Below are 72,089 nucleotides of genomic sequence, written 5' to 3'. Positions count from 1 at the left end.
GGGGCAACAAAAGAAAAGAGGTACAGCTAAGGGAAAGGACCTGACAGAGGGCTTCTCTCTCTTTGGTTTGAGACATCGGCTTGGTGGCAGGACTTCACGTGGGCGGTTAGGAAGGCTAGGATTTCCATTGTATAAGGAATCTGTCCTCAATTTTTCTCTCTCTTTACTATCTTATATCTTTTAATAAACCTTTAAAGGCCTAAACTCTTGGTGAATTTATCAGTGATTTTAGCCAGTTTCCCCCAAAATTGGGGGAACAGATCAGAACCCACACTTAGATTTTTAAGCCACACTCTAGGGGAGGCCCCTAGAGACTGGAGGAGATCAATACTGAGCCCAGCTATGAATGACTTCAGGAGTCCTATGGACATCCTACCCCTTCCAGGGGTATGAATTAGTAGTGATGGTGGCATACACAGCCCCAGGGGAATCCTGTGGGCTGTGAATTCTGCATGTTCTCCCTTTCTTCAACTGAATTTTTGAATGTTTTGACCCTTGTACCAGAATGAGTTGCAGTTCTGTGTGGTTCAAGAGGTACTCATTTGTGGATTCCATGGACTTGGAAGGTCACAGTAAGCTACCTGTGTTTTCTGTGTTATTTATAATACACCAACTGCCTCTGAGATATACTTGCAAGGTCAGAGTTGGATGGCCCTTCACATTCCTCCAGGAGCCTAGGAAAGCCTTCGGAGCTAAAAGCAGAGAATATTCCCTTGAGCTAAAAGCAGAAGAATATCCCCCAAAGGCCCCCTGAGCTTTTTGTCCTCACAGAAAAGAGGATAACAAAAGGAAAGAACCATTGCCACTTTTTACTCTGCCTAAGCACCTGAAACTGTTCCCAACCTTTGATCTTCCTTAAAGGATCATAGGATTTAGAGCAGGAAAGACTTTGGAAATCATTCAATTCAGCAGTCCTTAAGTCTTCATTTGTGTCACAGGCCCCTTGGATAGTGCTGTGCAACCTTTGGACCTTTTCTTAGAAAAAGGTTTTTAAATGCATAAGATACATAGGATTGCAAAGGAAACCGAGGGTCAGTGAAAATAAAAATGTAATTTTCCCCCTCAAGTTCACAGACCCCCTTCCCCTTCCTGCAATTTATCAAGGGGTCTGTGGACCCAAGGCTAAATATCTTTGATGTAATACAACTCTCCTCATTTAGAGGTGTGGAAATTAAGGTTCAGTAGAGTTTAATTTACTTGTCCAACTCACACAAATAATAAAGAGTGGAGGTAGAATAGATTGATCAGATTCTCTGATGCCAGATCCAGTGGTTTTGCCATTCTACTGTACCAGAGCTGCCCTTGAATGTCTTTTCTAGATAAAGACTTGGATTCAGAACCTTCTCATCTTGCCACGAAGGGAGAAAGAGAAAGAGAAAGTGGGAGAGGAAATTGGGTCCCATGGGGTCTCTAAATCCCTGCAAGACTCAGGCCTGACTTTGTTTTGATTTTCCTGAGCTTTTTAGTCAATTATTTCAATATATGTTTTCTATTATGTTGCTTTGGGTGCCTTGTAATTTGGTGACCATATTAAATTGCAAGGGATGCTATCATAAATTCAGAACTGAGATGTTCATTTACCAGCCTTTAAAATAGAGAATAAATGTTTGGAATTTCTGTGCCTTGGGGAATGAAATATCTTTTGAGTATGTTAGCACTTAAATTCTTTCTTTCCTTGTGATATGAGGTTGGGACATGTGAGGAAATGGGGAATGGTCTCTCAATAAGAATATAATAGTCACCATTCAAATTACACTTCTCCGGATCTGTTTTAGGACAAAGGTCTCAGATCCCCTCCTCCCCCTCCAGCAAACAAAATCACTTAGTTCTAGGAGCCCTGAGCTGGTCTCAATTAGGTCTGATCCTGAGCTATGTCCCGATAAGGGAGATTGAAGAATTATCCTTGTATTACCTCCCCCATTGGCTAAAAAACCAAAGAACAATTATGGAAATTAGGGTTGGGAATACTGCATTCCGGTTAGCTAGTTAGGGACTAGGGGATAAAACGGGGCCTTCAAGCCTCCATTCTTTGCATCTACCAGCTGCACACTGGGTTGCCCATTCTCGCAAGAATGACAAGAAAGGCTCATTAGCCTTTGACACATCACCACCAAAGAGTTCCAGAGAATTATTGAGCAGGAGTTGTTTTCCTCACAGGACATATCAAGGAATTTGTGACTATTAAAGTTTAAACTGACCTAATAGCTAAAGGATGAGCACACCTTGAGAAGTAAGAGAGATAAGCCCATTAGGCGTGGCTACTGCCTGACTGGCACCGAGGGACAGAGATAACTCCAGAAGTTAGGACCACCAACTCCCTCAAACTTTCCCCCACACTCAAAGGGCACTTTCCATTGACAGGTGGTGATCACCGCATCTACCATCTATAAAAGCTTTTTGCCTTTCTCCTGTTTGAGGAGATAGGTATCTCAGAGAATCATGTCTCTGAACCATCTCCCCTTGAGAGAGGTCTTTGACTTCTGTCGGTTGTTTTCTCTAGCTTCCAAATAAAAGATCATTTTATTCTTGTGTGCAAGAAGGTATAGTTCTTTAAAGAGGAATACTTAAGGACCCCCACCATCACCAATTTTCCCCTGGACACTTGCCTCACGCCATCAAGGAAGCTTTTATTCACGTGTGTGGGGACAAGGAAAAGTTCACTTGCACATTTACCCCTTTTGAGGTGGGTTTTATTTGGGATTTTTCACACCATTCTGGGAGAATTCCATCAAAATGTCCCCAACTGACATTCAAAAGGCACTGAAAGAGCATCTCCAACCAATCACATTGTTAAATGCCAGTAGCCTGACTCTCTAACAAATTATTTTGAGATATTCCAAAACATTTTTTTTAAAGGCCTCCATATGTAGTCCCTGGAAAAGGACAAACATCTAAATTAAACCAAGGCTGAGGATGAGGGCTGGCCCTAGGCAAAACTGTGAATTAGACAAAGTTTATTTGTGTGTGTATGGGGTGGGGGGAGAATCCAGTCCTCCCCCCTGGCTTCTTGCTCTCTTCCTTTCCTGATGCCAGTCCTCCAGCTCTCCTTCAGGTGTCTGGTGCCCTACTGCTCTATTCTCCATTTCGTCTCTATTAAAACTGCTCTAAATAAAGGAGCTGACATCAGTAATTTACATCTTACTGTGCATTTCAGTCAGTATGCTACCTCCCCCAGAAACATTAGCATTTCCAATCCTCATGCTCAACCAGCAGTGAAAGGCTTTGTCCCCCTTAAAGGAACTTCAGACATTATCAAGTGAGTGGGTGGTTTGTCTGTGGCATTTTGGGGGGGTGTATGGTGGGGAGAGTTGTCCATTTGTCCCAAGAGTAAGGCCAGGTAGGTACAGTCTTCTTACTTAGCCAGAAGATCAAATTAGAAATCTCAAAGAAAAGACATTTGAACATATGGAATTTACTCACCTAGCTCACCCTCCTGAAGATTTTTTTTTTTAATTCAAGTCAACAAGTATTTATTAAACACCTACCTACAATGTGCCCAGAACCTCACTCTGAGGCAGGGAACAAATGAGACTGTTCCCATTAGTGTGCACTTACAGGTTTTATAGGACAAAGAAATCTGCTACTTCCTACGCCTTAAAGACGACATGGCTGCAGAGACTCAGCAGATGACAACTTTGGGGGAGGCCTTCTTTACTCAAAGACTATTCAACCCCATTATTTGCTTTCTGCAATATAAGACCAATTAAGAAGGAAGAAAAGGCAGCTCTTTAGGAAACAGAGCTATTTGGGCCTTTAGATCACAATTGTAAATTCAGTAAATTGGTCTTCTGTTTGATCTTTTCCAAGTGAGGTTTAGGTTGGGGATTGAAAAAAACAACTGCACCTGTAATTGATTTATATTCATGAATGATTGTGGCTTAGGAAGGCAAAATCGAATAATTTGTTGGATGAGAAATAAAGGAGGCCTTATTGATGAAATTTACAAAAGATCTTTAAAAAGTTGTTGGGGGGTAGGGAAGCCCAACAATGAAATGCATCTTATATGTCTTGCCTTGAGTATGGCATTAAATTGATACTTACAAATAGTACCCTTTAGAAATGCAGGCCATTATAATAAAACCTATGCAGAGTTTGACTTTTAAACATAAAGATAGACATGTTATCACTTATATTATACTAACATCAGATAAGACCATTAGTTAATTTAGAGCACATGCTTAAGCTAACTGAAATACATGTGGTAAAAAATGATTTGTGGTAAAGATATATATCAGAAGTTTTAGCTGAATCATTTGAGAGATTGTGAATGCTACTGAAGCGGCTTTTGAAGGACCTCCCTTTTGGGGAGAAGACTGCGATGAACTTCTGGGACGCCAGTTTAAGAGTGAGGGAGGAATGGAAGTTCGATCTCTCTGGCTTTTAAACTTAGCCATGGCAGCACACGCGGGTGAGAGGAAACACGTGGTTGGTGTTCGGCTTTGGGTGTGCTGGTTCTTGGCCTGGCGGGCAGTTTGGGATTCGGTGAGTTTTATAAAGGAAAATAGACTAAGCTTAGATCTAAGATTATTCATTTGTATTTCTACTTTCCTATTTCCCTAACTGGTATCACCTTTTGTTGTCTGATTAATTCCCAAGCAATAAAAACGAATCCCTCACAGATTAAAGCTCAGAGGCTTCTTTTTCTTAGTGGTCTGGGATATATATGTGTGTGTGTGTGTGTGTGCATGTACATGTGTGTGCATGTACATGTGTGTATGTATATGCCTATATACATATGTGTATATGTATATATGTGCATATATGTGTGTATGTATATATGTGTATATATACATATATACACACATATATATATATGGGAAAAGTTAAAAGGGGGAGTTTAATGCTCATATATCCAATTTTGAATCCCACAGTTGATTTTTTCTTTTCTTTCTTTTTTTTTTTTTTGCTGGGCAATGAGGGTTAAGTGACTTGCCCAGGGTCACACAGCTAGTAAGTGTCAAGTGTCTGAGGCTGGATTTGAACTCAGGTAGTCCTGAATCCAGGGCTGGTGTTTTATCCACTGCACCACCTAGCTGCCCCTTGAGTTTTTCTTAAAGTAGGAATTTCTATTAAGTTCCTACTATGTGCCAGGTTCAGAGCCAAGTGCTGAGATTGCAGAGAAAGGCAAAACCACAAAAAATAGTCCCTGTCCTCAATATCCTAATAGGGGAGAAACCATAAAAATTACTGAATACATACTGAATAGAAGAAACTTAACCTTAGAGGGGACTGAAGACTGATGGTAAAAATAATTTTAAGTGGAATTTAGAAAAGGGGATTTATAGAATAGGGGGACTTTAGAAAAAAAAATCTTACTGAAGTACAAAGATATTTAAAATCAATTCAAAAGAAAGACCATTAGGATTGTTGTTGTTTGTCCTTCATTTTCAAAGAGGACCAGTGATATCATCACCTTGTGACGTCTCGACTTGCAAGGGAATTGGATTAAGTGAGGCAGAGCTGCACAAGATCATCAGTCTCCTCTCTCCTCCAGAGTCATTGGAGTCCAGTGGTAAGACAAGAGTCAAGATAACTGGTGATGCCCCAGGATGCAGTGGGTGACCTTGGCATTTTTAAATTAAGGTCTTTCCCAGGTCTCTTTTTTCTGAGGCAATACCTAAGTACTAGGAAGAATTGAGATAAAAGATCGCCTCATGGGGGCAGCTAGGTGGCGCAGTGGATAGAGCACCAGCCCTGGAGTCAGGAGTACCTGGGTTCAAATCCAGCCTCAGACATTTAACACTTACTAGCTGTGTGACCCTGGGCAAGTCACTTAACCCCCAATTGCCTCACTAAAAAAACCAAAAAACAAATAAAAGATGGCCTCATTTACCTTCACAAAAGTATCATTCTGGGAGGGGAAGACCCTCAGGGTTCCTGGCCAGAACAGAAAAAATTGCTATTTACACTTATTCAAAGCCATCAAAACCCAAACACCAGAGGCTTGCTTGGGCTGGGGCCTATTATTGGTCATTCAATGAAAGCCAGAGTGATTAGGGTTTAAAGGCAGTCAAGTGAATTTTAATGGACTTTTTTAAAGCTGTTTTTTTTTTTTCTGGAGCTATATTTCAAGAAATCATAAATGAAAACTGCACAGGAAAAAGAATAAAATATGTCATTTTATTGAAAACAGATAGATAAAAAATTTAAAAAATCTAATTCCCAGACTTCAAGATATCTTACAAAATACAAGCAACCAAAAATTATATTCCTTGGCATACAGCACCCATATGTGAGGGTCTCAAGCCCCAAGTGGGGAGAGGGACCATATGTGGCATGGGAAAAAGAAGGAAGAGGAGGAGGAGGAGGGAGAAGGAAAAGAAGAACTAGTAACATTTGTCAACTCAAACTGGCAGGTTAGATGCCCAGAGAGCAGCTACTACCACTCATAGATTGTTGTTTGTCCTTCATTCTTTTTTTTTTTTTTTTTTGTCCTTCATTCTTGAAGAGGACCAATGACATCATGAGGGTGGTGTCTTGATTTGTGAAAGAATTGAATTTTGGTAGGATAAAGAGCTAGTGTAAAAAATGTGTCAGTCTGTAATGTGATCTTAATAATGCACAGAAGCTGGTGATGAACATTTTTGACCATTTGCTTCCATAAGGTACAAGCTGCAAGAGTCACATCATAATTTTCATTACAATAAAAAAGTATTTATTAAGTACTGTGCACCAAGCATTGTGGTAAGTACAAGAAATATAAAAAAATAAACTCAAAAACCAAAACAAAACCCAAACAACTTATATTTGACTCTGGAGAAAAGAGTCACTGGAGTTTATTGAGTAGAAGGGGTAAAATGGTGAAACTTTTGTGCTTTTGGAAAATTCCTGTTGCTACTGTATGGAGGATGTGTTGTGGGATGAGGGACCCCAATCCTTAAAGAATCTTTGAACTTTCCCAGGGAAGAGATAGCTCTGTCTCCCACCTCAGGAATGGGTGTTGCTGAGGAAGACCTTGGTATGCTGATAAGCAATACCAAGGTCTGCAAGGTGATATGCAGGATATAGATGGATGCTTCATATCCAGGGTATCCATTGATACCCTGTTATTCAAAGATCCCCTCCCAGTTATCTCACCCTTCCCAGTTTTTGCATTTCCTCTTGCACTGTAATTTCCTCCCCTTTGTTCTGTAAACATACAAAAGACCAATTTTCCCTCACTCCAGTAGGACAGCTTTCCATAGTGATCTATCTTCTGGCCATATATTCCTCTCTCCTAATAAATCTCTTTTTATTTTACAAGATTCAAGATAAGCAGCTAGGTGGAACAGTGGATAGAGCACCGGCCCTGGATTCAGGAGGATGTGAGTTCAAATCCGGCCTCAGACACTTAACACTTCTTTTTTTTTAAATGAGGCAATTGGGGTTAAGTGACTTGCCCAGGGTCACACAGCTAGTAAGTGTTAAGTGTCTGAGACCTGATTTGAACTCAGGTACTCCTGACTCCAGGGCCGGAGCTTTATCCACTGCGCCACCTAGCTGCCCCAGACACTTAACACTTACTAGCTGTGCGACCATGGGCAAGTCACTTAACTCCAATTGCCCCGCAAAAAACAAAAGCAAAAACAAAAAGATAAGCCTCCAATTCTTTAGGTGAGCTACCCTGTCCCCATCCCCCCATCCCCACTCCAGGTTGAAAGTCCCCTCTACAGATGGACTGGAGTGAAGAGAGATTTGAGTGAGAAAACCATTTCAATAGTATAGGCAACAGGTGAGGAGGGACTAAACTAACATGGTGGCTATGTACATGGAAGGAAGGGGACATATTTGAAAGATGTAATGACAACATCTGGCTAGCCACTAAACATGTGAAGAGACCAAGAGAGTGTAAGGGCCTAAAATTCTAGCTGTGATATCTAAAATCTAATGAGTGGTCACCTTAAATTAGAAGCTTTAGCAAGAGTTTAGCCTTTTAAGTATTTATTAAAGCGCATTAGAAGTTAGTGAAGAGAGAGAGAGAGAGAGATTGAGATTGAGAGAAAGATTCCTTATAGCATGGGAAATCCTAGTTTAGATCTATTTGGTATAGCCAGAGAGAAAAAAATCCTTCCTTTCTTAGCAGCCCATGTGAAGTCCCCCACCAGGCCAAAGTCTGGAAATGAAAGGACCTCGATCCTAAGCGGCTTCTCCCAGAAGCCTCCCGTGAAACAGGAAACAGGGCCTTCTACACACACAGCTCCAAGCTAATTGGCTGGTAACACTGATTGACAGGACCCACAGGCAGCAGACATCACTTCTGGACCCCAAAGTCACATAGTTTCTTTTCAGGCCAGAGCTTACAATGTCCTTCCCAGCAGGGGGTGTCATTCCAATTCTCACAAGAGGAATTAAGGATGATACAGAGGTCAAATATCTGTGTGATTAGAAGGATGGTGATGACCTAATAGTAATCAGTTCTGTTTTAGATATGTGGAATTTGGGATGCACATGTGATATTCAGTTTGAAATGTGTAACAGGCAATCTGTGATGCAGGATTGGAAGTCAAAAGAGTTGAGGGCTGGATAAATACATCTGGGAGTCACCTGCATAGATAACAGGACCCATGGGAGCCAATGAGAGTATGCGAATTGTATAGAGAAAGGCCTAGGAAACAGCCTTGTGGAACATCCATTTATATGGATTTCTATCATGATGAAGGCACTGACATTGTCTCTATACTGAATTTCTGGTATCTCCAAGAAGGAGAAATGAGATAATAAAGAATGTGAAGAAATTAATCCAATTTAATAATTATTATATTTATTTTATAGAAGTTAGTATTGATCAACATTAACACATACAAAATATACAGGTTCTCTTTACTTAAAATGGGGCTTGAGAAAATTATGAATATCAGTTTTCACCAATGTTGCTCAAAGTATTTTGTTCAAAGAAGAACCAGGGCTCAGTACTCCTTTTCCTTATTTTTCCCCATAATTAACTCCCATAAACTGTTGCATAATGGTAGCCACTGTATAACGAATGGTCTCAGCAAGAGGTAGAAAGAGAAATTCCATTTAAAATAACAGTTAGCCTGTAGAAAATATAAAGTACTTGGGAGTTTACCTGCCAAGATAACCCAGGAACAGGGGCAGCTAGATGGTGCAGTGGTTAAAGCACCAGCTCTGGATTCAGGAGTACCTGAGTTCAAATCCAGCCTCAGACACTTGACACTTACTAGCTGTGTGACCCTGGGCAAGTCACTTAACCCCCATTGCCTGCAAAAAAAAAAAAAAAGATAACCCAGGAATGATAAGAACACAACTATAAAACACTTCTCAGACAAATAAAGTCAGATCTAAACAACTGGAAAAATATTAATTGCTCATGAGTAGACCAAGCCAACATAATAAAAATGACAATCCTACCTAAATTAATTTATTTACTTAGTGCCATACTAATCAAACTATATAAAATTATTATATAGATCTAGAAAAAATAATAAAATTCATCTGGAAGAATAAAAACTCAAGGATATCAAGAGAATCTGTCAAAAAAAGGTGAAAAAAGGTGGTCTAGCAGTACTGTATTATAAAATAGTAATTATCAAAACAATCTGGGATTGGCTAAGAAATAGAATTGTGGATCAGTGGAATAGACTAGGCATAAATTATACTATAGTAAATGTCTATAGTAATCTAATATATGATAAACCCAAGATCCAAGCTTTTGGAAAAAACCTCATTATTTGATAAAAACTTCTGGGAAAACTAGAAAATAGTATGGCAGAAACTAAGTATAGACCAACATCTCACACCATATACTAAAATAAAGTCAAAATGGTCACATGATTTTGTGATGTTTAAAATCTAATGTGTGATCGCCTTATCTACCCCCCCCCCAGAGTGTGTGGGGGGTATTACTAGCTAAGTTTACTGATAAATTAGGCAACAATTTAGGCTCTGAAGCATTTATTAAAGTATATTAGGGGTTAGCAATGAGAGAGAGAGAAAGCTACCTTCACCTAGCTATCCATGCTTCCAAAGAGAACACTTGAAGTTCTGCCACCACAAGCCTGTTCCTGAATGAAAAAGTCTGATTCTCTGTGGAAGCTTCCTGTAGGACCAGAAGAGGAGCAGCCCCCCCCCCCCAGCTCCAAGCTAATTGGTTGATCCATTGATTGACATGACTTATAGGTGGTCTATGAATAGACGTAACTTCTAGACACCAGGCAGCTTTTTTTTCAGGTGGGTGTTGCCCTGGTTCTCACAATATCTTTCTCAGCAGGGTGTGGCAAACTGATTCTCACAATTTACATATAAAAGATGATAACCATAAGCAAATTAAGAAAGCATGGAATAGTTTATTTATCATATTTATGGACAGAGGAACAATTTAGGACCAAAGATGATATAGAGAACAATACAAAATGTAAAATAGATAATTTTGATTATATAAGATTAAAAAGTTTTTGCCCAAACAAAACTAAAATCAAAGCTCTCTATAGCCATATGAAAAACCTTTCTAAATCACTATTGATTAGAGAAATGCAAATTAAAACAACTCTGAGATATCACCTCACACTTATAAGAGTGGCAAACAAAACAAAAAAGGAAAATATTGGATGTTAAAGGGGAATGAGGGAAAACTGGGACACTAATCCACTGTTGGTAGAGTTGTGAACTGATCCAACCAATCTGGAGACCTATTTGGAACTATGCCCAAAGGGTCATAGAACTGTGCATACCCTTTGATCCAGCAATACCTCTGCTAGGTTTATACCCCAAAGACATTCAAAAAAGAGAAAAAAGGCTTATTTGTACGAAAATATTTATAGCAGCTCTTTTTGTGGTCGCTAAGAATTGGAAATCAAAGGAATGCCCATCAGTTGGGGAATGGCTAAGCAAGCTGTGCTTTATGATTGTAATGGAATATTATTGTACTATAAGAAATGATAAGCATGATGATTTCAGAAAGGCCTTGAAAGATATATATGAACTGATATATAGTGAAGTGAGCAGAACCAAGAGAATGTTGTGCACAGTGACAACAATATTATTTGATGAAGAACTGTGAATGACATAACTATTCTTAGCAACACAATGATCCAAGACAATTCCAAAGGACTAATGATGAAGCATAGTATTCACCTCCAAAGAAAGAACTGATATTGATTGAACACAGACTGAGGCATGCTATTTTTCACCTTCTTTCATTTTTTCTTTTATTGAAATTTTTTATACAAAAATGACTAATATAGTAATGTTTTATGTAATGCACAAGTATAACCTATATTTGATTGCTTATCACCTCAGGGAAGGAGGTTGAGGAAGAGGGAGGGATAGAATTTGAACCCCAAACTTTAAATGAAAATGTTTATTTAAAAAAGAAAGAAAGTGTCTGCTATATTTAGAGTAGTCAAGGGACTCTTTGAGTTACTGAGACATAGTTATATAACTGACAGCCCCCTAGATATGGAGTCCCAGGGCCATGATTCAAGGGAAAGGGAAGGTAAAAAGAACTTATTAAATACCAACTATATGTTTAACACAGTATAAGGCACTATGGTAAGTGCTTTAAAAATATTATCTGATTTGATGTTCACAACAACCTTGGAAGGCAGATGCTATTATTATCCCCATTTTATAGTTAAAGAAACTGAGACAGAGATTAAATTCCTTTCCTAGGGTCTTATGGCTATTAGGTATCTGAGGTTGGATTTAAATTGAGGTCTTCTTGACTCCAGGATTTTTTTTGTGTTATGAACCCTATGGACCCTTTCTTAGACTTTGACTGTATAAAAGAAAAAAAAAGATGGCCACATTTATCTCTTTAATTCTTCCAGGAATTCTTGTTGGGCTTGTGTCTCATTAGCATTTTTTTTTGAAGTTTCACTTGTAGATGTTTCACATTGTTGTCTTCTTCTGAGCTTAGACCTTGGTCTTCCCTGACACTGCAGTTGCTTTTTATGGTCAAATTCTTGTTTGCTAATTTTTCCAGCCTATTTCTTGACTTTTAATTCTATGTTAATGTTGGTTTCTGCTCACCTGGGAATGGGAGGCACAGTGCTAAGCTTTAGGCTTTTTTTATACTGCTGTTTTCAGAGTTAGTTTTGGAGGTCTGAAAGTTTTCAGTGCTTTCAAGGTGGTGTGAGCTGGAGAGAGGAGTGGTTATTGTTCTCCTGGTTTGTGCTCTGGTCTTTACCCAGGAAGGCCCTCTACTCTCCTAAAGCTACAAGCATTAGTGTTCCTCTTAACCTTGGAACTGTGATCAGGGCCTCTGCTCCCTTGTAACTGACTATGAGTACTGTAAAATTTTAGCTAGCTAGCTGGCTAGCCGTCTGTGGGGCTATGGGCTATTAGCTGCCTAAGCCAGTCTGTAAGGGCCGTTTAAAAAAATCCCCTAACTGCTTCTCCCAGACTGATAAGAAAAAGCCTCTTTCCAGTTAAACAAATACCAGGGTTTATTGATATGGAACAAACTTAGAAATAAATACAAAGAAAACCAAGAAATATATGACCTGTGAACTTGACCCCAACAGACTCTCTACGGTCGCTTTCCTTGCACTCACTGCCGCTCCCCTCTTAGCTGAAAGCCACCCTCATTCAACTCACTGGAAACCCCTTCTTCTTTTCTCATCAGCAGCCTCTTTCTTTCTCAGCTCCCCTTTAACTGTTGCCCTTTCCTTCTCCACTCCCCGTCTCCCTGTGTCTCCTTTTTCAGACCCCGCTTCACTGTCAGCTGCCCCCTTGTCTCTGTAACATCCCCCTCTGCTCTATGTCCTTACTACCTCCCCCTGGTTCCCTCACTTTCACTGTCTTTGGTTGCTCCATTTACGGTTGCTCCCTCTCTCATCTCCTCCCCCACTAACCGAAAGCCGCTGACCCTCGTGGCTTGAGTTTCCGAATAAAAAACCCTTTCTTTCACAGGAAATTCGGGCTAACCACCCATGTGCTCCAAGCTAATTTGTTGGCACCCCCAGGGCCATGCTTAAGGCTGGCTGGCACATGGAGTTTTCCTGCAAACCCCCTGCCTGGCTGGGTGGAGGGACCCCGGTGTGAGGTTTTCCATGCTTATCCCTGCTGGGCAGAGGAACCCAGGGCATATCCCTGCTGAGCAGGGCATGGCTCATGAGGCTTGCTTGCCCGGCAGAGGGACCTGTTGGAGGCACCCAAGGCTAATTTTAGCCTCTTACAGTACTCTTCTTTGTCCTGGAACTTTGACCCTGAACTGAACATGGCAATAGAGTTGCCAATCAGCTGCAGTCAGTGACAGCAAAGGGTCTACTCTAATCTCTTTCTGACCAATTGTCCTTTCTCCTTATTTTATTGTCTCTGGGTAGTGGAGTTCTGAAGCTACCTTTGCCATTCTCATGGCTGCCTCCAAGGCCCTCTGCTGGTGCTGCCATTGAGAGCTCCTGGCTAGCCCCTACCTTTGTGTCACAGCCCTCTTCTACCAATCTCCTAAGTTGTCTTAGTCTGGAGAAATGTTTCACTCTAACCTTTCTCACTCTGACTCAGCTCTGCCACTCTAAAATTTGATTTGAGGATTTATTTATTTTTAAATTTTTTTATTTTTGGTGAGGCTATTGGGGTTAAGTGACTTGCCCAGGGTCACGCAGCTGGTAAATGTCAAGTGTCTGAGGCCAGATTTGAACTCAGGTACTCCTGACTCCTGAGCCGGTGCTCTATCCACTGTGCCACCTAGCTGCCCCTTTAGGAGTTATTTTAAAGTTATTTTTAGAGGGGGAATATTGGGAGAGTTCAGCTGGGTTGCTGCCCTTAATCTACCATCTTGGCTCTGCCTAACTATGGCACAGAAGAAAGGATATTTGTTCTCTAGTGACTTCATTCTCTATATAATGGTTTAAAATTTTACTTCTAAATGAGTAAGTCAGTGATCAGAAACTTTTTGTGCTATCCTCTCAAAGCTAATGTGTTGTATAGTAGGTATTGGTCTTGGAGTCAGAAAACCTGGATTTAAGTTCTGACTTTTACATTTAACAACGATGTGAATTTGGAGAAGTCATGCAATAAATTCTCTGATCTTCATCTTACTCATCTGTATACTGGGGATAATAATATCTGTTCTTTGTCCCTCTGAAATCTTTTGTGTACAGAGTTCATTGCAAATCATAAAGAGTTCTAGAAATGGGAGTCATTATTACTGTCATTTCATACATTCCCTCTTTTCCAAAAGTGGTACACAAATTATACAAATCATATCTTGTCTGGGTCTCTGTGTCAGTGTGAAGAACTCCTTTGTGTGGATACTCTCTCTACCAGTGCAGATCCCAATGGCTGCTCTATAATGAAATCTTGGAGAGTTATGTGAGGGCACATAGAGGTTAAAGGATTTGTCCACTTAGCATGTGTCAACAGAAAGACTTGAAGACAGGTCTTCCTGACTTTAGTCACCCAACTATCAGTTAACTAGCTCCAGTCAGTCAACTGGCATTTATTAAGTGCCTACTTTGTTCCAGGCACTATGTTAAGTGCTACAGGTACAAAGAAAGGCAATAAACAAAAGAGGAAACTCTAAACCAGTCTCTGCTCTCAAGGAGTTCACTTTCTAATCTCAGAGAACTTTGAAACTTTTTTGGAAATATCGGAACAAATATACAATATTATTTCCTTTAAGCTCACTTATCTTGCATTGGGAAGGAGAATTTCAGAAATACTACATGAGGGCTACTCTATGAAATTATTCAGCATCATGTGAGAGTTTATGGAAATCCTGCCTTGTATTTGGAAGAGCAAAACTATTAGCAGTTTTTCTGCCCTGAGTAGGGCATTTGGATTGTAATTGGACTCAGCTGCAAAATATTATTCTTTCCTAATGGGAGATAAGCGTCAGAAGAAGGGTATAACATATAATCAGGTTAACCCAGATTTTGGGTATAAGAGAATGCCCTATCCTGGAGGCATTCCCCTTTTTGTGACAAGGCAAGGCTAACTTTTTCTATCACTAACCTCAGTGTTCAGAGTTATTGAGGAGAGGTGTATGAAGATGTATGTGTGCCTCACAGGCTATCCCTTAGAGTTAATCTTTGATGTTTCCTCCATAATCCCCACATTTATTTGTTGTTGTTCACTCATCCTCTCCAACTCTGCGACCCCCTTTGGGATTTTCTTGGCAAAGGATACTGGAGTGGTTTGCAATTTCCTTCTCCAGCTCATTTTACATATGAGGAACTAACGTAAACAGTTGTCACTCACACAGCTTGTAAGTCTCTGAGATCAAATTTGAACTCAGACCCTCTTGACTCCAGGGTCAGCACTCTATCACTGTGCCACCAAACAGCCCCAAATTCCTATATTCAGTAAATTCTGGTGATTCTTCCTTCACAGTGTCCTTTTGCTATCTCCCTTTCTCTCTCTTCTTACTACTATTACTTTGTGCCTGGATTACTGCAACAACCTTCTCACTAATATGCCTTCCTCTAGTCTCTCACCTCTTTGGTCATAGTACCAGATGACTTTTCCTAACCACATCCCTTTCAGAAAATGACCTTTTCCGAGAGGCCAATTCCTCCATGCTCACACTGGATTGCAAACTACAGCATAACAACAGATATGTCTTTGGGACGCTTCATAAGTGCCTTGATGAAGAATGCATAGTGATTCTCTACTGATAGAGGCATATGTCTTTTTAAAAAATTATTATGGGGGCAGCTAGGTGGAGCAGTGGATAAAGCACTGGCCCTGGATTCAGGACCCGAGTTCAAAGCTGACCTCAGACACTTGATACATACTAGCTGTGTGACCTTGGGCAAGTCACTTAACCATCATTGCATTGCAAAAAAAAAAAAAAAAGGAGTCCACACTTCACCATTTATTGGGTGATGACATGCTTTGATGTACTGCTAATTGTTTCAAGTGTGTCAATTCTTTTCTCTCGAACTACATTGTCAGATCCTTGAGAGTCCATACTGTATCTTATTGGCCCCTTGCATAAAGAATTAGCAAGCAGTCTATAATGACGAGCTTATTGTGAAAGTCATCACATCTTTGCAAGTCAAGTATCAATTTCCCAGTTTGAAAATTAAGGATATACCTGTTTCTAATCTGAGCTAAGGGAAGGGATAATTGAATTTATCTTGGTTCATGGTTGCTTAGATGTACCTCTAGCTTTGTCACAGGGGCTAATTCATGAGCAGTGACCATTTTGGCCTCATTTTCAGAAGTGTGCTTCTGATGCCTGGGATCAACTAGGGGATCAGTCAGCTTTGCCAATAGAGAAAAGTGATGAAAAAGGCAAGTCAGTAGCAACCTACAGGGCTGAGCCCATAGTCTTCATTCAACAAATACTGTTTATCTGTTTCTCTGGTGATTTTTGGGAGATCATGAATGAAGGACCCCCTCTTAGATATCTAAACATTCCTTGAAAGCAAATGGTCTAGAACCATGTATGATAATTACATTCTACTAGGTTACCAGAATGTAGATGGTGACTTTCTTGAAATGATTAAAGGCATATACTTCATTACTTGGCTCAGTTTGTAGCCTATGGGCAGCTAGGTGGGGCAGTGGATAGAGAACCAGGCCTTAAGTCTAGAAGACCTGAGTTCAAATCCAGCCTCAGACACTTACTAGTAGTTGTATGACCAAGGGCAAATCACTTAACCTCCAGGTCTACCTCAGTTTCCTCATCTGTAAAATGATGCTAATAACAGTGCCTACCTTGCAGGGTTGTTATGAGGACCAAATGAAATGGTACTTACTACAGTGTCTGGTAAATGACAGCTGCTTTCTTCTTTCCTGTTGGCTGGACTTAACCAGAAGCACAAATTTCTTCTGTAGTCTCTCCTGTAGTTCCTTGGAAATGAATCAACAATCTTTCATGTACTTGTGATTTCCTCCTGCTTACCCTTTCAAGATGTGTCTTAAGTGAGCTTCCCTTTCAGATGCCAATTGTTTTACATCAATTACAAACAACATAGGGATGGCATTTCTCTAGGATGCTTCATGAACAGTATTGATTGCCTTCCTCAGGCTCTCTGCAATATGCTTCTTCCCAAAGTTCCTGATACCTTTTAATTTGATTTTATGTTAGCACCATTCCTACTAGTAGTATGGGGTGGCATGTAGCTCTAAGAACTAATCCATTCCAATGAATCGTTTTGAGAATTTTTGGATTTTAGCAAGTCATTAAACAAATATTTATTTAATAGCTATTGTATTAGGCTCTTCAGGGGATACAATGAGGAATGGAATTCAGTTCCTGCCCTCGAGGAGATTACAGGGGATAAAAGAACAGGAATAGGGACTGGACTTATGATTTATTGGCATAGGAACACTGTTAAGGACAGTCTACGAATGTGGCTATATATATTCTCTGCAACTTATGATCTTAGGGACTTGCCCAGCATCACAGTAATATGTCAAAGGGAGGCACCTGAACAGAGGTCTTCCTGGATCTTAGGCCAGTCTGTCTATAACTCCAGCCTGTCACAGAGGAGGTGTGTTCACAAATATAATACAAATCAATATTTGACAAGTGCTTGGAGAGAAGCAAAGTACTATAGGAATTAGTAAAGAGAGTGTCATTTCTTAAAATGATGGATTTATTTTATTTCTTTTTCTTTTGGTGAGGCAATTGGGGTTAAGTGACTTGCCTAGGGTCACACAGCTATTAAGTGTCAAGTGTCTGAGGCCAAATTTGAACTCAGGTCCTCCTGAATCCAGGGCCTGTACTCTATCCACTATACCACCTAGCTGCCCCTGATACATTTATTTTCACTGGCAGCCTAGAATGCCTGAAATTTTCTCCCTCCTCATCACTGCCCCTGGCTTCCTCCAAAACTTCCCTTCAATCCTACCTTTTATGAGAAACCTCTCCCCATACCCCTGAAGGCTAGTATGTTCTTGTTGTTGATTATCTCCAATATATCCTGTGTCATCTTGTTTGTACATATTTATTTGCATGTCTCCACCATTAGACTGCAAGCTACTTGAGAGCAGGGACTGACTTTTGCATTTCTTTGGGTCCCCCAAATTTAGCACAGTGACTGGAATATAGTAGGTGCTTAATAAGTGCTTATTGACTGCGTTTGGATATTTTCCAGCTGTTGCCCATGCCTGGATCTCTCTCCTCTCCTCCCCCAGCCTCCTTCAAGTATCAACTTAAAGCCCTACTTTCTGCAGAAAGCCTTTATCCAGGGTTCCTTGACCTTGGTGACTTCTCTATGAGGTCACTTCCAATTTGCCTTGTATGTATCTTGTTTGTACACAGTTATTTAAAGCTGTCTCCCCCATTAGATTGTAAACGCCTTGAGAGCAGGGACAATTTTTTGCCTTTCTTTGTAGCCTCGGTACTTCGAACATTGCCAGGCACACAGTAGGCACTCAATAATTGCTGACTTGACTTGGAAGTCTGCTCCCGCGATCGTCATGATCGCCAGATCCACTGGGTGTGGGGGTGGATCCATCCATGTGATTCTCTCCCCCCTCAGCAAAGCAGGAAACCTCTGGATTTGAAGTCTGAGGAGGAAGGCCCTAGAGCACAGGGGGAAGAACAGTTGGGCTTTGCCGTCAGCGGACCTGGGTTCAAATGATGATTTGACACCTTCTATCTAGGTTAATGGATAGTATCTCCTTGACCTCAGTTTCCTCATCAATTCAAAAAAGGGAGGGCGGGTCTGGGACCAGATGGGCCTCGAAATCCTTTCCAGCTGGTAGTTCCGGAGAAGGAAACCATAGACGGGCTCCCAGCAGCCTCGCCGCTGCCTCGGGTCTCCCGGAGGGACGTGGCCCTCCGTTAACCCTTTCCATCCCGGCCTCCTTCTGCGCCCGCCCCCCCCCCCCCTTAACAATCTCCATCCTTTAGGTTACCCCTCCCATGCCTCCAGCGGCGTGACCCTCCCCCCCCTTCAGCACCGCCCCCCTCCCCCTTTAGGTAACCCGGCTGGGTCACGTTTAAGGCGGTGGCGGGGGGCGGGGCGGGCTAGCTTGGGGGCGGGGGGGGGGGAGGGCTTCGGCGGCTGCGCGGGAGGGAGGGGCGGGCGCCGGGCGTTATAGATGGGAGCCGCCCGCAGGGCGCGGCGGGGCTTCGAGGGGAGCTGCGGTTATGGCCTACGCTAACCCCGTGGTAAGGTTGGGTCTAAGGCCGCGGGTCCGCCCTCCTCTTCCTCCCGGGTTGTTCCTTCCTGCTCCTCCTCTTCTTTCTCCTACGGACCCTCGACGCCCCAGCCCTCCCTTCCTCCCCTCCCCCCCTCAGGCCCCCCTCCGCGTTCAAAACTAACGGCGAGGACTGCCCCTGCCCCTCTCGTCCCCTCGCCGGGGTCCGACGGGGCGACCCCTACTCCCCTCGGGGTCAGGGGCTGAGGCTCCCACGCATCTCCTTTGCTGGGGACACCTGCCCTGGCTGGCCCTCATCCTCGTCCGCGGGCGTGGGCCTGGGCCCTGGGCCCAGTTACGGGGGGCTTCCCTCCGCCCAGGCCCTCCTGAGTTTGCGCTCTAAGCCACATTTCGCCCAGTGGAAGATGGACTCAGTGGGTTGTAGAGCTGGATGGAAGAGGGCTTTTTATTCCAACCCCCACATTTAACAGATGAAGAAACTGAGTCATTCCCCCTACTTGTCCAAAGTCACACGGTTATCTCGAGGCACTTGATCCCGAGAGCAGGGGCACGGCGGACCTGGGGGGTGGGGGAGGGTGGGGGGATTTTGTTGCAAGGCATATTTTGTCTTGATGTCAGGTAAGATTTGGATGTACTGCCTTGGAAAGTCCCAAGAGAGGTAATGGGTTCCCCATCACTGGAGCCATTCAAGCCATTCATAATTGTATAGCATCATAATTTTGGAGTTGCAAGGGACTCCCCCAGAGGTCACCCAGCCCAACCTCTTCGTTTTAGACAGGAAAATGGTGCAGAAATTAGGTGTTAGCCGAGGTCACACCAATTATAAGTGGCTGAGCTGGGATTTGAATTCAGTTTCTCGGGTTACAAATTCATTCCTGATTCACTTCCCATCAAGAAGCATAAGAGATTCCTGTTTAGGCATTTGTTAAGACTAGGTGATCTTTGAACCCTTTTCCACCTCTGAGATTCAATGAATTTTGGGATACTTGAGAGTAATTACTCTTTCGGTGATGAAGGTGTTACTAAGGTATTGACTGGCAGGATTGGGAAGAATGGCCTTTGGAACCAAAATGTAACCCCTTCCATCTCTACGTATAGCTAGAGTAGTGCCGTGATTTTTGCATTCTTGGTTTGAACATCTTGGGGTCTTGGTGTTCTCCCCTCCGTTTTTGTTGGAATGTGGCTATTTAGTCACATTGCTTTTTTTTTTTACACCCCCTTTTCCCCCAACTCCAGGTGTGTGGTTGGTTTGTATTTAATATATGTGCATAGGGGCATTTGAATAAATAATGAATGGGGTATAATAAGAGCTAGAATTTATATAGATCTTTAAGATTAGCAAAGCAGTTTTAAAGTATTTCGTTTGATCCTCACAACAATCCTGAGAGATAGGTGGTATTATTATACCCATTTTGTACATGAAGAAACTTAGGCAGACAGTTAAGCCACTTGCCCAGTAGCCACGTAGTCCAACTCCTTCATTTTTCAGATGAGGCAGGTTGAGTGACTTGTCCACGGTCACACAAATTGGTAATTGTCAGAGATAGGATTTAAACCCAGGCCCAGAACTCAATAACTCTTTCCACACCACTTGGTTTACGAATAATGTTGAGTTTATTTAAAGAGAAATGAGTTGTTAAAGCAGTTTAAGTTGTTAAGGTTTAAAGAATAATGAATTGTTAAATCATATTTCCATGTGTTTTTCAAGTAAGGCTCACATTTATTGTAATTTGTTTTAAGTGCTTATGGACGGAAATATAAATATACCATCTCTTCTGCTTTTTTAAAAGTTAATTCTAGCAGGATATTTTTTTTCTGGGAGGGAAATAGTCATCAGCAGATTTTGTTCTCTCCTAGGTCTGGTTCTAATAAAGATATTGGATAGTGAAGTCAATATAAATTTTTTCTTTAGTCCCAGAAGAGGGACTTTGTTCAGCAACTGTTCTGAATTAGGCCAGAATTATATTCTAGCTGATTATTTCTAGCCACTATTGCTACAGACCCCTTGGGAGGAATTTGAAGGTATTTTGGTCCTAAGGGCCAGTCTCCCTGATCTTAAATGTAATCAATCTAGATGGGTCTAACTAGGAAGCCTGTATCTGCTTTGTTTTCCATTTTAGTAAATTTTTCTTGAGAGGATTGATGGTTGTGTCCATAGTCCTGTATAAGGAAGGGGCTTTGAAAACCTTAAAACACTATATAACCTTATAACACTATATAAATGTCATTGCCATTTTAGTCTACCTTGACAATAGTTCAGAATTTTGGATCACACATGTGCTTTGGTATAGGAGCCTAACCAGGTTATTAACCTTTAATAGGTGTTTGTTTTGCCTTTTTATCTTGTATATGATAAAAATCAAATAGTGGGAATGGTATAGTTGTGTCTTTTTTTGTTTGTTTTTGGTTTTTGGTGAGGCAATTGGGGTTAAGTGACTTGCCCAGGATCACACAGCTAGTAAGTGTTAAGTGTCTGAGGCCAGATTTGAACTCAGGTACTCCTGACTCCAGGGCCAGTACTCTATCCACTGCGGCACCTAGCTGCCCCAGTTGTGTCTTATAAAAGTTAAAAAAAAATCTATTGGTCTTTTCGAGAAGTGAGTCATTGGAAAACAGGTTTATTTCTAGCTCGTTTAAAATTCATTCCTATTTTGTAGGAATAGGGAGGTTGAACATTTGGCACAGATGCTGATGGCAACAATAACAGTACAACTTCATGGGATTATTTTTCCATGCCTCAGTGAAGTCTTCCAGCTCAGCCTCGCCGATAGCTGCATGACTGTAGGTCTCTCTTGAGGCAGGAACAATTTGTGTCAGGCTGATAGTATTGTTTAGGGTGAGGAGGGAGCTTAGTACAAACCATTTTTGTGGGCCGCTTTTTCTCATATTTAAATGATGAGATGGGCTGAAGTTGTGTGTACTTTATCAAGACTAAATACATTTAAACCCGAGAATTAAAAATGCTAACAATTATTTTTATTCAGCCCAAGCTCTACAGATCTGTCATTGAAGATGTGATTGAAGGGGTCCGTGAGCTATTTACAGAAGAAGGGATAGAGGAGCAAGTCCTGAAAGACTTAAAGCAGGTTTGTAGCAGATGGGGGGGGGGGAAGGTTTTTCCCACCTAGTGTCTTAGTCTAGAAAATTGATAATGAACTCAGTGCTCTGCATTGTAATTATTGTTTCTTATTTAACATTACTGCTTAGATAGAGCTATTCGTTTTGCTAACACTTGACAAAATATATTTAAAAAGCTAATTTTCAGTTGAAACAGATATCGCAGTTCTTATTTTTTAAAAGAGAATTTTTTTCTCCTCTCAAAGCTGTGGGAGACGAAGGTGATGCAGTCTAAGGCAACAGAAGGTTTCTTCAGAAATAGCCACCCGGGCCCTCTCTTCACTCTGCAGTTGCCACATAATTTGCACCAAACAATACAGACTTCAACAGGTTGGATATAGTTTGTGAAGCGGCATTGGGATTCAGGGTTCCATTTTTCTATAGATTAAGAAAAGTACTACCTGTCACCAGGGAGTATTTACACATTCAAGATACAAGTCATTCTCAAATGGACACAGAAGAAATTCTTACTCTCTGCTAAGAAACCCCTAATGTCTAATTGTAAATGGATACTAACCCCTGACCAAAAGAATCATGAGGTTAAAAAAAAGATCTTGTAACAAATCCACAAAACTATTACTTGTAGACCCCAAAAGGTCAAATTGCACAGTCTGGACCTGTGGGAAATAGCATCCATATCAAGGAGGGTGACTTGGGTTTGGTCAAAGAGTAATCTAGCCTAGGAAATCATTGCTGTCAAGCTGTTTAAGGAAAGGGGTGTGTGTGTGTGTGTGTGTGTGTGTGTGTGTGTGTGTGTGTGTGTGTGTGTGTGTGTGAGATGCATGTCTATATATATATACATATGTATATATTTGTATGCATATATAAACACATGGCACATAATTACAGATAGATAAAAAACATTTATTAAGCACTTATTGTGTCAGGTCCTGTGGTAAGTGCTGAGAATATGAATACAAGCAAAAAAGAGAATAAATGCTCAATCTACTTAGAGTATCACTATTTATATACATAGATTGGAAGCAAAACAGGGAGTTAATGAAAATATGGAGAAAAGTCAGGCTATTTATTTGTTTTAGATTCATAAAACAATTACTAGAAATTGGCCACATGAAATTTTAGCTTTATCCTGAACCTCTGCTGCTCAGGAAATGTTTCTCCATAATTATAGTGTAGCTATTTAAATAATGTTGACTAGCAGATAAAAGATAAAAATTGATATTGTTGTTCTGACTCTGGTTTTATTTAGTCTTACTTGGCTTTATTTTTTTCCTTCACAGAACTTTTTTGTTTCTCTCAGCATATACATAGACAAGTTTTACTAAAATCGATTCAAAGGAAGAAAGCTAGAATAGATGAGTATTTGAAAAAAAAAGTAGATAATTAGGAATTAGGTGGTCAAGAGATACTATAGTATCCTTATTACTCAAATACTTTAGTGCAGACATTCATAACCTGGGGTTCACAGACCCCATTTATTAATAGATTTCAGGGGGTCTCTGAACTTGGATAGGAAAAATAATTTCATCTTTATTTTCATTAACTTCTAATTGAAATTAAACTTTTCCATCATTTGCCATAGTAATTGCTTTTTATCTCACATCATGTAGATATCTTTCCCCACTATTTCATCCTTCACCTTGTCTCATATGAGGTGATCTTCCTTATTTCTGCATGCACTCTTAATCCCTAATCTTGTCACCTCCAGAAGATTGCTTCCCCCCCCCCCATCATTCTTACTCTCTCCTTAATTTTTAGTCTCTCCCTATGTACTGGTTGCTCCCCTGCTGTGTATAATGTCTCCCTCATCCATAAACAACTCTCATTTGATCCAACCATTCCCACTGACTGTCATCTTAGATCTCTTCTTCCTTTCATGGCTTAACTCCTTGAGAAAGCCATCTACAATTAGTGCCTCTACTTTGCATTCTGGCTTCTAACATCATTCAACTGAAAGTACTTTTCCCAAAATTACCAATGATCTCCTAATTGCCAAATTTAATGACTTTTTTTTTGTGTGTGTGTGAGGCAATTGGGGTTAAGTGACTTGCCCAGGGTCACACAGCTAGTAAGTGTCAAGTGTCTGAGACCTGATTTGAACTTGGGACCTCCTGACTCCAAGACAGGTGCTCTATCCACTGCCCCATCTAGCTGCCCTGAATTTAATGACTTTTTATCCAGTCCTCATTCTTTGAAATCATCTGCAACCTTTGACACTTGATCACACTCTCCTGGTTATTCTCACCTCTATCTAGGTTTTCATGACCCTGTTCGCTCCTGGTTTTCCTCCTACTTGTCCAGTAAAATGAACTGAGGTTAGGCCAGATGTCATCTAGGTCATGTCCACTAATCCTCAGTATCTCTCCCAAGGTACTGTCTTAGAAGTCTTCTCTTTCCTTCTGCTTGTGGAATCTCATCAGCTTCTGTGGATTTAATGATCTCTGTGAAGATGATTAGGTCTATGTATTTCTCCTCACCTTCACAGACGAATCGCCTGTTTGACACGTTGAACTAGATTTATGTAAGACATCTAAAGCTCAACATGTCTAAAATGGAACATATCTCCACTCTTCTCTTCCAGACCTTCCTATTAGTGTTCAGGGTACTGTTCCCCTGTCTGTTGCCAGACTTGCAACCTTCGCATTATCTTTAACTTCTCATTCTTAGTCATCTTGCGTATCTAATTCGTTGCCACATCTGGTTTCTACCTTCCTGGTATCTTTCATGTGTGTCCCCTTCTCTCCATGCACACAGCTGCCTCTCTCGGTTAAGTCCTCATTGCTAACCATAGCAGTAGCCTGCTGGTAGGTCTGCTTGCCTCAAGTCTTTGTCCATCCTAGACCATCTTCCATGCAGTCACATTAATGTGTCAGTCTGACCATATTACCCTCTTCCATCTTACTCGATGAACTCTTCATGGACAACTATAAATTCTCTCATTGGCTTTTAAAGCTGTTCACGGCCTGATCCTTCCCTGTCATTCCAGTCTTCTTACGTTTCAATCCCCTCCCCACGCTTTGCAGTCTAGCAACACTGCTCTTGCTGTTCCTCACACGTGGCACTCTGTCTCCCAATTTTGTGCATTTCATTGGCCATCTCCCAGGAAAAATCTCTCTCCTGGCTTCCTTCAAGACTTACCTTAAGTCCTACCTTGTGCACGAGGGTTAGTTCCCCTGGCTGCTAGCACTTTCCCTACATTGATCATCTGTTGTCTCCCATTTGATTGTGAGTTCCATGAGAGCATGGACTGTCTTTTGTCTTTGGGTTCCACAGTGCCTGGCATATAGTAGGTGCTTAATAAATGCTTCTTATTGATGATTTTGAATGCTGGCAATGAAGCATTATTCTGTGGAATCCATAGTCAGTCACCTGACTGACAAAAGGGATCCATCATGCACAAAAACTCCCTGCTTTAGTGGATCTATGACTTCCTTGATATGGCAAGAGCATCTGGATGACACAGCCTCATTATAGGGAATGTCCTGATTTGGACTCTGTGCTAGACATACCCCATGATGTTGGCATATCCTTCTCGGCAAATTGGTTGCCCAGTTCTTTGTTCTACTCAATATTTCTAATCAGAGAACTTTTTAAACATTGTTATTTCCATTCTTTCAGATTTCAAGGACTCTTGCATGATTTTAAATGAAAAAGTTTTTATTGATCTTTTATTTTTACATTGTCTATTTTTCCTTGTATTCTTGTCCTCTCCCCTCTCCCAGAAAACTGTCCCATATAAAAAGAATTTTGAATCTTGTATGATTTTGATATATGTGTGGGAGACATCTGGTTGGAAGAAAACCTTTAAGGCAAAACTTTGCTACCAAATAAAATGCTTTTTTTTCATAGTCAAATCATAGAGAGACCTCGTATTTTCTACTCCTTTCTATCAATTGTGTGCCTTGTTATACCTTCATCAAGGATGATATATATATATATGTATATATATGTATATATATGTGTATATATGTGTATATATATATATGAGAGAGACTGACTTTTCTCTATGAATATCTTTATGAAAAGGGATAGGAACTCTCTGGGCTGGTAGTTATTAATATTCTTTTGGTATACTACTTTGGGTGTTGATAAAAGCTTGATTTTTTTCTAAGCCTTTGGTGTCCTCCCTTCTTCCTGATGCCTTGAGAACCAATCCCTCTGGGTATTCAGAATTGTGTTTTTTTTTCCTGTGGGGCTGTGTCTGCAAAGGCTTGGCCTAGACAAGCAGTTCTTCCTACTTTGTGCCTTTTCTGCTTCCTGATCTGCCATGCTTGAGACAGTCATATTTAATTTTTTGGTCTGTTTTCCTATCAGTATTTTCATTGTATTATTGTAAATGAATATAACCTGTGGACTGGCTTGGGTCAAAATGGGGGAAAAATGAAAGGAGACATTTTGTGCATTGTGCGTTAGCACTATTTTCTGGCATAGGATGAAAAGATTTGAAGGATCATGGGTAAACATACCTACAACTGAGCCTTTGGTGTAGGGAATACCCAGATGAGAGAATTCCTTTCACCTTCTCTATGACTTATGTTGCTTAGATCATTTCCTTCCTTTAGATGTTATCCAAAGTCCTGAGAGGATAAGGGACTTGCTCAGGGCCACACAGAAAGTATATGTCAGAGATGGGACTTCAACCCAGGTCTTTCTGGCTTCAAAGCTAGCACTCTGTCTATGCTATGCTACTTCTCTGTGTTGTTAGTGATAGGGGAGGTAAATGTAGAAGTGGTGGAGGACTAAATCTGGGCACCTTGATAGGGATGAAGCCTTTGTTTGGGATTCTGACTATGGGGGCAGCGTAGGGCAGTAGGTACTAATAGTGTTGAATTTGGAGTTAGAGGACTTATCTTTGCATCCTTACTCTGCCATTTTACCTGTGTCGTTTTGATTCAGTCACTTGGTTTCTCTAGGTCGTTTTCCTCCTGTACAAGGAGATGGTTGGGTCAGATGAATGATCCTTAAGGTTTATTTCTTCTTTTTTCTGCTAAAAATCTGTCTCCTTGATAGATAGGAGCATTCCCATTGATTGAATACTGGCATTTGGGGGATTATTTGCTTTTGTTAGGCCCTGTTGTGTGTCTGAGCCACCTAGGTTTCTGAAGGGAATCAGGCAGACTTGCAGCAGTCATTTAGATTTGGGGGAAATGGAAACAGTGGAAAGTTGACTTTGGACCCTGGAGGTTGAAAGTTTTGCCTTGGTACTTCTCTGTAGGGGTCTGCCTATTTCTTTTCCCCTCTTCTTCCATGCCCAGAGTGGGCAGCCATAGAAGTGGCAGAGCCTCCCATCCTGAGACATGGAAGCAGCTGGGGGCAATAGTGTAGTGATAAGAACGATGGGACCCAGCAATGGACAAATATTGGTGGGACATGAGCCTCGGAGGTGGCACATATGAAGAAGAGAACACCATTATGTGGGTGTGACAGCACAGGATAGGTTGGTGGACTGTTTGGAATTTTTGTGCCCAACCCCCTGGAAGAGGAAGGGGGGATTTTGAATGGGACTGAGTTCTTGGACCTGTCTTCCTGAGGATGAGGTGGAATCCCATGGTTTTTACTATTCCTATGAGCTTTTGGCCTGTGCTGACCCAGTGAGTAGAGACTTGACTTCCAGTTGCTCACAGATGCTTTTCCTATACAGGTAGGATTAAGCTATGAGACTTGAGTATTGTTGGGTGCTTCAAGAAAGCTGGGACTTATAAGAGGGAAAAGAAGAAATGTCTTCACTGTTCTGTGGTAGATAGGGTTACTGTAGATTCTTTGTTTTACGTTCTTTCTGTGGGATGAAACAAATGCTGATCTATTATCTGAAAAGCTGGGTGCTTGCATGGGAGCTGAGGGCACTTTCCCCTTCATCCATAAATACTGAGAAACGAACTATGGTCTGAGCTTCCCTGGGAAGATTTGGATGGGAACAAAGTAAGCCAGACTTGATCTGTTTAGACCTAGAGCTTATAAGTCAGTACTTCTTATTAACTAGTTGTGCCTTTTATTATCCAAGTTAGTAATTTTGCCAAATGGAAGCATTTTTGTTCTGTTGTAAATTCCTGGAAGTAATTCCATTTGAACTTTATCTGTCTATCATCCCACCCCCCCATTTCCCTTTTTAATTTAAAACATTAGCTTGTGAAACAGTTTTTAGCTTTTATTTACTTTTTGAAGAATTTTAACCCCGAGGAAAAGGGGAAGTACACCTTTCCCATCTTCTTAACCCTCTTTTATCTAGAAGTCACGTTTTAGAACACTTCTACAACTCTCTATTCTTCTGAGTAGAAATTGCAATACTCCAGTTTTGCCACAAGATGGTGATATTTCCAGTGATTAAGATCTGGGGAATAAAATGGAGTCCTGCAACTAGCACAAATATTACTAGTCCTCATTCAATTTTCTGTTTGGATTCTAGCCTCCAGATGTTAGAATAATAGAAATAATTACATTTAAGACAAGGAGATTTTCCTCCTCTTCTCCATTTTTAATGAAGTAGTTCAAGGCAAAGAAACAATTTAGACTGTTTTTGTAGAGTGCAAATTTAGTCTTGTTTTTATACCTTTTTATCTTCAGCCCTCTTACAAGTGAGGCTCCTAAGTAAATAGTCTTGTAAATCTGAGATGCCTCTTAATTACAGTACCCCATCTTTCTGAGAGGTCTGATTTTTCTTCTTTGTCTTCTTTTCAAAGCCTTGATTATACTAGGATTTGTAAAGAATTTCCCCAGATGAAATTATGCCCTCCCAGTGGCTCCTTACTACCTTAGGTGTCAAGCTCAAATTGAATTTACAGAAGAAAAAAATAAATTGCTTTTCTATGAGAGGAAAGGGTCTTCTTCTAATGTCTCCACTTAAAAAAAAAACAGTCCACTATTCTTTAAACACAGATTAATGACTAGGTCAGTGGAACTGTCATAAAGCTACCTTTCTTCCCTGTCTCAGAATTTAAAAATTTTGGCTGAATGTCTTGACAAAAGATAGATGAACCTGTTTAGATCATCAGGATCACTTGGTGGGTTCTGTCACTTTCTGAATCAGTAATTTTGAATCCCAGATCTTTATTTTATTTAAAAAAAATTTTTTTTTTTGGCAGGGCAGTGAGGATTAAGTGATTTGCCCAGGGTCACACAGCTAGTAAGTGTCAAGTGTCTGAAGTCAAATTTGAACTCAGGTCCTCCTGAATCCAGGGCTGGTGCTTTATTCACTATGCCACCTAGCTGTCCCCATCCCAGTTCTTTATTGCCTTGCTAAGATACCTTTAGCTCTAAACACTTGTTTGATTCTGTGTTTCCCTTCTCTTCTGCCAACTTGCCTAAATGTGTCTTTATATAAGGGAAAAGGGAAAATGGAAAATTGAGAAGTGTTGTCAAAATAACACAAATAATAAGCACTACCAAAAACTAGGCCCTCCAGATTATGGAACATCCAATTTCTTCTTGACCTCCATATGTGGTTGCTTCTCCAGTTTTTTACCTTTTAGGAATTGCTTCTCTTGGTAATTGGCTTCATGTCAGCATGAGATGGTCAAAACCCAGTGACCCACAGGATCACAGCATGTTAGCTCATCTGATACAACCCCTTTTTATTACAGCTGAGAAGATGGAGGCCTAGAGAGGGCTATGTAACCCCTCCCATTTCACATAAGAAGTTTGAGGGACTCAGATTTTCCAAGTCTATTATTCTTTTTAACATACTGTGTACATCTTATTCCAGTTCAGAAAGAAAATGTGCTGTGATCCTTCTTAAGCTATCTTATAAAATAATTAAAGAAGCAGTGCTTCTACAATATGAAATTGATCCACATTTTAAGTAAAAATTTTAAAAACTTCTGTAGAAGTCCACACATAATGGAGGTCAGGCCCATTGTGTTCTAACACTTAACTTTAATATGTTCCACACAACTCATTTCACTGACTTCTGGGATAAATTTGGTGTCAAAATTAAATAGCAAGCTCTATAGGCTTTGAGAAACTGCATTGTAAAACCAAACTATTAATTAGCTAAATGCTCTTATTTCGTGGCATGAAAACTTTTATTAACAGAATTATCTTGGCTCCTTTAAATGTACGTCTTTCAGGATTCCTTGGACGCTATCTAAGATGGAAAGATGTTTCCCTCAGGAAACTTGATTATATCAGTTCTTGAAACTGGTATAATCAGATTTTGCTTTCCTGTCAAGCAGTGACTTTAGTTATACTGCTCAAATTGTGGTCACTTCTAGTAATTAAGACTGATGTCATTGTGATCCTTCATTCCAGTTCTGACACTTGAATGTTTCTAATGCAATGCTCCTTAATGGCAAAACTGGAGATGAACTAAGGGTAAAAATAGCTTTATGTTTTATTAACCCATCAGTCTTTGCTATTTCACTTGTATGTGTATGGTTTTTTGTTTTTTGTTTTTTGTTTTTTTAGTGAGGCAATTGGGTTTAAGTGACTTGCCCAGGGTCACACAGCTAGTAAGTGTTAAGTGTCTGAGCCCGGATTTGAACTCAGGTACTCCTGACTCCAGGGCTGGTGCTCTATCCACTGTACCATCTAGCTGCCCCTGCCCCATGGTTTTTTAAAAATTAAAATAATTGAGGTGGAATCTGCTAATAATAGCTCTCTTGCTCTTTTTTTTTTTTTTTTTGGTGGGGCAATGAGGGTTAAGTGACCTGTCCAGGGTCACACAGCTAGTAAGTGTCAAGTGTCTGAGGTCAGATTTGAACTTAGGTCTTCCTAAATCTAGGGCCAGTGCTTTATCCACTGTACCACCTAGCTGCCCCCACTAATGATCTCTTGAGAGTTTGTGTTCATGAAGAAATGTCTTTTGTAGATAATTTATTCAGAAAACGGGTATTTCCAGTGTTTTTTTTGAATATTTGTTTGAGATGAAAAAGAAAACCACATTTATAGAGTGCTTTCAAGAGCTTAACATGTACAAAGTGCTTTAGGTATATTTTCACTGAACCTTGAGAGGTGGGTACTACAGCTATTTACCTCCATCTTATAGGTGAGAAAATGAGGTTAAGTGACTTGCTTCTCATGGTCATACTGGTACTAAATTTTGGAGGTATATTTCAAATATAGGTGTCTTTAAAAAAATAAGTTTTGCCATAGTTTCTTCTACTTTCTTCTCCCTCCTAAAAAACCATCATCCCATACCACAAATAATATTTTAAAGACAAAAAAGAAAACAAATCAGCATAACTGATCAATTTATCAAGAGTCTTAAAGTATGTGCAATGTACAACACTTGTTGACTTCCCATCTTTGCCAAGGGACCTATGTAAATGTTAGCTATTCTTGTTATTATTAATTACCAGAAAGAGAGATGAGTTAGACATAGTGAGAACAAGGGATAACAGAACAGTTCAAGTGTTGCCCATGCTGTTCGTGAAATATTAAAAGACCTAGAAGAAGGCTTCGAGGACTCTCGGTAGATCATCTGAGGATTTGTGGAGGACGTGGGTTAGACTCACATAGGTTATGAAAGCAGAGGCGGGTTATGTTCTTTGTTTGTATAGATATCTACTTTAGCACCCTGATTATTTGAGAGACCTTCCCTTCCCCACCCCCAGGGTATTCTTTTCTTCTCTTTCCATTCTTTTCTTAACATCATCAAGAATTGGTTCCAGACCTTATTTAATTGGACTCCCTATTGCTGCTCAGAATTCCTGAACTAAAAGCAGCCCACCAATCTCAACCTCTCTGGGAGCAGGTACTACAGGCAAACACACAGCATAAATATTTCTGAAGGACAGCATTATCTGAAAAACTGAGAGGTTTTTTTCCTTTCTAGATGTTAAAAAGATTTCATTGCAAAACTTTTATCTGAATTTGTTTCGAAAGAGGAAATATAGTTTAAGATAAAAATTCCTCTTGGTAGCAGGCAGTTTTTGTTTATGTTGCTTGAGGAGGTGAATAATGATGTAGTAATCCCACAATAGGAAACTGTAATTAGTAATTTTGTTAAATATTTCAGTTTTACTAACATTTGGTAATATTCATTTTGTTTCTATGCAGCATCTTTAGTTATCCCTGCTGGGAGAACTATTCCAAATTTCACTACTACAGAACTGGTATGTAAGTGTGTACTCCCTGAATACTTCGTGAATGTGGATAGAGAATTTATTCATATCTTTGAATATTTCTGTGTTCCTGTCAGTACTTAAAATGGTTTTTACTTTGTTCTTTTTTTTTCCCCCCAAGTTCAGTTTTAAGGGATACGATGATACTGAAGCTGGGTAGAAAGGAATATGAGTGCCATAATATAGGTGCTAAACAACACTAGGAGTATTTGGTAACTTTGGTTGGCATTTTTGCTGACTTCTCCAGTGTTCCTCCCAAGTATTTAGCATGTGCCAAGCTTGAAACTACTAGGGCACAGGGCACGGGTGTCCCGGAGCTATTATATGTCAGTTGAAAAACTGGAATAACAATAGCATGAGTGTCTGGTACTGTTGATGGTGCAATTGATAAGCCCTAAATAAGTTTTTAAGTTTGAGACTTTTTTTTAGTAAAACTATGCATATGTTTAACAATTTCTTTTTTCTTCTTTTTGGATTTAAATAGAATCTTCTTGCTATAGTTTTATAGCTTTATTAAATAGAGCTTAGAAGACCCACATTTTTTTCCCCTATAAAACAAGAATTTGGAACAGATGATAAAAAAATCACAATCCATGAAGAAAATTGAATGGTTTGTCAATGAGGTTAGAGATACTAGAACCGGTTCTCCCCGGGCTTATTTTTATAGATCCATCTTGCATAACTCAAATACTCTTGATTTGTGGGCTACCATTTGAAGGACAAAAGTTCCTATAGAGCAGGCACTTAATTCCTACTTATTTCAGTACCACGAAGTTACATTATTTTTCACAGGTGAATACTTCCTTACCAATACAAATGAATTTCCATCCTTGCCATAAAAGATAGTCCTATGAGCAGAGGCAAAAAAAATTCATGTCCTAGTGGCAAGCCTTCTATTCAGCCTCTTCCATATAGAGCTAGCTAGGACCTTGTGTAACAGATGTGCAGGTCATTCCCATGCCTGTCCTTGAAGCCTTTTTGGCTTGATAGGATCTGCTAGAGCTTGTATTCTGCTGGTATAACCTTGAAGGCCCAGGATCCCCCTCCCACCACAACAAACCAACAAACAAAAAATTTCATTGAAATGGATTGTCATCATTAAAAACAAAAACCCCAAACAAATAAAAAAACTAAAACTTAACAGGATTTATAGGAAGAATGGTGCGATTGCTGATGAAAAACAAATGAATGTCTTTTTTTTTTTTTTTTTTTTTTTTTTGGTGAGGCAATAGGTGTTAAGTGACTTGCTTGGGGTCACACAGCTAGTAAGCGTTAAGTGTCTGAAGCCTGATTTGAACTCAGGTACTCCTGAATCCAGGACCAGTGCTCTATCCACTGCACCATCTAGCTGCCCCTAAATGAATGTCTTTGTATTGAAAATAATTACCCAAAGTTGTTGAAAAACTTATTAATCCTAGAACAAAATTATGGACAATGTCTTATTATCAACATTAGTGCTAGAGATTAACTCCAAGACCATCTGCAGAACTTGCATGACCCTTGGTGGTTCTAAAACTTGCTTTAAGAATTGGCAACCTGGGCAAAAAAGACTGAGTTTTAAAAATAAGACTTAGAAATTTTTGACTTTGCCAGGATACCAGTAACATGGATGAATCAAAGCAGCTAGATCTATACTAGGTTAGCTTTATAGTCTCCTCTTTGAAAGTAGCTTCCTTCAGAAAACTCATTCCTAATGAAGTTTCATGTCCAGGTATATGAACTTTTATCAGGGGAGAGGGACAAAGGTGGGGATAAACTTAACTTCATGTGATGAAATTTTCGCATCTAGGGCACCTCAAATTCCAGTGCGAATTATAGCCTTCCTTCTGGAATTGGTTATCCCATTCACGTACCAGCAGGAGTGACTCTGCAGACAGCATCTGGTGAGAGCAAACTTTAAGATTGTTTTTGTTCAGAACAGTGGTTTTAGCTAATGAATTATATGTAATAATAGCAACTAGTGTTAGTGCTTTAAGGTTTGCAAAGTGCTTTATGTAAGTTAGGTCATCTGATCCTTACACCAACCCTGTGGTGTGGGTGCCATTATCTCCATTTTACAGATGAGAAAACTGATGCAGATAGAGTTTAAATGACTTGTTCAGAATCCCACAGCTTTTACATGTCTGACTTATAAGTCAAATACTGTATCCATCCAGCCATTAGGTAATGAGGTCAAATGCACCTATAAAATATGCAACAAAAGTTCTAAACTGTTTTTAAAAAAGCCTGCTGTCCTTCTGTCTTTTTTCCCTATATAAAGTGCTATCTCTTCACCCCTTTACACAGTTTGGCCTTCTAGAAAAGGCTTTCAGCAAGGCAGAAAGAAAATATGGTGAGGGTCAGTCTGAAAAGTCTGACCACTTGGCCTCCTCTTCAGTTCTACAATATGCTTCCCTGGGTTTAGCTTGTAAAAAACCAAAAGCAAGGTTTCTTTCCTGGTACTGGGGCCAGTCATCGAGGTGTTTCAGTCTAGATACCAAAGATGCTGGAGTTTTAGTGAACTTCTCATACCACACAGCAAACCTTTGCTTTCAGACTTGGAACCTCCAGAAAGTGGGGACCACATTGTCCTCTCCACATAACCCATTTTTGTTTATGGGCTTAAACTAATGACTTAAGGACTGGATGTGCATTTATTTATTTTGGTTTGTAGGAATTCTACCCATTGATTGCATTTTTTTTTTTTTTTTTAGTGAGGCAAGTGGGGTCAAGTGACTTGCCCAGGGTCACACAGCTAGTAAGTGTTAAGTGTCTGAGGTCGAATTTGAACTCAGGTACTCCTGAATCCAGGGCCAGTGCTCTATCCACTGCGCCACCTAGCTGCCCCACATTTTTTTTTTTTTTTGTGGGGCAGTGAGGGTTAGGTGACTTGACCAGGGTCACACAGCTAGAAAGTGCCAAGTGTCTGAGGTCAAATTTGAACTCGGGTCTTTCTGAATACAGGGCCAGTGCTTTATCCATTGCACCACCTAGCTGCCCCCCCCCAATTGATTGCATCTTAAATTAATCTTAAAACGAAAGCTAGATGTCTGTTATAGTAGTTACAGATTTGGATGGACTTCTGTGTTCAAAAGATCCCTGATTTTAAGTATAGATGCTTCTTTTGCTGGTGGAGGTTGTAACTCCTCACTGCCAGAGTGAAATTATTTTCCTATAGCTAATTATATACAGGAAAAAGAAATTAACCTAAAAAGTATGCATAAGTTCCTTTTCCTCAGTGAGGGATCTTCATAGATTTAGAACTGCAAGATGTTTTTGAGGTTATCTAGTCCAATTTTCTCAAGAGACATGGAAATGGGTCAAGAGAAGTGAACTGATTCTGTTCAGTTGTCAAATGGGTCTAAGTGCTAAGGCCAGGATTAGAACCTGGCTCTCTTGGCTGCAGATCCAGGACTCTTTCCATTGAGTGAGACTATCTCTACTGGAGCAGATGTTTTGAATTCTATTATTCCATGATGATTCACAGAGGAGCACAGCATGGTATAAGCTAGAATGTAATGGAATGCCAGATCCCAGAGGGCAGGTGCTGTTTGTCATTTTTTTCTTTGAATTCTCAATCCTTGTCCTGGTGCTGTGGATATAGTTGGTTAATAAATGTGAAATGGTTTGGTAGAAGAAACACTGAAATGCAGTCAGGGAACCTGGATTTGAGTCCTGGCTATCCCACTTACTTGTTGTGTGACCTTGGGCAAGTTACTTAACCTCTCTTGGCCTTATTTTCCTCATCTCTAAAATTCAGGGTTGGAATGGATCTGCTTCAGCATTTTTCTATCTTTAAGGGTCTGGGATTCTATTGATAATCTTTGGGGAAGTCAGAATTCAGTATGCTCCAAAAGTTTTAAAAGTCTTGTTGATCCATATAGCCAGTCCTTTTAATTACCTTAGAACTAAGATCTACATCGTATCTTGAATAATGGAGACTGGGAAAAAATTAAAGTTATTTTATGCAGTTATGTTATTGAAACCCAGATTTGCACAGGTACATTGTAATATTGTGTCTCCCTGGCTTGGTAGGAGCTTCCCTCCTTCCAGGAAACTTATTCTACCAATGCATACCAACAATTGCTCTGCAATGTTATAGTCTGAGAATTGCCTGGGGCATTGAGGAGTTAAGTGACTTGCCCACCAGGGTCACAGAAGTTGGACTTGAATTCAGGTTGCACTTACTTGAAGGCTAACTCTACTGTGCCAAGTTAAGGATTTATTTTGTTTAGTTGTACCTATTTGTGATGGGTTTTGTTTTTGTTTTTGTTTTTTTAATGGAGAGGGGGCGATAGGAGAGTGAAAATATGTATCTGAAAATAAAATTGAATAATAAAAAAGAGCATTAGGGTTTAATTATATCTTTTTATTTGTTTGTCAGGACATCTTTATAAAGTGAATGTGCCTGTCATGGTAACACAGACCCCTGGAGGAGCAAGTATCCTTCAGCATCCGATTCAGCAGATATTTCAGCAGCTCGGGCAACCTTCCATAATACAGACCAGTGTTACACAGCTGAACCCAACCTCGATTCGGGCAGCCGAAAAATCTCAGAGACTGGAAACTGTGCTCCCACAGCCCACTGTCCTCCATCCTGGGCCAGTGGAAAGAAAGCATTTAGAGACCCTTGCACAGCCACATATGGGAAATGAACACAAAACCACGCCTGAGCTTCTGTTGAGTCAGCAGCCTAGTTCCTTGGAAAGCCCCCAGTATATGAATCTCCCAGGTGTTGTATTTACTCCACAGGCCTCTCAAACAGATTCTAATGGGGAGCCAGTGGTCAGTGTTTCAGGTGGCATGACTCAAACTCTGGATGGTGAACCGCTTTCCTCGGGCCCTCGGGACTCTCTTCACCAGCAGTCTGATTCGGAGGTGCTTGTTCTCAAGAACAGGATGGGTGAAAGTAGTTCCCTAAAGCAGCTTCACACCCGAGGGGACCCTTGCAGCCTCCCTGCCTCAGAAGAGGTAATATTACATTTGGTGCTCTGGGCTTCTTTCTGTCATCTAGAAAATGAAGGGGTGGGACTTGATAATATCTAAGGTGATTCTGACCCTAAATTTGTGATCCTAGAAGTTGAGATTCTTATGTTTGTGAAGTCACAAGGTAAACTCAAAATTATGAGTCTCTAGGTGGAATCCCTTCTTTGAACTTGCACTTAGAATCACTTTCGGTTTTTTGTGTTAGATAGGAAATTCTGAATATCGGTGTAATAACTGACATTTATTATAGCACTTCAGGGTTTGCTGTGCTTTATATAGACTAATTTGAGTCTCACAACATCCTTGTGAAGTAGATACCACAGGTACCATCCCTGTTTGATAGATTTAGAGAAGTTAAGTGGTCCCAAAGCTGGTGAGTGATAGAAGTGCTTAGCATAGTGTCTACCTCATAGTAGGTGCTTAAAAAGATGTTTGTTGCCAAGGTGAGATATGAACCCAGTTCTGTCTGACTTCACATCTGATCTATCTGTTATACCACATTACCTGTTATCTTGTATCACACTGAAAACTTGACTTATAATACAACTTTGGTTGAAGAAAATGCATTTTTACTAGGGAGATATATTTAAGCCTCATGACTATTTTGAATGAAGCTTGAATCTATTACCCTTCCTTCCATGATTTTCTGCTTGAAGAACTGGCAGGGTCACATAAGGTAATGAAACTAATATTCTAAACTGGTATTTTAGAGCATGACGACGAACACCTCAAACTTTTGTGGAATAAATCCATAATTCTTTTCCTATTCACTGTAACTACTCTTTCCCAGATCCCAGGTGAAAGTGCTCTATTGTTTGGAGAATTATTCAGTTTTAAGGAAGAATTAAAAAAAAACACACACCCAAATTTGTATTCCTTTCTAACTTAGTTAAACTTATCAGAATTCAAGCCAGATGATTGTCAGCTTGGCTTAAGAAATAGCTTTAAAATTACTCCCCCCAGAAATAGGTGGGTTATCCAACAAAAGAAAAGCACCATAGAGACATGTGAAGGCTTCAAGGTAATCAGAATTATTTTGAAAAATAGAGAAAGGGTCATGCATTCTCTTTTTCTGTCTGATGTAGCTTAATTGCATTTCAGAGATTCCACACTTGATTAACTATGGAAGGTTTGACTCGATAGCTTTGGTTTCATAGTTTATTATACCTCTGGAACAGTGAAATTATCGTCACCAGTGAAATTATGGTCACCAGTAGTAGGTGACAAGTTAACAGTTTATTTATAGGAACCTTTGAATTCCCTACATAGAATGGGGAAAGGTGAAGGACACTGAGCAAAGAAAATAAATAGCTGGACATCAGGGACCAAAAAGCCTTTATCGGTTATAAAATACCTTAGATTTTTCTCCTGGATCTTTTGGTAAGTCAGCTTTTTGAAAGGTACTAAGTCTTAAATGTGAGTGTTTCTATTTTAGATGTTTCCCTTTTCTACTGTTGTGAGTGCCTTTTTTTTTTCTTAACATGGATTTCACTCTTGCCCCAATAGAACCCCAACTTTCATCACTATAGAGTTAAGCAAAACAAGCCAACACATTGGCCATGTGTCTTAACATAGGCCTCATTTCACATCTGTAGTCTGATGTCTGAGTGTTTTCTAGAGTAACTGGATTTATGTGCATATACACTTTTTTTTTTTTTTAGTGAGGCAATTGGGGTTAAGTGACTTGCCCAGGGTCACACAGCTAGTAAATGTCAAGTGTCTGAGGCTGGATTTGAACTCCTGACTCCAGGGCCGGTGCTCTATCCACTGCGCCACCTAGCTGCCCTGCATATACACTTTTAAAATTAAATTAGAACTCCTTAGGAAACATTTGGGCAAAAGAAAAAAATTATTTATTTTGCATTCTTTTAGTCACTTGTTGCCATTGGAAGAAATACTTTCTTAACTCTGACTGATGACTTACTTCAGTATATTCAATGTATTAGCTTTGCATTTACTGCATAGAAAATGCAAAGCTATCTAGAAAAGTTACACCAGGTAAAATTAAAAAATTCTATTAAAGCTTTGCAACCCCAGCACCTAGCAGAATGCTTTACACATAGTAGATACTTAGTAAATGCTTATTGGATTGGATTGGACCAGTATTTTTTAAAAGGTCCTGAACCTTCAGGAGCAAGCTTGAATAGAATTTTTTTGGGGGTGGGGCAATGAGGGTTAAGTGACTTGCCCAGGGTCACACAGCTAGTAAGTGTCAAGTGTCTGAGGTCAGATTTGAACTCTGGTCTTCCTGAATCCAGGGCTGGTGCTTTATCCACTTTACCACCTAGCAGTCCCTTTGAATAGAATTTTAAAAGTTACCTGCTATAGCTTTTCTAGATAGTGCATTTTCTCCATATTCTACTTTGTAGAGTGAAAGATCCCTGGAGGAAGAGATTTCACTACAGCCTTACTTAAACTGTGGGTCATGACCCCATATGGAGTCATGTAACTGAATGTGGGTGTTGTAAAAAATCTGGCAGTGAATGTTTGATTTGTACACCTATTTTATATACCTATATACCTGGGGTCACAAATTCTCAGGCAAAAAGGGGTCAAGAGTGGAAAAAGTTGAAGAAGGCCTAAATCATTAGCTCTTTAGAATTATTTATAATTTGATTTGCAAGAAAAATAAATTTAAATATAACATTAAGAGTATTTCTGTTGCTTAAGAGAAGTGGTCACTGGATAGAATGCTGGACTTGGGGTCAAGAAGAATTGAGTTCAGATACTGCCTCAGAAACTTAGTGGGCAAGTCACTTAATCTCTTATCCTCAGTTTCCTCATGTGTAATTTAGGGAAAGAGAACCTACCTCCCAGGATTGTTATAAGGATCAAATGAGAAAGCATTTTGCAAACTTTAAAATGTTATATAAATGCTACCTGTTATTATTAAAGTAGGTACTTCATATACACCCAACATAGATTAATTTATGTCTTTTTGGTGTAGTATTGTAAGTTTAAGTACTGAGAGAGAAAATGTATATTTTGGTAAAATCAATTGTTTTTCCCCATGTCAGTTAATATTTTAAGCCTTCTCCAAATTTTAAAGGCCCCACACTTAGAATTCTTATAATTTTGTGAGAAATTTGAAGATCTGTTCTTGATAGAAAAGAAATTAAGTAATCGTGATTAGAAAGAGAAATAGGAACTAGAGATTGGCTAGAATGGTGGAAATGGGAATAGAGTGATGTAATTGAGAATAGTACTTTTTAATGAATACATGTGGTTTTCCCCATAAAATTAATGAATATCCTTTGTTGAATATACTATTGAGAAAATATAATGCAATGGAAAGGGCACTTGCAATAAGGTGACTTGGATTCCCCAATATTCACAGAATTTAAAGTCACTCTCTTTAAATTTGAAGTATATCTTCAGAATTATAGACTTTCAGATTTGAAAGGGATCTTAGAGGCCATCTAGTTTAGCCTAGATCTGAAAAACAGTTTCCTCACAGAGTATTTGACAGTCATTCAGTCTTTGGTTCCTCAAGCAAGGGAGAGCCCACTTCTTCCATAGGCAGTTCATTTCACTTGGAGGCAATTCTAATTGTTTGATATTTTTCTTTACATTAAATTGAAATTTGACTCTGCTGTGGAACAAATCTCATCACTTTTCCAAGTGATATCACTTCATGTACTTGAAGACAGATACCCTGTCTTCACTGATGGCTTTTCTTCTGCAGGCAAAAAAATTACCAGGTCTTTCAACCAATATTCACATGACTTTTCAGAGAATAGTAAAAAAAGCATTGGCTTTAGTGTCAGAGAACCTGCCTCTGATTATTACTGGTGTGATTCTGGATAAGTCACAACCTCTAGATTGCTTCTATGGTCACTCTCAACTCTGCATCTGTGATCTTGTGGTCTTGGTCGCCTTCCTCTATATACTTTTCAATTTAAGGCCTTTTTTTTTCTTTTTCTTTTTTCTTTCTTTTGGTGAGGCAGTTGGGGTTAAGTGACTTGCCCAGGGTCACACAGCTAGTAACTGTCTGAGGTCGGGTTTGAACTCAGGTCCTCCTGACTCCAGGGCCGGTGCTCTATCCACTGCACCACCTAGCTGAATTTAAGGCCTTTTTAAAGTGTTTTTAGAACTGGATAGAATATCCTAGATGTAGTCTGCCCAGGGCAGAGTGAATAGTATTATCTCCCTAGTTCTTGTTTCAATGTAGCCCATTAGCTTTTTTGACTGCCATATCACGCTACTGACTCATATAGTTCTTATATAACACTATAGAGCTTTTTATTTTTTAAATTTTTTTTAATTAAAAAAAATTTTTTTTTGGCAGGGCAATGAGGGTTAAGTGACTTGCCCAGGGTCACACAGCTAGTGTCAAGTGTCTGAGTCCGGATTTGAACTCAGGTCCTCCTGAAGTCCCAGTTCCTTTGTCCTCTGGAATATCATATTCCATGCCCTTTGGTCCTTGAATGTGGAAGCTGCTAGATCTTGCTTTATCCTTATTGGAGGTCCACAGTATTTGAATTCCTTTTTTCTAGCTGCTTGCAGTATTTTCTCCTTGACCTGGGAGTTCTTGAATTTGGCTATAATATTCGTGGAAGTTTTCCTTTTGGGATCTCTTTTAGGAGCTGATCGCTGGATTCTTTCAGTTTCTATTTTAGCTTCTTCTTCTAGAACATCAGGGCAATTTTCCTTCAAAATCTCTTGGAGGATGGTGTCTCAGTTTTTGTTTTGGTCATGGTTTTCATCTAGTCCAATGATTTTCAAATTATCTCTCCTAGATTTATTTTCCAGGTCAGCTGTTTTCCCAAGGAGATATTTTGTATTGCCCTCTATTTTTTCATTTATTTGGATTTGCTTTACTTTGTCTTGGTTTCTCATAAGGTCACTAGCTTCCATTTGTTCAATCCTAATTCTTAGGCAGTTATTTTCATCAGACAGTTTTTTAATCTCCTTTTCCATTTGACTTTTCAACTGTTGGCTTTTTTCTCATGACTCTCCTGCATCGCTCTCATTTCCCTTTCCATTCTTTCCTCCTTTTCCCTAAATCTTCTTTCTATTTCTTCTACTTTCTCTTCAAAGTCCCTTTTGAGAGCTTCCATGGCCTGAGACCAGTTCATATTTTTTTTTTGGAAGCTTTGGATGTTGGAGCTTTGACCCTGTTGTTATCTTCTTCTTCTGAGGTTGTATTGTGGTCTACCTTACCCCCAAAGAAATTTTTGATGGTCTTCTGCTTTCTCTGCCTACTCATCCTGGCTTACTATTTCTTGGCTTTTAACTCTTTCTTTAAGTGTGGTGCTACTTCCAGGATACACTGTTCAAGCTGCAGCGTGGCCCCCGGGGATGGTTGGGCTTCTCAGCCTGCCTGGCCTCACTTTCATTTGATTTTAAACTCTCTACTGGGGGTGGGGGTGGGGGTGGGGGGGCTGCTTCTCAGCTCCGCTCCTGTTCTCAGCTTCAGAGGGTCCCAGGTGTTTTGGGTTGAGAGGGGACAGGCTTTAATCTCACCTGGCCTGTTCTCATGTCCGGAGATAACCTCAGGCCTACTTTACTAAGCAACCAACCAGCAAAGCTTTCTGTGGTGTGGTTCTCAGCTTCCGATGAGACTGCTCCCCTGTTCCCCTCCCCGACCTGTGTCTCCTGCCACTCAGGATTTCTTCCTGGTTCCCCGCTGGGGTGGGACAGTTGAATCCTTCCCCCCAGTCCACTGGTACCCCTACACTTAACACCCCCCCCCTCCCCCCAGCCCAGCCGTTCAATCTGACCGTGTGCTCGGTTCTGAAGACGCCAGTGCTGCAGTCGATTCAGAGGCACTGGGGCAAATTCCTCTGGTGGGTGTTTGGTGTATCAGTCTGATAGCAAGGTTAGGCTTTATTCTTGGCCCCCTGAAATCTATCTATAGCTGGAGAAAACTCTCAGCCCATATTTTTGTGTGTTTCTGCCCCAAGGGTTCTTTTATTGCTATTTTTGGAGTGATTGTATCAGGAGCCCTGTGGGTTTAATGTCTTTCCTCCGCCATCTTGGCTCCGCCCCCAATTTAATTTCAGTAAAAATATTTTTTCTTCCTCTTATCCTATTGGAAACTAAACAAAATTCTTGTAGCAAATATGCATATTTAAGCAAAACAAATCCTGTATTGGCCATGTCTAACAAATATATTTCCCAATCTCATTACCTCTGTCAGGGGATGGATAGCCTGTTTCAAGACTCCTCTGGAATTGTAGTTGGTTATTGCATCGATGGGAGTACTTATCTTTCCAACTTGTTTGTGTTTACAGTGTTTTGTATAAATGGTTCTCCTGGTGCTCATTTAATTCTGCATCAGTATGTAAAAGTCTATCTAGATTTCACTGAAACCATCCTCTTCATCATTTCTTAAAGCACCATAAAATTCCATTACATTCTAATACCATAATTTGTCCAGCTGTTCCCCAATTGATGGGCTCCTCCTTAGTTTCCAATTCTTTGCCCCCACAAAAAGAGTTTCTATAAATATTTTGTACAACAAAGTTCTTTTCCTCTTCCTTTGATCTCTTTAGGGTTTGGACCTAGTAGGAGTATTACTAGGACAAAAGGAATGTTCAATTTAGTAATTTTTGGGGATGAAATTACAAATTACTTTCCAGAATGACAGGACCACTTAATTCACAGCTTCACCAGCTGTACATTACCGTACCTCTTTTTTCCATAGTCTGTCCAACATACATAATTTTCCTTTTTCACCAACCCTGCCAAATCTGAAGAGTATGAAGTGGAATCTCAGAATTGCTTTAATTTGTATTTTTCAAATTATCAGTAATTTAGAGCATTAAAAAATTTTGTTAATAGCTTGTTTTTTTTTTCTTTAAAAACTGCCTCTTTATACCCTTTGGCCATTTAACTGAGAGAATGGCTCTTGTTCTTTTAAATTTGAATAATTTCCCTTATATCTTAGATATGAGACCTTTATCAGAGAAACTTGTGTGTAAAGATCACTCTCCTTCAGCCCCCACTTAGAGAAAGGTTTTCTTTCTAATTTTAGGTAAATTGGTTTTGTTTGTGCAAACCATTAAAATTTTTTATATAATCAAAATTGTTCATTTTATCTTCTGTGTTCATCTATCCTTTAACTGGCCATGAATCTCTCCTATGTATCAATCTAAAAGATAATTTCTCCTTGCTTTTCTAATTTGTTCATAATGTCCCTTATTATAGCTAAGTCATATAGCCATTTGGTGCTTATTGTATGGTATGATAGGAACAGCTGATCTGGATTCTTTCTGCCAGGCGACTTTTCAGAAGTTTTCATTGGTGAGCCCTTATTCCAGTAGTGAAGGTCTTGGGGTTTACCAGGCACAGTGCTACTGTGTCTGTTTACTTTCTGTATGTTGTTTACCTAATCTGTTACACTGATCTATAATATAATTCTTGGGTAATTAGATTCATGTAGCATTGAATAAAGAAATATATTTAGGTAGGACTGTAATTTTTTCTTATATTGCCATAGGATGGGTCCCGATCAATAAATATTTCTCTAATTTATTTAGGTCTAGCTTTATTTTAAAATAGTTTTTATAGTTGTATTCATATAGTTCCTTTGTTATTCTTGGCAGGTGGACTCCCAAGTATTTTATACATTCTATGATTATTTTGAATCAAATATTTTCTATATAGGTTTTGTTGGTTAAATTTTTAAAATGTTGATTTTTTTAAAAAAAATGTGGCTTTACTTGATGTCTTGCAACTTTGAAGTCATTTAAATTAATCTTTTTAGCTATATGCTAGTGTTCTCCAAGTAAATGGTCATGATATTTGCAAAAACCATTAATTTTTTCTTTTTTATGCTTTGGTTTTTTTTTACCATCTTATTAAATGTTAAATAGTAGTGGTAAAAATGGATAGCCTTTCTTTAACTCTTTCACCCCATTATGTCTAATGCTGTATCTTGTTTTTACATAGATACTACTTATCATATTAGATGCATTTATTCTTTTTTTTTTAATTTTTGTTTTGTTTGTTTGTTTTTTGTTTGGTTGGTTTTTTTGGTTTTTTTGCAGGGCAATGGGGGTTAAGTGACTTGCCCAGGGTCACACAGCTAGTAAGTGTCAAGTGTCTGAGGCCGGATTTGAACTCAGGTACTCCTGAATTCAGAGATGCTGCTCTATCCACTGCGCCACCTAGCTGCCCCAGATGCATTTATTCTTACACTTTGAGGTTTTTTTTTTTTGAACAGGAAGGGTTGCTGTATCTTTTCAAAGTTTTTCTGCATCTATTGATATAATTGTTGTTAATATGGTCTGTGATGTTGATATTGAAAACTAACCTTGCATTCTTGGTATAATTCAAACATAGTCATGATATATAATCTTTGTGATATATTGCTATATTCTTGCTAATATTTTATTTAAAAATTTAGCATTAGTGTTTATTAGAGATATTAGTCTATAGTTTTTTCTCTGTTTTCATTTTCATGTTTTAGGTAGCAAAACCCATCAGAATTTTGTAGGACCCTTTCTTTTCTGATTTTTTTCCAAATGGCTTATTTAATATTGGTATTAATTGTTCTTTGAATGTCTGATAATATTTTGTTGTAAATACATCTGGTCCTGCCCCCCGCCTCTACCTTTGGGAGCTTTCTGCTATCTTTCTTTGATTAATTAAACAATTATTTGAGCACCTTTTTTATGCTTTATGCCTTAATGCTTTGACACATATAAAACACAAGAAATTGGCTTTGCCTTTGAGTCTCAATGGGCTTTTGTTCCTGATTTACCACTATTTTTGCAACCATGTAGTCACTATGTCTTCATTTGTAAAATGTTAATAACGATTTCTGCCCTACCTATCTCACATCACTGTTATGAAGATGAAATAAGATGATATATTTGAATTTGAAAATGATTAATTTCTATACTAATATATTATGTAGGATAAGTATATAAAACCAACAGTCATTACATTGAAGCAGTGCTCTTATTGGATATAGAATTAATAATAAAAGTAATTCATTTATATAGTGCCTGCAGGTTTACAGAGCTCCTTCATAACAGCCATGGAAGATAATTATTTTATTTTCTCTGTTTTATAAATGAGAAAATTGAGAGCTCAAAGAAGTCAGCTCACTTGCACTGGGTGTAAGAGATGCAAGCATCATGTCTCTACTACCTCCCAATTCCAGTGCTTTTGTTCTTAGACCTCGCTGTGTCTCAGGTGATCAAAGAATGTTCTTTTTGTGTGTTCTTATACTCTTATTATTATTTTATAGGGAAAATCTAGGAGTGGTTTGAATTAACTAGGAGATGTTATTTTCTTTGAGGGCAGGAAGGCTTTAACAACACTTTTGGTTGCTACTTGTTCTGTGACCTACTTCAAGTAACTTGAACATTATATGTATGTGTGTCTACACACACACACACACACACACACACATAAATGTGTCTATATACACATATAAATATATGTATTTCATCAATCAAGATGCACATATTAAGCACTTGCTATGTGCCAGCCACAGGGGATACAAATACAATGAATGATCTGATGACACGAGCCTTATTTGCAAGGAGTTTACATTCTGAGTTTGTTGTTTGTCCTTTGTACTTGGGGAGAACCAAATTGACATCATGATGTCAGGGTCAATGTACAGTGTGTCCGGTTGCAGTTGATGATACCAATATGAGCTTGGAAGGCTCTACCCCAGGTTGGGCACAAATAGTTTGACCATTTGGGAGGGAGATGTTTCTAAATATGTGTACCTCATGTTTCTTTTGACCTATGACAATTTTTGCTTTGCGCATAGAGCACAGTGCCTTCTTTGTGGACATACCATGCTGGACAATCCTGTGCCAGTATCTCATGTCTCACAATTGATACCAAAGTTCTTCAGAGAAACCTAGAGAGTGTCTTTGTATTGCTTCTTCTGACGACCATGTGAGCATTTGCCTTGTGTGAGTTCTCAGTAAAATAGTCTTTTAAGCAAATGTATGTTTGGCATTTGACCAGTGTTGCCAGCCTGTAAGAGTTGCGTTCTCTGCAGTAGAGTTTGAATTCCTGGGAGTTCAGATTGAGAAAAGACTGCAGTATGAGGTACCTTATCTTGCCAGGTGATTTTCAGAATCATCCTGAGAGAGTTCAAAGGGAAGTGGCTCAATGTTCTGGCATGGTACTGGGAGACTGTCCAGGTTTCACAAGCATAGAACAATGAGGTTAGCACCACGGCTCTGACGACCTTCAGTTTGGTAGGCAGCCTCACATTTTCCCCACACTTTCTTTTGGAGCCTCCCAAATGGTGAGCTAGCTCTGGCAATGTGTGTATCAACTTCATCATCTATGTGGATGTCCCCAGAAAGTATACTGCTGAGGTAAGTGAACTTACAACATTCAAAATTTCTGTTTGCTATAACCAGTGATTTTAGGTATTGATGCTGTCTTGCTGGCCGGTGAAGAATCTTTTTCTTGATGTTAATTGTTAGGCCAAAATTAGCACAAGCAGCAGAGAATTGATCTGTACTTTCTTGCATCTCAACTTCAGAGGCTGCACTGACTGTGAATTAAAGGTCATATGCTGGGGGCGGCTAGGTGGCACAGTGGATAAAGCACTGGCCCTGGATTCAGGAGGACCTGAGTTCAAATGTGGCCTCAAGCACTTGACATTTACTAGCTGTGTGACCCTGGGCAAGTCACTTAACCCTCATTGACCAGCAAAAACAAATAAAACGAACAAAACAAAAAGGTCATGCAAACTCTCCCTCCACTTTAGTCTTAGCTTGTAGCCTTCTCAAGTTAAATTAATTTATCATCAGTGCAGTAGTTGACCTTGATGCTTTTTTTTGTCCTCAAAGGCATCTGACATCATAGCTGAAAATATCATGCTAAAAGGTATAGACACAAGCATACAGTCCTGATTCATTTCACTGGTGATTGGGAAAGCATGAAACATTGTCCATTATACAGAACATGTGCAAGCATGCCATCATGAAACTGGCTTACAATACTGAACTTCTCTGGGCAACCAAATTTTGTCATGATTTTCCATGGGCCCTTGTAACTGACGGTATCAAAGACCATTTATGTATAGACCTGTGTTCTGCTCTTGGCATTTCTCCTGGAGTTATCAGTAAACACCAAGTTGACTTTTCCTCAGCACTTTCTGAAGCCATGCTGGCCCTCAGCTAGATGACTGTCTTCCGGTCTAGGTGAAGGATCAGCCAATTAAGGACTCTGGAAAGAATCTTGCTGGCAGTGACAAGGAGGGAGACCCCCCTCTGGTTGTCACAGGACAACCTATTTCCTTCTCCATTATATAGTTGAATAATAGAGGCATCCCCAATCTCCTGGGAGATAACCTCCTTTTGCCATATAACCTGGGAGATTTCAGTCAGTTTTTGTATGAGCAGTTGACTCTATCTTGTTGATCTTTGCTGTAATGGAATTAGCACCAGGTGCTTTGCCACACAAGAAGAGCTTAATGGCATTCAAAACCTCTTCTTCATTTGGAAGTTGGGCTAGAAAGGGATTAACTTCAAGTTGAGGAGTACATTCAAGAGCTTCAGCATTGATTGGTGAAGGTCTATTGAGAACACTGTAGAAGTGTTCAGCCCATCTCTCCAGGTTCATGTCCTTGCATTGATCAGTGTGACCCATCATGGCTGAGTAGTTGAGATGCACCAAAGGTCTTTGGTCCATAAATAGCCTTCAGGGCATCAGATAAAATCAGATAAAATTGTTACTATCACCATAAAACTGAATTTCATCTGCCTTCTTACTTAACCAAGAATCCACTATATCTCTAAGCTTCACTTGCACATTACTTTTTATGGAATTAAATGTTGCCTTTTTAGAGATGGATGAACTATCCTGCTGGTAGACCCTGTAGGGTTCTCATGTTTTACTTTGTACTTTCTGAATTTCCCCATCATTTTCATCACACCAATCTTGATGCTTGAAAGTCTTCTGGTCCAGATGGGTAAATGCAATACTGTATATACCAAATCTCTGAAAGTTGCCCACTCCTTTTCCACTCCACTGTTGCCCACTGTGTTTGCTTAGCTTTCCTTCCAAGTTAACAACAGACTGTTCTCCCATGGAGTCACTCTAATCTGTTGAATTAAGTCTTCTGGTAGTCATTTCGCCTTGTGGCCACTGGTTTTGTTGAATGGGAATGTTTAGTTTGGAGAAACTAAATCTATTATTGATCGAGCACTATATACTGCACACATCTTCATCACTCACATCCTGTCTGTCTCTTCTCCTTACAATGACAGTCTATTAAATGGCAATGTTTGCTGCAGGGGTACATCCAAAGTTTTATTCCATTTAGGTAAATGGAAGACAGTGTTGGTGATGAAAAGATTGAGACACACAAGTCTTCAGTAATAAGTGATCATTACTGTTGCTTTTTCCCTACTCCATTCCTCCCAAGGACTCCCTGTCATGTTTGATAGTCTGAGCTTACTCTGGCATTAGTCACCCAGAATTATAAGTTTGCCCTCTTTTGCCACATTGATGAGGGTCTCCAAGTCTTCATGAAATCTTCATAAAATTTTTCTTTCACCTGATCAAGGTTTGTCATGATAGGAGCATATGCACTGATGATGGTGGTGTGGCACTTTCTTGTAAGTGGCAGTTGCATTGTCATGAGCCTGTTATTCACTCCTTTTGGGAAGCATATAAACTCATTGACTAGATTACATTTGATTGTGAAACCTATGGTAGCTTTATAATGCTCTCTATCACTATGGTCACTCCAGAAAAGCAAGTCTCCAGTTCCGACTTTGGTAAGCTGGCCTTCATTTGCTAGCCTTGTTTCACTCAGAGCTGCTATTTGGATGGGATACTATGGCATTCTCTTGCATCAAGAGCTGTTCATCTTTCAGATCTACTAAAATTTGTGTATATGTTCCATGAACCAATGGTGAGTGGAATAATCTCTGCAAAAGTTTTTGTATATGCTACTGTGTTTTGACTGCAAGGTGGGTTCCCCACCTGCTGAGGTAAGCAAGCCAGGGTTAGGTGAAGGTATTTTTAGGGCATCTTTCCTAGTCCCTTCCTCATGCCAGGAGGTGATTAGTGTGGTCCTTAAGAGGGTTGCTCAGACACCTGGAAACTGCTGAATCCCATGGCTGCTTTAGTCCAGTGAGGTAACCCTATGTCCTGGGTTGCCTGTGTGCAGGGCTGTGACTATGGGTCTCTATGTATTAGCACCTGCTGCATCATTGCTAGCCTATTGCCACAGAACTTCAAGGTAGGCAAAATAGTAAGATAGTAAAATAGTTGGGATAAAATAGTGTGATTTGGCAGATGCCCAGGGGCCCCCACCTGAAGATTGATTTGGAATTGATTGAATTGGGTGAGACAGAAACTGACTGAGAACTTACTTAAGGATGCTTAAATTGAGACCACACCTGGCTGGTCCTGAGTGGGGTGTTGTTCTCTGAGGCTGTGGACTACAACATCAATAGACCACCCTCAACCAATTAGCTTGAAGGACCTCCCCTTTGGGGAGGGAGAGAGGAAGTAGGAAGGTGAGGCTGGCTCCCTGGATCATCCCTTTTCATCTGGGACTTTGGTTTGGTGGCAGACAGAGAAAAAGAGAGGAAAGTAGATAGACTTTTCTGGTGTTACAGGACTCCAATGTGTAGTCTTTATTCTTTAATAAATAACTTAAAAAGCCTAAACTCTTGCTGAATTTGTCAGTAATCTTAGCTTGTTGCCCCCTCCCCCCCCCAACTGGGGTGGGGCAGGTAAGGAAACACATTAGATTTTAAACATCACATAATAACATAGTAAAAAAATTAAAAAATAGTAAAATAGTTGAATAGTAAAGTAATAAAATTGTAAAAAGTATTGGAATAGTAACAATAATAAAATGATGCAATAGTAAAATGGTATGATGGTGCTTTTTGACTCATGCATTGGATTTAAGTGCGGCAGAGTTACTTGAAGTTGTTGGCCTCACACTGTTTTCCAGAGTCATTGAAGTCCAGTGGCAAGGCAAAGTCAGGATGACTGGCGGCTGTTCTGGAGGCATTCAATGACTTGGGCATCTTTGGTTTATGACCAAGCTCTAAGCCCTTCACAGTGTCTGCTTCAGACATGAAGGCCATTGGAACAAATTGTTCTCATCTGCCAGTTCCACTGGAGAAAGTCTTTATGTGCCCTCCCCCCTCCCAACCCCCCCCCCAACTTTCTGACAGGTTTGAGACCCATTGGTTACCATCAACAACCTGATTTAGCACATCTAAGATGGTTTTACCAGGGTTTGGGCATTGTCTATGTTACAATTTCTTGGAGACAGAGGTCAGAGTGGACACCAAAGGTAGATGAACAGTCTTGAAAAGGGCTTGGCATCCCTCATACCAGAGGTGCTTGTCCTCCCCAAACACCCTATACATCCCTACATTCCAAATACATATGCAAGCATATATCAGTGAGTCAGTTAGCATTTATTAAGTACCTGCTATGTGGCAGGTACTGTCCCAATGCTGGGGATACAAAGAAACATAAAAGGCAACCCATGCTCTTAAAGGGACTCCCTGTCTAATGGGGGAAACGACATATAGACAACCATGTACAAATAAGAGCTATATGGGGTAAATTGGGGGTGGTCTCAGAGGGACCACACTGAGATTAGGGAGGACTGGGAAAGGCTTCTTGCGGAAGGTAAGACTTCACTGAGATTGGAAAGGACAAATAGACACTTGGAGTCAGAAGGCAGAATGTTGTGTCTGTGGAACATCAAGGGGACCAGTGTCACTAGATCAGAGAGTATGTGGAAGGGAGTGAAGTTTAAGAAGACTGGAAAGGTCGGAAGGGACCAAGTGATCAAGAACTTTAAAATCCAGACAAAGCGTATATTTGGTCCTGGAGGTGACAGAGAACCCCTGGCATTCATTGTATTGGGGTGTGATGGGTTGATCTAAGTAGAAGAAGAATTAATATAAGGTAGTTCAGGAGGAAAAGCATCATATATAATCCCAGTAAAACACACGTAGATGTCTATGCTTTATTTCATGCCTTTTTGTTTTTATGTCAGCCACTTATGGATACGTTCTCTCCAGCCCTTCCCAGCCTTTTCAAATAAGAGGACTTAAGCAAAGCAAACAATTCACTGACCACACCTTAGAACATATGCTCTTTTGTAGAACCATAGCTTTTTGTAAACTGAGGCAGTTACCTTTTTTCTCTTTTTGTGGAGAACTGTCATTACAGTTCTGAGGTATAGTTTCATTTTAGAGTTCTTTTCCTTTAACTTTAATGTAGCTGTTGTCTGCATACATGTTACCTTTCTGTTTATGCCATACCGCTTTAATTCATATGAAGAATTCAGGGTTCATATTTGTTACGGCAAGTGATATTTCACGACATCGATTTATCCATCTTGTTTAGCCATTGCCTCCAAAACAGATCATTCTTTTGTCCAGTTCTTTGTTTCCACCAAAAAATACTGCTAGGATTATTTTGGCATGTACAGAACCATTCTTTCTGTCTTTTAATTCCTCTTCTCCGGGTAAGGGGTGGGAGTAGTTTAGTGATGTTTCTCAAATAATTTCAAATTGTTTCCCAGAGTGGTTGAGCCAGTTTACTGCCCACCCGCTTTGTTAGTGTGCCTGCCTTTCTATGGTCCTTCTACATGCCTTTTGTGTCACCTATGTCCTTGTGCTGGGTGTGAGGTGAAACTTGAATTGTTTCAATTTTAATTCCCCTTACTCTTAGAAGATTCTTTCATAGGATTGTTGAGTTTCCAGTTGGCCTTGAAAGCTTTTTGTTCATATCCTCTGACCACTAATCTTTTGCATCCTGCATATGATTTTTTATAGGAATCCAGCGCTCAAATGGATTTGAGTATTCAAACAATTGATGACCTTAAAGAAATTATCCAGATAGATGGAACTGGAGATACATCTTCCAATGAAGAAATAGGGAGTACGAGAGATGTGGATGAGAATGAATTTCTTGGTATTATTGATGCAGAAGATCTTAAAGTTCTTGAAGAAGAAGGTGATAGTATCTCAAATGAAGATTCAACCACCAATAGCAGCGATAATGAAGAGCCCCAAATAGACATTGTAGAGGAGGTGATGATTCCTTTGGTGATATGACAAGTTTTATTAAATGTAAAGAAGTAGTGCCTTTGCCAGTTAGTCTCTAGAGTTAAAAAGTTATTAAAAGTAACCTCTTTTTGTTTTTTTCCCTTGAGGTTGGGGTAGAGAAGAGATTTTTTTTTTTACATGGTAGGATAGTAATTTAAAAAAACCTTTTTTAAAAATTTTATTTTATTTTTTTATTTGTGGGGCAATGAGGGTTTTTTGCTGGGCAATAAGTGACTTGCCCAGAGTCACACAGCTAGTAAGTGTCAAGTGTCTGAGGTTGGATTTAAACTCAGGTCCTTCTGAATACAGGGCCGGTGCTTCACTGCACCACCTAGCTGCCCCCTAAAAAAAATTTCTGAAGTACAAAAGTGTTATAACAATGTTTTAAAAAATATCTGCCTTGCTTACATATAGAGACATTAAGGGAGTCAGGAGAGGGCTAAGGAAGATAGGGATGGAGCTTATAAAGTTGGCAGGCATTTTAAAATGGCAAATAGGCTTCAATCTCTTTTTTTGTTTGTTTTTTGTTTTTTAGTGAGGCAATTGGGGTTAAGTGACTTGCCCAGGGTCACACAGCTAATAAGTGTCAAGTGTCTGAGGCCAGATTTGAACTCAGGTACTCCTGACTCCAGGGCCGGTGCTCTATCCACTGTGCCACCTAGCTGCCCCCCTTCAATCTCTTTTTAAAGAATCTTATATCTAGTAAAAATTATTCAATATGGTCAATTTTAATCTTTAGGACCCTTTAAATTCTGGGGATGATGTTAGTGAGCAGGATGTGCCAGACCTGTTTGACACGGATAATGTAATAGTCTGCCAATATGACAAGGTACAGTATACGTCTCCCCACCCTTGGGTTTATTAATGAAATTTGATGTATCCAAATGTCTTACTAACTGTAATGGAAAAACTAAGGATTGTGTCTGCTTAGCATTTAACTTGGGTTGTCCCTGAAAGAGGCTATTAGAATAAGTATATGTAGAAGGCTTCTTCTGAGCCTGAGATTCTGAAAAGGAAGACCATTCAAAAGGAACAGGAAGTTCTCAAAAATGAACCTGAAAGTTGTTTTAACTATAATGGAGAAAAAAAAGGGGATCCAAAGAAGGAGAAGATTTCTATTCTCCGACAACAGTAACTGACAGAGAGGAAACAGAGCTGCTCAATTGTCATTTTGTCTTATGTAAGCCTTTTATTTCCCCCAGTGCCACACATTCCACTGTATACGGTGCAGATGCTTAATAAACATCTGTTAAATTATTCTTCCTGACCACCCACAGCTTTGATCTATATCAGGCATTTTTAGCATTTAATTCTTTTTAAATTGAGTAATTTGTCACATACGGTTTTGGATTTTTTTCTAATTGCTGCAGGCCTTTCAGTCTCAACTCCTTTATCTCCCAAATACTTAACTGAGAGTCATAAAATTCAATTCAGTGAACATTTGAAAGTGTAAAGGCCATCCATGAACTAAGCCTTAATGTTGTGGAATATATATACATTAATCTTGACTCTTGGTTCCAAAAGGTTATTGTCCCTCCTTGCATGGTGCTTATGATGCTCTAGGGGAATAAGATATTAATTGTAAAGTGAAGCAGAGACCCAAAACAAAGTGCTACACTAGGTTTGGAGGACTAGAAGAGGGAAGAGAGTCAGGAAAATTTTCATGGAGAAAATTATCATTTGAGTTAGAATTTAAAGGATGGATAAGATTTCAGCCAGTGAAGAGGGCAGAGAAGAGGACACTTTAGGTCTGGAGAATAGGTTGGGCAGGAGCATGAGGAAGAGAGTAGGCTAGATTTAGGTGGCAAAGATTCCAGAATGACTTAGGGGTAGACTTTATGGAGAGGAGTGAATATAATATAAGGCCTTGAGGGCCTCCAGTGTTGTGTAAATTATTAGCAAACATTGCCATCACAACATATCCCTTAAATAAACAAAATGATAACTTAATTTTAAAAACAAAGTACTTAAACAATAGCTCTACTTTCCCATTCCAAGTTAGAGTACTGTCTTGGTAACTAATATAACTAACACTTGGTAATATAGGAAAACTTGGTACTGAATAGTTTATCCTCATTGTAGATCATTAGCTCTTGACTAGTAGTGGCAGAGTTTGGAGGGAGGAATCACCGACTTGAAGTCTCTTATAAAATAAGACTATAAATCTTCTGAAATTTATATTAAAATAATATTAACATTCCTGTTTGAGTTTAGTTAACTCTAAGACATTTTAAGAAACTAGAACTCTTGAAAACCAAGGGATTGTATCAGAGATACAGAAGAAGGTCAGAGTAGTGGTCAGCAAACCCATGCCTGGGAGAAGGTGTTCTCCTTTCCTCTTTAGGGGATTGTTTTCTGTCTCTCTCTCTCCCCACTGGGTCTGGTATGGTCCTCTTCCCGCTGGAGCCCAGAGGGAGCTGACTTAAGGAGGAATATGTTTCTTTAAGAATTACACAAAGGAAGAGACTGTTGTTCTTCACCCATGGCTGGACTTAATCCAACCAGCATTTTCTTTCCTTTATTTTTCTCTTGTGTGTATGTACTTGAGACTTGTTTATAAGCTGTCCTGAGTCCAGGGCCTAGGACTGTATGAATGGCAGTGTGTGATCCTTCTGGTCTGTCTTAATAAAATCCCCAGCATAAGGGGTGCTCAGGTCATACGTAGTGTGGTGACAGGAATCTAGTTCAGTTAGTTCTGCTGTAATGCATGTTGGAAAGTTCAGTTTTGTCAAATGTGAGTGTAACTGACTCTCTAGCTTGCTTCTTTGCACTTTCTTCTGTGAGAAACAGTAAGAGTGCAGAAAACTGCACCCCTTCACAATCACTCACAGGCTGCAACCTTCTGACACCCATTTCCATAAGCAAACTTCAGGTCTTTTTCAAGGGAAACTGGCATATTAATTGTTTATCTTTTGGTGCATTAGGAGATGTGGGCAAAAGAGGGCTGGTCCATACCAACCCCACCCTATCCCCTGCCCTCATGGTGTCAGACCCAGCCACAGCTTGAGGCTGCTCATGGGACTGCTATTGATTGTAGTATTTAAATATTTCTTAACATGTATGAAATTGTGCTGCTTTTTAAAAATCAGGTTCCTATTTTTTTTCTAATGCATCACTGAAGTTTGAGCTTTGTGCCCCTAACTTTCCCCATGAACTCTAGTTTTATTGTATGGTTTTGCATAGCAAGGGTGATTTCTTTTCCTTTTTTTGGGGGGCATATCTCATAGCAGAACTGAAGGTACATAGTGGACCTTCACATTGTATTGCTTAGATCTTCTTTGGCTGTAATTACTAGGGAAGTCTTAATGGATGAGGTGGAACTTGAGTTGGATCTTAAAGGATCTGGGATAGAAAGGGAGGTTATGGAGGAGCAGCTAGGTGGTGAAGTGGATGGAGCAGTGACCCTTAAGTCAGGACCTGAGTTCAAATGTGATCTCATACACTCACTAGCTATGTGACCCTGGGCAAGTCATTTAACCATGATTGACCCCCCTCGTTCCCCCCCCCCCCAAAAAAAAAGAAACGTTATGGGATTGGGGAGGAGGAGTTTTTTAGGGCAGGGTAATGACATGAGCAGAGGCATAGAGGTGAGAGAATGTATTCAAGGATAGTTAGGACAGACATTTCTGAGAATATGCTTTTGAATATACTAGGAGATACTTGGGTAGCTAGGACCTTTAGCATCAGACTAATGAGCTTGAAATTGATGTCATAGACAGGAGGGAATTAAAGTCTATGTTCTTGAGCAGCAAAGTGACATAATGAAAGTACATTTCAGAAAGAATAGTAGTACATAGGATGAATTTCAAGGGACAGCCTTGAGGTAAGGAGAAAAACAATTCAGGCATGAGGTGGCAGCTGGAAAATAGAAGAATAACTAAGACTTGGTGAAAATTAGATGTAAGTAATAAGAGAAGGTCTAGAGATTACTACTACTAGATTTCGCACTTGGGCACTAAAGGGTTAAGTATTGGTAAACAGGAAAGTGTGCGTGTTTTAATAACTGTGCTTCCATACTAGAGGACTTTTGTACTTTTTGTACTTTGTATTATAGTTAGGACTCCAAGTCTACACTGTCCTCTTCTCTTGAAGTCCCTTGCCCTGTCAAGTCTTGGTCTTGATTCACTCTCACTATCTGCTGCCTTTGCTCCTACACAAGTGCTGCTAAATGAAGTTGGGGAAAACCGTGCTGACTGGGTCCAGCTTATGTTACCTAGCTTCACCTGGGGCCTCACTGCTGCCAGGTGATCCTTTTATAGCTCCCTCTTTAACTCATTATTCCTCTCACTACAGCAGATCTTCAAACCTTTTCATTTCACCGCAGAGCTTCCATGCTTCCTTCTACCTGTTCCTCCTCAGTAGAGAACTTTGCCTTATATATTACTGGCAAAAGTGAGGCCGTTCACCCTTGTCTTCCCTCCTCCTCATTTCACATCACCAGATGTCTTCTGCCACTCCTTTCCTTCACTCTTGTCTCACATAAAGAGGCAGCCCTTCTCCTTCCAAGGCCATCCTTTTTCTATGCATCCATGATCCCCTTCAATCCCATCTTCTCCAACAGATTGTCTCCTCTTTTATCCTCACTCATCTTCAGTCTCTTCCTGTCTCCTGGCTATTTCCCTACTGCCTTAAAACATGCCCATGTCTCCTCCATTCTCAAAAACTTTGATCCATCCATCCATCTCTGCTAGTGATCACTCTATATTTCTGCCCTCTTTTGTGGCTAAACTCCTTGAGAAGGCCATCTGTGATTGGTATGTCTACTTCCTTTTTTTCTCACTTGCTCTTTTAAGCTCTGCATTTTGGCTTCTCATCTTATTGTTCCACTGAAGTTTCTTTCTCCAAACCTGACCAGTGATCTCTTAACGGCCAAATCCAATGACCTTTTCTCAGTCCTCATCCTTGACCTCTCTGCGACCTCTGACACTCTCAATAACCTTCTTCTCCTTGATATTCTCTTCTCTCTAGGTTTTTGTGATGTTGCTCTCTCCTGGTTTTCCCTATCTGATTGCTCCTTCCCAGTCTCCTTTCCCCACTCTCTCCTCTTGGGGGTAGTCTTCCGCTTTGAAAATGAGATACAACTATTGCTTTGCTAAAGGGGCTAGGCTACTATGCTTTTCTCTAGGGATTAGTGTGTTTTTTTCCCCTGGGGGCTTATTTTTGGGCACAGTGTCTGGTGTGTGTTAAATGTTAAGTAAATTCTTGTTGAATTGAAAAATGATGTAAAGTATGAAGTAGATTCTTCCTTTGTGACACATACTTTTTTATTAATGATTTTTTTGTAAAAAGTACTTTGTTTAGCAAAGAAATACTTCTAACATTTCTTTAACTTGTAAAATTTTTCTGTTTCTGTGGATAATAATGTGTAATCTTCACACTGTTTCTTATTCACTTTCAGATTCATAGAAGCAAAAACAAATGGAAATTTTACTTGAAAGATGGTGTCATGTGCTTTGGAGGGAAAGACTATGTGTTTGCCAAAGCCATTGGAGATGCAGAGTGGTAAATCTGGTGTGCTCTGTTTATCAGCTCTTTAGGTCTATGGAGACATTTACTGAGAGTATACTAAATATTCTGAAATTTTTTTTGTTTTAAATAAAATAGTTTACCAAAATGTGCTAATGTACAAAATTAGAAGAACCTGTGCAGATACATGGCAAATGTGCAATTATTTCTTTCCTTGTTTTGTTACTGTGAGTTACTAACTGATTCTTCCCATTATCTATATTCTCTAAAATATAGGCATTTAGGTTTATTTGATTTCCGAAGTGATGATGATTGTTGGTAATTGTTCCAGAAACAATAGTACAACAGGAAGAATGCCCTAGTTTTTCATTATTTTAAGTCATTTCTGTTTTTTTCTGCTTGATAAAATACATGTCATTGTTTTTTACAATGGCATATTGTAGGTGTCTAACTATTAAGTCAGTAATTAGTGATCTGTCTTTTTGTTTGTTTAAAAAAGAAGCAAGGACGAGAAAGTTGAGAAAGATGCAGTGGTAATGTGAAATAGCAAATGTTTCTCATAAGAAGGGTTAACGCTTTTACTCAACATTTTGACTAGTTTGGATTGCCTACAGTAAAACTGAAGTGGGAGCATATGGAACTGTGATAAAGCTATTGAAGCAATTCAGAAAAAATTCTGGAATTTAGAATTTTTCCAGGTTCTACATTTGGAATTCAAATGATATTGTTTTGACCACATCTGACATTTTATAAAATGCTGAGTTTTTGAAGAAAAAATAAAGCCATTTGTTTGTTCTCATGTAATATGTATCCCTATGAATATTAACTTAGCACTATATAAAATTGTTGCAATTATATTGAGCAGTTGAATCTCTGTCCCAGCCCCCTACAAGCTTAAATTAAAGTGATTGAAATTTTTCCTTGTAGAAGTTTTTATTTGGGGAGAGAGGTTGATTTTTAGTTCATTGAAGAAGAAAAAAATATGCCTCTTTAGCTATTACCATTGTAGAATCACTTTCTCTACCTCCTCTCTCCTTTCTCTCCTACTTGGCAAGCTATTCCTAGCATAATTCACCAGAAACTCATTAGTGCAGTTGATATCATGAATATCAGTTACTGGACATCCCTGTACAGATCCTTTCTTTGGGTCATGGGACCTGTTGGTTAACATTTGCTTAAGTCAGAGTTTACATGCACTAATCAGTACTTTTAAACCTTACAATGCTATAGAAATGTGGATAGTACAGGCTCCCATGCCTGAAATGCTCTCCTTCCTCATCTGTCTCCTGGATTCCCTGGTGTCCTTCACAAGTCCCAGCTTAGATCTTGCCTTCTACAAGAAGCCTTTTTTTGATCTCTTTTTAATGCTTGTACCTTTCCTCTGCTGATTATTTTATGTTTATCATCTATATAGTTTGTACTTACTTGTTCTATTTGTATGTTTTTGCTTACATGTTGTCTTCCCTGTTAAATTGTGAACTTCTTGAGAGCAGGGACTGTCTTGACTTTGTATCCCCTAGAGCTTAGCACAATGCCTGACATAGTACATGATTAATAATTGGTTATTGACTGACTAGTATTACTTAAAGTTCTAGTAATTGGTTATTGTTCTCTTAACTTTAAGATCTTAGTCAAAGTGCTTAATCTTTGTCTCAGTTGAATCGAATAGTCTGCAAGCCCTTTTTCATTTTAAAATTCTATAACTGAATAAGTTTAGAAGTAACTATTTTGTGTTCAGCATTGGGCTTCATGTAGTGGACAATATAACAAGGGGTAAGAAATGGCTTCTGAGCTTACTGTCTAATTGGAGAGGCAAAGCATAAAATAAACACTAAACTATATTAGCAACTGAGCCCAGTAGGAATTCAGAAAAAGGAGAAATTCATTTGGTCTGGAATGGAGGGAGCTTTTTTTGCTGGGTTTTTCCTACACCAGTAAACTCCTGAATCTGTACCCCCCTCCAATTATCTTCCATAGTAGTATTATGACCTTATGAAGAAAAACTTGAAATAAAAAGGTAGCCTCCTGGAGGAAGGGTTTGAACTTGAACTGCATAGTGTGGGGTTTAGATCAGTATAGAAAAGGGGGAGGGAATCTGGCTGGGGCAGTAAGTAAATAAATCTGTGGAAATGGGTATATAGGGCTTGAAAAGTGACAAGTGAAGGTATGTTAGGCAAATACGATTAGTTAGCAAGGGGGAGACCCAGGTAATGGAGGACCTTGAAAGTGAAATAGTGGAATTTGGACTACCTAGGCCTCAATATGTGTCTGTGAAATGAGGGGGTTGGATGACCTGGGTCCCTGTAACAATTCTGTGACTGATTCAGTAGTTGATGGGGACCTACCATAATTTCCCAGGCAGAGGAGTGATAAGATAAAAGTAGTGTTTTAGGAACATTGGCTTGCAGCTGTATGTAGCCCTTGTTTAAAGGGAAGAGCCTAGAGGTGGAAAAGTCAAGTGAGTAGCTGTAGTAGGAACTTAAAGTGGTGGTTTGAGTAAGAATAGAGAGGATGAATCTGATAGATATTTGCAAGGAAGAAATGACATGATTTAGGATATAGGGATTAAGGTGGAGGAAGAGAGGGTGAGAAAATAAGTTTATTAGCCTGAGGGACCAAAAGAATCACACAATTAAAAAGGGGGAATTCCCTTTCTGGATCACTGCCTTGTCATGACTGAGGCACTTGCTTAGCTCAATGAAACTGAGCTAAAGCCTTTGTGTGGATCACAACAAAAAGTGACAAGTTCTCAAAGAGATTGGAGTACCAGATTGATTTAAGATTAAAAAAGTACTATGACCAGCCTCTACGTTGTCGCATTATCTAACTCATATGCAGAGTGTATCATATGAAATGCCTGGCTGGACAAATCGAAAGCCAGAAATTGGGTTGCTGGGAGAAATATCAACATCTTAGATATATAGATGATACCACTCTGATGGAAGAAAGTGAAAAAGAATTAAGCCTTGTGAGGATGAAAGAGGAGAGTGTAAAAGCTGACTTGAAGCTGAGTAATAAAAAAGCCAAAGATCTTGGTACCATCAGAAGAAATGGAAGCAGTGTCAGATTGTATATTCTTGGGTTCAAAGATGACTGCAGACGGTGACTGCAGCCATGAAAGTAAGAGACACTTGTTTCTTGGAAGGAAAGCTTTGGTAACTTTGGAGAGCATAATAAAAAGCAGAGACATCACCATGTAGTCAAAGCTATGGTTTTTCCAGTAGCAGCGTATGGCTCTGAGAGTTGGACCATAAAGAAAGCAGCACTGCAGAATTGATGCTTTTTGTGGTGTTGAAGACTTTTGAGAATCCCTCAGACAGCAGAGAGATCAAATCAGTCAGTCATTAAAGAAATGAATTCACTGGAAGGTCAAATACTAAAGTTGAAACTTAAATACTTTGGCCATAGAATGAGAAGATGAGACTCATTGGAAAAGACCCTGATGTTGGGAAAGATTGAAGGCAAAAGGAAAAGGGGATGCAGAGGAGGAATTGGATAATGTCATAGAAACAATGAACATGGACTTGGACAGGCTTTGAGAGATAGTGGAGAATAGAAGGGCTTTGTGTGTTATGGGCCATGGAGTCAGGAAGAGTCAGATGTGACTGACAACATCAAAAAGGGAGGATTTATTATTATTATTATTATTTTTTTTGAGGGGCAATGAGGGTTAAGTGACTTGGCCAGGGCCACACAGCTAGTAAGTGTCAAGTGTCTGAGGCTGGATTTGAACTCAGGTCCTCCTGAATCAAGGGCCAGTGCTTTATCCACTGCATCACTTAGCTGCCCCTGGGAGGATTAATTTGATGGCATAAAACTCTCACTTTTTTTGGTCCCCAGACAAAATTGCTCAAAGTTTTATTAAAAGACTGTTGGCCAAATTGGGGAATGTTGCTTCTTTGAGTAACCCCAATCCTTAAATGACTGGAATGCCTTATATATATATATCATCAAACAGAAAAACAAAATATCTGGGAGAGGTCACAGTATCTGTTAGATCTAGACTTTTCTTGCAGTGTAGATTGAAGCATCTGGCTGTAAAACACAGAAGGGCATTAACTTGAGAATTACTGAAAGGTCACTTAGGTTAGCCTAGTTTTGACAACATGATACCTTTGTTGTAGACATAGGAATATATAATTTGTGGGAAAAGGGGAAGAAAGTGAGGATAACAAGATACATGACCCCTTTCTTTATATCACAGGAAAAAGATAATTTTTGTAAATAGGTACTTCAGCCAAGCCAACTCCTACAGGGAGATGAGTTCAGTTTTGCACATAGGGAGTTTGAGGTTCTTAGAAGGAATCCAAGAAGTTATTCTGTTCTAATAAGGGGGAAAAAGGGAGGTTTGCTTTTTTAAAAAAATCTGAGTAATTAAAAATGATAGCTAATGATACCTCACATTTATATAGTGCCTTAAGATTTCTAAAAGACTCCACATAAAATTCATTTGAAGAGTAACCTTTTAAGAGCTGAGCTTTACAGATGGGGAAAAGGAGACTCAGCTTTCATGATTTGTTCAGGGTCATACAGAGAGGAAGTTCATAGGCTTATGGAAGGGATCTCAAGTCATCCACTCCAGACCTCTCATTTTATGGATGAGGCTAAGTGATTTCCCAAAGGATAACTTCTCACTAGTACCAATAGAGATGGGATTTGAACCCAGGCTTTCGGGTCCAGTGCCAATGTTCTTTCCATTTTGCCATCTGTTAGAGGCAAAATTCAGGTCTTTATGACTCTGTTTTAAATTTGTACCAGGTTTGCTATAAGTTTGACTTAAAATAATATTTAAAATTAAACTGTAGGATGTCTTAGATAAGCATAAAGTTGTTCAGATAATAATCTGAATGATATATTTATGCTCTTGTAATGCTGTTTTTAATAATCAGAACCAATTACTACGGTGAGTCTGGTAGATGCCATTCAAGGGGCTTTTGTTATTGGAGTATGAAAAGTACTTCTTTAACAAGATAGTTATGCCCAGGAATAATCTCGCGTAGACTTAAAAACAACTTGATGATACTACTCACCCGTTTGCTCTTTGTCAAATGATATCTTCTGTACTATATTTGCTTGAAATTATGGTGATTGTTTAGTTGTTTTCAGTCATGTTCAACTCTTCAGGACCCCTTTTGGGGTTTCCTTGACAAAGATTCACTGAATTTGTGTCAGAGTCATCCAGGTCTTCCTGACTCCAAGTATAGCATTCTTTCCACTGTCACATAAAGATTAGTATTTCATGTTATATATATATATATATATATATATATATATAGTATATATAAAGTTTTCTATATTGTATTGAATGCTAGCTCCTTGAAGGCAGGAGCTGTTCTTTTTTTGGGGGGAGGGGTGGAGCATTGAAACTAATGATTCTCATTCAAGAACATCATTTAGTATTACTTTTACCACACTGATGGGGCCTATCATTACTCAGAAATAAGCTCACTCAGGCTTTCTTGTATAATGCATGACGATACCAAGCCAGTGAAAAGAGGAAAAAGTGCAAAGAGCAAAAAGATTTTTGTCTTTGTATTATCAGTGCTTAGCACAGTTGCTGGCAGATAAAGCCTTGTTGATTGATTGATATTGCAATAATAGTGTCAACTAAATAAGTTTTGTAAAAGCCCTATTTTCTAGACTATCAGAAGACAGAAAGAAGTGCAAGTAATTATTTGGAATATTGTGTTTATTTTTTTTCCTGGCACTAACAAAAATTCTCTCTCTAAAGGTTGAATAAAGTTGAGTAAGTCTTTGTTGGTGGGTAGAAGGAAAAGGTAATGTGATCATTTTACTGTCCATAATCATACTTTAAAAGTAGATTAACAACAACAAAAAAAACCAATCCAATAACCAACTCCACCATACTTAACAACCACTTTTGTTGTAATATGATATGATTTTGACTTTTTTTAGTACAAAAGAAATACAATTCTTGTCCCAAAACATTTTCTGTTTATTCAATGTCCCTGGTTAATGGGTATCTGCTCTTCCTTGCTGTAATGATTACAGAGGCACATTGACATTTCAAATAATGGCTCTACAATGTGGCTCTGCCATCACTTTCCCCTCTTTCCACTGCTTTGACATTGTCAGGCATTAACACTAGAGCCTGAGTGATCTTATTTCTGAGTAATGATCAGCCCACCAGTGTGGTAAAAGTAATCCTAAGTGCTTTTCTTGAAGGAAATCTACTAGTACCCCATTAGACAATGGATTGTTTCTCTAAATACTATAGATTATAGAAAATAACAAATGAATCCCATTAGAATATAAAAATGATTACAAAAATCAATCTGATGTTAATTATACCTACATAGATTTGTTTTTGAAAATCAGATTACTTTAAGCAAGTTTTTTTCCCCTCTCATTGAAGAATGTCATTCTTATCAGTAGTTTCACTTTTTTGGCCTCCATGCGGGAGTAAAGTCACCCAGATCCACAATCTTGGATTCATTTTCATTCCTCTTCACCTACCATATAGAATCAGTTGCCAATTGGAGCAGGTTTTATCTCCATGACATCTTGTTCATTCATCTTTTCTCTGCTCACATGAAGACTACCCTTCTAGTTCAGGTCCTTATCAAGTCCTAAGTGGACTCCAAGTTTCTTGTGCTTTCTACAACTCGTTTTCCATTCAGCTACTAAAATAAATACTTAGAGCACAAGTCTGGCCATTTTACTCTCTTGATGAATAACTTTCATTGATTCCTTTTTACATTTAAAATAAAATAAAAGTTTGGTTTGGCTTTTAAAACAGGTTTCAATCTGATTCTTGCTCACTTTTTCACTTTTAAAAACCTCTTACTCCTGAGGAAAGACATTAAACGCACAGAGCTCCTGATACAATCACCCCCAAAACAGCAATAAAAGAACCCCTGGAGCAGAAAAACACAAAAATATGGGCTGAGACTATTCTCCAGCTATAGATAGATTTCAGGCGGCAGTGCTGGACCACGAGTAAAGTCTAACCCCGTGACACACCAGACACACTACTGGAGGAGTTTACCATGGAGCCTCTGAATTGGCTACAGCACTGACATCTTCTGGAGCTGAGTGTGCAATCGGGTAAGAGGGCCGATTGGCTGGACAGGGCCAGGCAGATACTGAAGGGGTTTCAGTGGGATGGGGGAAGAATTTAGCTGTCCCACTCCAGCGTGGAACCAGGAAGAAATCCTGAGTGGCGGGAGGCTCAGGTGAGGGAGGTGCTCATGTTCCCTGAAGCTAAGAACCACACCACAGAAAGCTTTGCTGGTTGGTTGTTTAGTAAGTAGGCTTGAGGTTATCTCCAGACCAGAGAACAGGCCAGGTGAGAGCAAGACCGGCCCTCCCTCAAACCAAAACACCTAGGACCCCCTGAAGCTGGGAATAGGAGTGGATCCGAGAGGCAGGCCCCACCCTCCACCCTCCACCCTCCACCCTCCACCCCCCCAGTGGAGAGTTTAAAATCAATTAAAAGATGAGCAAAGTTCAAAACTATAGAAAACTTTTTCAGCGACAAGGAAGATCAAGGGGGCAGCTTCAGATGAGGAAATCAACCACAGGGCCCCTACATCCAAAGTTTTCAAGAAAAATATGAACTGGCCTCAGGCCATGGAAGCTCTCAAAAGGGACTTTGAAGAGAAAATAGGAAAGATAGAAGGAAGGTATAGAGAAAGGGAGGAAAGAATGGAAAGAGAAATGAGAGAGATGCAGCAGAGTCATGAGAAAAAAGCCAACAACTTGAAAAACCAAATGGAAAAGGAGATTAAAAAGCTGTCTGATGAAAATAATTGCCTAAGAATTAGGATTGAACAAATGGAAGTTAGTGACCTTATGAGAAACCAAGACACAGTAAAGCAAATCCAACTGAATGAAAAAATAGAGGGCAATGTGAAATATCTCCTTGGAAAAACAGCTGACCTGGAAAATAAAGCCAGGAGAGATAATTTGAAAATAATTGGACTATCTGAAAACCATGACCAAAACAAGAGCTTAGACACCATCCTCCAAGAGATTGTGAGGGAAAATTGCCCTGATATTCTAGAAGCAGAAGCTAAAATAGAAATTGAAAGAATCCACCGATCATCTCCTAAAAGAGATCCCAAAAGGAAAACTTCCAGGAATATTGTAGCCAAATTCCAGGTGTTAAGGCTAAAATTCTAGCTATACTGTCTAAAATATCTAATGAGTGGTTGCCAATAAATTATAAGCTTTAGCAAGAGTTAGACTTTTAAGCATTTATTAAGGAGAATAAGAATTTTGTAAAGAGAGAGAGAAAGGCCTAGATTCTTCTATCTATTAAAGGGAAAGAGCATTCCTAGCTCCGCTCTTTGCCAGAGTCCACAGAAAAGAGAGCAAGTCAGAGCGCCAGGCTCCCCCTTCTTCCTCCCACAAGCAAATGTCACTTCCTGACGCCAAAGAAAAGATGCATGGTCTTGCCCTCAAAGATCTTCACCTCATGGCAGAGCTTTTCTACAGTAAGTCTCCAGCAGGTGGCATCGTTCCAATTGTTACACAGAACTCCCAGGTCAAGGAGAAAATATTGCAAGCAGCTAGAAAAAAGGAATTCAAATACTGTGGAGCTCCAATAAGGATAAAGCAAGATCTACTAGCTTCTACATTAAAGGACCGAAGGGCATGGAATATGATACTCCAGAAGGCAAAGGAACTGGGACTACAGCCAAAAATCATGTACCCAGCAAAACTGAACATAATTTTTCAGAGGAAAAAATGGAACTTCAATGATAAAGAAGACTTTCAGGCATTTGTGATGAAAAGACTTGAACTGAATAGAAAATTTGACTTTCAAATATAAGACCCTGGAGAATTATAAAAAGGTAAACAGGAAAAAGAAATCATAAGGGACATTAAAAGATTAAACTGTTTATAGTCATACATGAGAAAATAATACTTCCAACTCATAAGAACTTTTTCAGCAAGGAATACACAGAAGACACAGGATTGAAATGAATGTGAAGGGATGGTATTTGTAAAGCATCTATTTTTTGTATATTCTTGATCTTTGTGTAATGAACAAGGTGGGGTGTTTGGTGTCTGGGGCCAGATCTGGACTCCAGAGATGGGGGGGTGGGGAGAAGAGGGGAAGGAGGGAAGGGAAGTTTGGGGGAGGGAGTAAAACACTAGAGGAAGGTGAAGATGTTCTGTGTAACACCACATGTATGACATATATTGAATTGTTTGATTTCATAGGGAGAGTTGAGGAAGGGAGGAAGAAAACTTTAGAAAAGAGAATTAGCTCAAAGGCCATAACCTCATCAGAGCAGTATCAAGGAGGGAACAACACACATATCCAATAGGGAAGAGTAATCTGTTTAACCCTTCAGGAAAGTAGGAAGGGAAGAGGATAAGGAGGGAAGGGGGAATGAAGGGAGGGGAGAGCGGGGGAGGGAGCAGTCAGTAGCAAAACACTTCTGAGGAGGATTAGGGCAAAATAAGGTAGACAATGGAATAAATATCATTGGAAGGGAATGGGATGGAGGGAAATAGTTACATTGATTGACTACAATGTCAAAATGTATGGTACCTACTCTGCTGGGCTATTGTGAAGAAAATTCTCTGTCAAGTTCAAGGTACTATATAGAAATTGTGATGAACAGGATGCTATCAGAAAAACCTGGAAAGACCCACATGAACTGAAGCAGAGAGAAATGTACTGTATACAAAATAACAGCATTAGTGTAAGATGATCAGCTGGGAATCACGTTATTTTCAGCAAGGCAATGATCCAATTTAACTCTGAAGAACCTAGGAAAATTGCAGTACATTTAGAGAAAGAACTGATGGTATCTGAAAACAGACTGAAACACATTTTTTTTTTTGACAATTCCTTAGTCTGAAGTTTTGTTTTTATCTGTTTCCACTCACAACCTAGATAAGGTAGAATTGTTTGCCATGACTTATCATGTATAATTTATGTTGAATTGTTTGAGTTCTTGGGGTGGGGTGGGAGGGGAGAGGAAGAGAAGTTGGAACACAAAGTTTAAAAAAAATTGATGTCAAAATTTGCTTTTACATGTAATTTGGAAAATAAAAGTCTAAAATAAACAAAACAAAGCAAACAAAAAAACCCTCTTACTCCTGTTTACACACTTTACATTTCAGCCAAACTGACCTACTTGCTATTAAAAGTCATTTGATGTCATTGTACAGATTGCCTCCCATCTCTGGAATGTGATTTCTGTTAGTGTCCTTTCCCTTCTCATCAAATGATCGTCGACCTAATTGTCTGTTCACTGTTGTATCCCCTCAGAAGAACACAATCACTTTGAGGACAGGGACTGCATTTTGTTTTATCTTTAGTATCTTCCACGTTTAGCACATACTATGTATTTAAAAATGCTTATTATATTCGGTTAAACAAATACTATATTTTGATTTCTGAAAGGTGGGATTGTGACACTTCTAGATAAGTGACAGAATTTTTTTTTTGGTTAGGCAATTGGGGTTAAGTGACTTGCCCAGGGTCACACAGCCAGTAAGCGTTAAGTGTCTGAGGCCGGATTTGAACTCAGGTCCTCCTGACTCCAGGGCCGGTGCTCTATCCGCTGCGCCACCTAGCTGCCCCCTAAGTGACAGAATTTAAACAAAAATAATTCTGAAATTAACACCAAATAAAATGGGCATTCCATATACCTAGTAGGACAGAACGAGAGGATCATCAATGAAATGATATCTCTATTATATATAGCTTGCTCTTCTCTTTAATTGCATATTAATTCAACCTGTAGCATTCAAGGCTGTCCTGATTGTGCTTCTTTCTGGACTTTATTCTCTGTATTTTTTAAAACAAAGAATCCTTAATTTCTCCCTCTTCCCCTTTCTCTCCCATCCTTTTTTTTTTTGGTGGGGCAGTGAGGGTTAAGTGACTTGCCCAAGGTCACACAGCTAGTGTCAAGTGTCTGAGGCCAGATTTGAACTCGGGTCTTCCTGAATCCAGGACTGGTGCTTTATCCACCTCTCCCATCCTTATAATCCTTTATCCTCATCCCTCTCTCCACTGGAAAAAAATGAAAGCCTTTATAACCTAATCAACATTTATTAAATGCCAAATATGTGCTGGGCATAGTCAAGCAAGATAAATTTCCATACTGACTGTGTCTGAAAATGAGTGCCTTATTCTACATTTTGAGTCTATTATGTCTCTTTTTTTCTGCTGGAATCATGGTTGGTCATATTTATGAAGTTTTTCAAAGTGGTTTTTCTTTTGGATGTTATTGCACAAATTGTAGTCCTGATATTGCTTACTTCACTCTGCATCAGTTGATAGTCTGTTTCTTAAAGTGCTATATAAATGCTAGCTGTTATTTTTATTTTCTAGAAATTATTTTGTTTTCTTATGATGAAATAAGATTCTATTCTTTAATATTGTAATTTGTATAGTCATTTCCTCAATACATGGGTGCTCCCTTTGTTACAGTTTCTTTGCCATGTATAAATATATATATATATATATATATATATATATATATATATATATATATATATGTGTATAGGCTGTCCCAAAAGTTTTAGTACAGTTCTAAGCTTCAATAGCGTAAAAGAGCTTAAGCTTTAATAGCTTAGAACTGCACTAAGACTTTAGGGACACTGTATATTGGTCCTTTTCCTCTTTCATTGACCTTTTTGGGGTATAGGCCCCTTAGGGATATTGTTGAGTCAAAGGGTATGCTTATTTTGGCGACTGAGGGCATAGTTCCAAATTGCTTTTCAGAATGCCTGGACCAATTCTCAGTTTCATAAACAGTGTATTAATGTATCTGTTTTTCCATGGCCCCTTCACCATTTGTAATTTTCCTTTTTTGACAACCATGCCAATCACAAGGATGTGAGGTGGAACCTGAGAATTGTTTATATTTGAATGACTCCAATTATTTGTTATTTGGAGTATTTTTTCCCCCACATGTATGCTGATAGCTTGGATTTCTTCCTTTGAAAACTTCCTGGTCATATCCTTTGATGATTTAGCTTTTAGGGAATGGCTCTTGTTCTTATAAATGTGAGTAATTTTCCTTAAATGCGTTGGATATGAAACCTTTATCAGAAACTTGCTGCAAAGATTCTACCCCCTTCCTCACCCCCACTTACCTTCTTCCTTTCTAACATTAGGTAAATTGGTTTTATTTGTGGAAAACCTTTTAAATTATATATATATATGTATATATATATATATATATATATATATATATATATATATATATATAATTTTTCCATTTTTAACTTCTGTGATCATCTCTATACAGCCTTTAGTTGGTCACGAATCTCCCCTATCCATCAATATGAAAGGTAATTTCTTCCTTGCTTTTCTAATTTGTTTGTAGTTTACCCTTTATGTCTAATTCATATAGCCACTAGAGCTTAATTTATAGTGTTGTGTGAGATATTGGTTCATGTCTATTTTCTACCAGTTTCCCCAAAAGTATTTGTTGGTGGGTCCTTATTCCAGTAACTGAGGTCTTTAGGTTTATCAAGCACTCTGCTACTGTGTTTGTTTACTTCTGTATGTTGTTTACCTAATCTGTTCCACCAATTGACCTATCTTTTTAAAAATCAAGTATGAAATAGCTTTGATGATTACTACTTTGTAGTATAATTTGAGATTTGGCATTTCTAGTTCTTCCTTCCCTCTTTTTTCATTATTTCCCTTGAGAGTCTTCTTCCAAATGAATTCCATCATTATTTTTTCTATGTCTATAATGTTTTTCTTTGGTAGTTAGATTGACATGGCACTGAATAAGTAAATTAATTTAGGTAGTATTTTAATTTTTATTATATTTTCATAGCCAACCATGATAAAATAATTTCTCTAGTTATTAATTTTCTTTGTATAAAAAGTATATTATATTGATGTGTAACTCCTATGTTTTGTCCCAGATATTTATACATTTTATAGTTAATTTGAATATAATTTCTCTCTCTTTTTAATAGATTTTGTTGATAATATAAAATTCGAGTGATTTATATTTGTTTTATATTCTGCAACTTTTCTGACTATTTTCTTTCTTCTTTCTTTTTTTTTTTTTGTGGGGCAATGAAGGTTAAGTGACTTGCCCAAGGTCACAAAGCTAGAAAGTGTCAAGTATCTCAGGCCGGGATTTGAACTCAGGTCCTCCTGAATCCAGGGCCAGTGCTTTTATCCACTGTGCCATCTAGCTGCCCTGCTGACTTTAGTTTCATTTAATTTTTAGTTGAGTCTTTGGGGGTCTTTAGATAGACTATTATGTTATTTAAAAAGTAGGTTTTACTTCCTCCTTGCCTATGTTTATTGTCTCAGTTTCTTTTTCTTGTGCTATTGTTATAGCCAGCATTTTTCACACTGTTAAGTAATCGTGATGATAATGGGGATCCTTACTTTACACTTGATGTTGTTGAAAAGGCCTCTAACCTCTCCCAATTATATCTGATGTTTGCTCAGTTTTATATAGATCCTACTTACTATATTAAGGAAAAGTCCAGTTATGCTTTCAAGTATTATTTAAAACAGAAACCTATGTTG

At 39.3% G+C, this 72,089-nt stretch overlaps 1 protein-coding gene across 1 annotated transcript; it reads left to right on the top strand.

The window, feature by feature from the left end:
* The first annotated feature begins 21,834 nt into the window (after positions 1-21,834).
* Positions 21,835-59,419, top strand: GTF2A1L (general transcription factor IIA subunit 1 like). Its single transcript, XM_043989050.1, has 8 exons — positions 21,835-22,085; positions 22,323-22,446; positions 32,071-32,126; positions 33,925-34,018; positions 36,499-37,085; positions 52,856-53,113; positions 53,868-53,957; positions 58,527-59,419. Exons 1-8 carry the CDS (start codon positions 21,960-21,962, stop codon positions 58,632-58,634), a joined length of 1,443 nt encoding a protein of 480 aa, XP_043844985.1. The 5' UTR covers positions 21,835-21,959; the 3' UTR covers positions 58,635-59,419.
* The last annotated feature ends 12,670 nt before the right edge of the window (positions 59,420-72,089 follow it).

This window comes from Dromiciops gliroides, chromosome 2, assembly GCF_019393635.1.
Source record: "Dromiciops gliroides isolate mDroGli1 chromosome 2, mDroGli1.pri, whole genome shotgun sequence".
Taxonomy (NCBI): domain Eukaryota; kingdom Metazoa; phylum Chordata; class Mammalia; order Microbiotheria; family Microbiotheriidae; genus Dromiciops; species Dromiciops gliroides.
The sequence above is the reverse complement of the archived record's forward strand: the minus strand, read 5'-3'. Positions and strand labels throughout refer to the sequence as shown.

Coding starts and splice junctions, on each gene's coding strand:
- GTF2A1L (XM_043989050.1), top strand. CDS start 21,960: ATGCTAACAATTATTTTTATTCAGCCCAAGCTCTACAGATCTGTCATT. Junction 22,086..22,322: donor TCCTGAAAGACTTAAAGCAG/GTTTGTAGCAGA, acceptor CTCCTCTCAAAG/CTGTGGGAGACGAAGGTGAT. Junction 53,958..58,526: donor TAGTCTGCCAATATGACAAG/GTACAGTATACG, acceptor ATTCACTTTCAG/ATTCATAGAAGCAAAAACAA.